This window comes from Neophocaena asiaeorientalis, unplaced genomic scaffold (assembly GCF_003031525.2).
Source record: "Neophocaena asiaeorientalis asiaeorientalis breed wild unplaced genomic scaffold, Neophocaena_asiaeorientalis_V1.1 scaffold933, whole genome shotgun sequence".
NCBI lineage: Eukaryota > Metazoa > Chordata > Mammalia > Artiodactyla > Phocoenidae > Neophocaena > Neophocaena asiaeorientalis.
The window spans coordinates 211,017-275,762 of record NW_020173211.1 but is presented as its reverse complement, the minus strand read 5'-3'; the positions used below and the strand labels follow the sequence as shown (position 1 = coordinate 275,762).

General features: G+C 39.9%; 1 protein-coding gene across 1 annotated transcript; it reads left to right on the top strand.

Annotated features, from left to right (window-relative positions):
* Positions 1-6,788: 6,788 nt before the first annotated feature.
* FZD6 (frizzled class receptor 6) lies at positions 6,789-41,281 on the top strand. The gene is made up of 7 exons (XM_024745023.1): positions 6,789-6,876; positions 7,846-8,178; positions 29,843-30,039; positions 32,230-33,247; positions 36,057-36,205; positions 37,376-37,804; positions 39,805-41,281. The coding sequence occupies exons 2-7, from the start codon at positions 8,002-8,004 to the stop codon at positions 39,971-39,973; spliced, it is 2,139 nt and encodes a 712-aa protein (XP_024600791.1). The 5' UTR covers positions 6,789-6,876; positions 7,846-8,001; the 3' UTR covers positions 39,974-41,281.
* The last annotated feature ends 23,465 nt before the right edge of the window (positions 41,282-64,746 follow it).

Genomic DNA, 64,746 nt, shown 5'->3' with positions numbered 1-64,746 from the left:
GCCTCCCTCCCACCCTCCCTATCCCACCCCTCTAGGTCATATGGTACCCGTGAACCTAGTTGCAGGGCAGTAATTAGCTTTTAAAGCAGGGCTCGACAGGCAACATCAAGTAAAAGCTTTTAAATAAAGGTTATCCTCGATGTTGTGCCCGTAGACTCCCCTAAATTAAGTCAATAAGCCATCAAATTCACACGTGTCACCTGGAGGGACTGGAGCCATGGGGAGAGCTTTCAAGGGTTAGACCAAGAAGAGTTTGGGAGGAAACTTCAGGAGGGAAGTAGCACATGCAGCCCAAGTTCCTCTCTTTCCCTCTGTTCTTTTCTATGCCTCTGCTCAGTTCAGACCCCTCCAGTGGAGGTCCCCCTACTGCTGTTTGCTCCCCAGCCCCCAAACGCCTGGGCATCAGGTGAGTGGTCACAAGCAGGCCTATCCACATGTTTGTAGGCCCCAGGCAAGAGTACAAAGGAGGGCACCGTGCTCTATTTATTTCTTTCTTTTATGGAAGTATAGTTGATTTACAATGTTGTGTTAATTTCTGGTGTACAGCAAAGTGATTCAGTTATACGTGTATATATATTCTTTTTCATACTCTTTTCCATTATGGTTTTTCCATTCAGGATACTGAACATAGTTTCCAATGCTATACAGTAGGACTTTGTTTTTATCTATTTTATATATAGTAGTTTGTATCTGCCAATCCCAGACTCCTAATTTATCCCTCCCCCACCCCCTTTCCCCTTTGGTAGCCATAAATTTGTTCTCTATGTCTGTGAGTCTGTTTCTGTTTTGTAAATAAGTTCACTTGTGTCATATTTCAGATTCCACATGTATGGGATATCATATGGTATTTGTCCTCTTCCTGACTTACTTCACTTAGTATGATAATCCCTAGGTCCATCCATGTTGCTGCAAATGGCATTATTTCATTCTTTTTTATGGCTGAGTAGTAGTATTCTATTGTGTATATATACTTCATCTTCTTTATCCATTCATCTGTCAATAGACACTTAGGTTGTTTCCATGTCTTGCCTATTGTAAATAGTGCTGCTATAAACGTTGAGGTGAATGTATCTTTTCAAATTATAATTTTGTCTAGATATACGCCCAGGAGTGGGATTGCTGGATCATACAGCAACTCTATTTTTAGTGTTTTTGGAACCTCCATACTGTTTTCCATAGTAGCTGCGCCTCTATGTTTACATAGTTAAAAGTCATAAATCAAGCTAACAAACTGTTAAATAAAATATGTTCAGTCTTCCTACATTTATCCTAAGATAAAAATTTTGTAATGTATACAGCTGTAGTTTAATGAGTATGGACAAGCTATCAGCGATGAAAAAATTTAATTAATATCGTGTGTGTCTGCATAGTCTGGTGATAGGCTGTAGATGTTTGGATAAGTAATAAAATAAAAATTCACACAACTTACTCTATGAGATTTATTTTTTCCCCTTCATTTCAGCAAAATCAATTAATATGCTGTTATAATCATGATTTTCATATTGATATAACCAGTGTTCTATTAATAATAATGCCAAATTACATAATATTGTAGCTTTGGAATTTTAAAATTTAATTTCTTGGAGAAACTTTGTTCTGTTAAGGCAGTAGCAGTTGGAATTGTCAATCAAATTCTTAAAACAATACTTATTTTAGAAAATGAAGGATTGGGGTTTCTGGTCTGGCATGTAAAGAGTATAGAAGCCATCACTCCATCCTAACAAGTAAAAAGCTGAACAAACTGAAAATCAACAACTCTTTCTTAGATCTGTTAGAGAATTGAGATCACAAAACAAACTGCTGCTCCCAAAATTGGAGAGACAAACAGGCAGAACAGAGGATAACAACTTACTGGGCAGAAACCTCCAGGGGGACCAGTAGGCGGTATGAAAACCTGAACTGTAATAGATGAACTCCTGGAGACTCAGTGCAGAAGACTGCTAGAGTTAAAAACTCCATAGGGACCCAGTCTTTGGGGGATACCCACACTTTTGTGAGTTTTATTTTCTGAAGCTCTACCAGATTCTCACAGTGAATATTGGAGAAAAAGCCCCTTACATTTCTGGCAGGGAGGAAAACAAAGGAAAAAATTTGAAATATGTCAGAGCATTCTGTTCTTAACCAGACCTGCTCTTCTGAGAAATTATCTTACCAGAGGCTAATCTATTGGGGTTTTATCAGAGCCTAACTGACCAGGGGGAAGAGAAATACCCAATCCCAGCCCACTCTAGCCATACTATCCCACCTAATGGGGATATAAACTGAGAAGCACTTGTGAAGTTCATAGCCCAAGGCCACAGGCTCACTAAAAGACTGAGACCTAATCATAGGTCTATAGAATGCTTCCCACACCACCCCCACCTTAACACCACAGTACTGAAGCCTTGTTTACCCAAGTTCCTTTTACCCAGTACATCATGTCTGACTTTCAACAAAAAGTTACATGGCATACTATAAAGCAAAAAACCCAATTTGAAGAAACAGAGCAAGCATCAGAACCAGACTCAGATATGGCAGTAATGTTGAAATGATCAGATCAGAAATTTAAAATAACTGTGATTAATATGCTAAGAGCTGTAAGAGAAAAAGTAGACAACATGCAAAAGCAAATGGATAATGTAAGCAGATAAATGGAAATTCTAAGAAAGAATCACAAAGAAATGCTAGAGATCAAAAACAGTGTAATGGAAATGAAGACTGCTTTTAATGGGCTCTTTAGTAGACTGGACACAGTTGAGGAAAGAACCTCTGAGCTTGAGGATATGTCAATACAAACTTCCGAAACTGAAAAGCAAAGAGAGACAAAAGATTGAAAAAAAAATCGAATAAAATGTCCAGGAACTCTGGGACAACTACAAAAGTGTAACATATGTGTAATGGGAATACCAGAGGAGAAGAAAGAGAGAAAGGAACAGAAGAAATATTTGAAGAAATAATGACTGAGAATCTACCCCAAATTAATGTCAGGCACCAAACCACAGATATAGGAAGCTCAGAGAACACCAAGCAGGATAAATGCAGAAAACAAACATTACACCTAGGCATATCAAATGCATACTGCAGAAAATTAAAAATAAAGAAAAAATCTTGAAGCCAGAGTGAGGGGAAAATCTTACTTATGGAGGAGGAAAAACAAGAATTATATCCAACTTCTCCTCAGAAATCATGCAAGCAAGAATAGACTGGACTGAAATATTTAGTGTTAAGAGAAAAAAACCCACCAACCTAGAATTCTGTATCCTGCAAAGTCATCCTTCAAAAGTTAAGGAAAAATAAAGACTTTCTCAGTAGAACATTGAGGGAATTTGTTGCCTTGCAAGAAATGTTAAAATAAGCTCTTCAGAGAAAACGAAAATTATATAGGTCAGAAACATGATCTAATAAAGGAAGGAAAAGCATTAGAGAAAGAATAAGTAAAAGCAAACCAAAACTTTTATTTTTCTTATTCTTAATTGATTTAAGAGATAACAGTTCTTTCAAAACCGTAATAGCAACTACATATTCAATGATTATAGCTTATGTATAAGTGAAATAAATGACAGCAGTGATATAAAGGGTGGGAGGGAGGAATTAAGAATGCTTTGTAATTATAAGGCACTTGCACAACTCCTGAAGCAGTATAGTGTTATTTGAAAGTGGACTTGGATGAGTTGTAAACATATATTGCAATCAATAGGGCAACCAATTTTTTTTAAAAAGTAAAAAAAGTATAATTGATATACTAAGAAAGGAGAGAAAATGGAATTATACAAAATGCTCAATTAAAACCACAAAAAGCAGAAGAGTGGAAGGAAAAAAATAGTAACAAGACCAAGGGCAATGAATAGAAAATAGTATCATAATCCAACTATATCAATAATCACTTTAAACATCAATGGTAAAAATCCACTAATTAAAAGGCAGAGATCATCAGAGTGGATGAAAACACAAGTCCCAACAATGTGTTGTCCACAAGAAACCCATTTGAAAAATAAAGACACATATAGATTAAAAGTAAAGGAATGGAGAAGGATATGCCACACTAACACTAATCAAAAGAAAGCTGGAGTAGCTATATTAATTTCAGAAGAGCAGACTTCAGATTTATCATAGGTATACAAGCCTGATTCAACATTTGAAAATTCATGTAATCCATCACATCAACAAGCTAAGGAAGAAAAATCACATAATCATATCAATATATGCAGAAAAAACACTTGATGAAATCCAACACGCATTCAAGATAAAAACTCTCAGCAAACTAGGAATAGAGGGGAAGTTCCTCAACCTGCTAAAGAACATCTACAAAAAACCTACAGCTAACATCATCCTAGAAAGCTAGAAGCTTTCTTGCTGAGATTAGGAATAGGCAAGAATGTTCCTTCTCACTACAGTTCCTTTTCAACATTGTACTGGAAGTCCTAGCTAATGCAATAAGACCAAAAAAAGAAAGAAAGAAAGAAAGAAAAAGTATACGGATTGGGAGGGAAGAAATAAAATTGTTTTTGTTTACAGATGACACGATTGTCTATGTAGAAAATCTGGAAAGATCTAAAAGACTCCTGTAACTAATAAGTGATTATAGTACGCTTGCAGGATACAAGGTTAACATAAATCTCACTGCTTTGCTATATACCAGCAATGAACAAATGAATTTGAAATAAAAAATACAATACCAATTAAAAACAAATAAACAACCCCAATACCATTTACATAAACATCCTGAAAAATGAAATACTTGAGCATTAAACTAACAAAATATATATAAGATCAATATGAGGAAAACCACAAAACTCTGATGGAAGAAATCAATGAAGAAATAAATAAATAGAGATAGTTGATGCTCAGGAATAAAAAGACTCAATATTGCCAAGATGCTAGTGCTTCCCAACTAGTGCTTCCCAAATCTATTGATCTATATATTTAATGAAATCCCAGCAAGTTATTTTGTGGATATTGACAAAATGACTCTAAAGTTTATACGGAGAAGAAAAAGACCCAGAATAGCCAACTCAATATTGAGGAATTGAGGAAGAACAAAGTTGGAGACTGACACTACTGACTTCAAGACTCACTACAAAACTACAGTAATCAAGGCAGTGTGGTATTGGTGAAAGAATAGACAAATAGATCAATGGAACGGAATAGAGAGCCCAGAAATAGAGCCATATAAATACAGTCAACTTATCTTTGACAAAGTAGCAGAGGCAATACAATGGAGCAAAGATCATCTTTTCAACAAACAGTGCTGTAATAACTGCATATGCAAAAAAAGAAATAAATCTGGTCACAAATCTTACACGTTTCACAAAGATTAACTCAAAATGAATCACAGACCTAAATTTAAACACAAAACTATAAAACTCCTAGAAGATAACATAGGAGAAAATCTAGAAGTCCTTGGATTTGTGATGATCTAAAAAGATACAACACCAAAGGCACAATCCATGAAAGAAAAAATTAACAAACTGGACTTCATTAAAATTAATTACTTCTGCTCTGTGAAAGATGAGGTCTACAGAATTAGGCGTTAAACCACAGAATGGCAGAAAATATTTGCAAAAGATATACCTGATAAAGGATTATTATCCAAAATATACACAGGACTCTTAAAACTCAACATAAGAAAACCAACAACCCAATTAAAAGACAGGCCAAAGACCTTAACAGACACCTCATCAAAGAAGATATACAAATGACAAATAAGGACATGAAAAAATGCCCATATCTTATTTCATCAGGGAAGTGCAAATTAAAATAGAGATATCACTAAACACCTATTAGAATAGCCAAAATCCAGAACAGTAACAACATCAAACCTTGGCAAGGGGTTAAACACCAGGAACTCTCAAGCATTGCTGGTGTGAATGCAAAATGGTATAGTCACTTTGGAAGACAGTTTAGCACTTTTTTTTCTTTTATAAAATTGAATATACTTTTACCACATGATCCAGCAATCTGGTTCCTTGCTACTTACCCAAAGGAACTGAAAACTTACTTCCACACAAAAACCTGCACACAGATGTTTTTTATAACAGCTTTATTCATAAGAGCCAAAACTTGGAATCAACCAAGATGTCCTTCAGTAGGTGAATGGATAAATAACCTGTGGTCCATCCAGACCATGCAATATTATTTATCACTAAAAAGAAATGAGCTATCAAGCCATGAGAAGACATGAAGGAATAGTACTGAGTGACAGTGGCCAGTCTGAAAAGGCTACATACCGTACGATTCCACTGGAAAACAGAATATATGACATTCTGGAAAAGACCAAACTTGGTGACAGTATGAAGATCTGGTGATTTTCAAACGTTAGAGGGAAGGGATAAATAGGTAAGCACTGTGAGATGACGCGTGGCACAGCTGGTACTAAAAAATGGGTTGACTCCTAAAGCAGTTGAACTTTCTATTACGGTTCTGCGTCAGCAAAACATAGGACCTGCCAGGGCTGAAATCCCATTGCCACCTGTGCCTCCAGTTGGTGACCAGACTCCCTGAATTAATACAAGGGTTTTTTGTTTTGTTTTTTTAAGACAGATACCCAGCAAGCTACCCACTCTCCAACTAAGGTCACTTGGGCAACTGACTTTCCAGAGCAAATTGGCCCCGTTTAAGAATTCTTGGCTCCTGAAATTCGGAATAAATTGGGTTCTTCTAAAAGAAGCTTTATTTGGGATTCTAGGCTGAACCCCTCTGGACGGCACATAAGAGACGGCAAAGTGAAGGGGGCTCCCCGGCCCAACAGAGGAACCCCGACACCGCTCAACCCGGCCCAGCGGGGCCAGCCCAGAACCAGGCCCTGGCGGCGCAGTCTCCCGGGAGCCGTCTCTGGTCGCAGGGGTACGGTGGGCTGGACGGGGACGGGGAGGAAGGTGCCTTCGACCGCCGCCCGAGGTGAGGGTCCTCGGGCCCCGACTGGGCGGGCGGCCGCGGCCGGGCGGGTGCCGGGGTGAGCGGGGGCGGGCCTCGAGGGGTGCGGGGCGGGCGGGGGGCGCGCGCTTGTTGCCGCAGGTGTGGGGAAGGCGGCGGCGGCGGCGGGACGGTCCGCACCGGCCAAAGTTTTCCCGGAAGTTGGGGAAAGGCGATGCCGGTCCCCGCGGGGCCAGGGGCAGGTGCCCGGCCCTGGGCCCGGGGCAGGTGCCCGGGGGTGGGGTGAGTTGCCCTGCCTGGCACTGGAAGTCGGGGCATCGGTGTGTGTTGGGGGATGGGATGAGGGCGTGCGATTTTTCGTGGCTCCGGGCCCACAGCCTCCCTCCCACCGAAACTCCGTCGCCGCCGCGGGACAGCTTTGCTCATTTCCCTTTTCCGTGAGATCGCTACTCACCCCAGCCCTTGAATACTAGTTTCGCTCCTCCGCAGTAGGAATCCTGGAAGTCACCCTCTACTTGGCATTTTTAAAAACGTAAAAGTATGTCTCCAGAAGAGTGCCACAAAAACTCGCCCTTTAGAGTCTTTAAAGAATTGAAGAACTCATGAGATCTTAAGGAATTTCCCCGGGACTCGGTTTTCTTGTGCGTAGTAAGATAGACAACAGGGGCTTTTAGGTTTTACAATTCTATCAGCCCTTCTTAACTTATTCCTATCCCCACCATTTTCTCCATCTCACTCATCCAGTGCCACCCTTTTACCCTGTGTTCCGTACAGCGCAAGCCTCCTATCATACGTTCCCTAGAGATGAGACTTCCTCAGCAGGCGATAGGATTCTGTGCCAAGGCAGGTGGAAGAGGATCTCGATGGGACGAAATTTTCCGTCGTTTTTCCGGTGTTAGTTACCTAGGGTGAAAATCTTAACTCTGCACTTTGACGTACGCATTTGAGTCTATAACAAACGTTGCTGATACACCCTTTTGGTTGTTTTTACAGTAATTGACCCAGAACTCATTTTCAGGAAAAAGGGCTTCCTTCAAAATGGTAAAATAATTAAACGAGGAATTTGAGCATTTTATCTTTGGATGGAAATCTGAGAATGAAAAGAGCGATTAATCCAAGCCATGTGGTAAAATTAGGAATTTGAAGAGAATGGAAACGTTTACATTTTTGTGGACATGTATTTTTCTACCCCTCATACGAGGGCACAGTCTTTTCACCTGTGAACCAATTACTGTTCCTAGATGTATGAAAATGGCCTACAACATGACATTTTTCCCTAATCTGATGGGTCATTATGACCAGAGTATTGCGGCTGTGGAAATGGAGGTGAGTAGTTCTTCGTATCTTTATGGAAAAATAGTTTATGCTCTTTTCTGGAATAAACTATAAGTAGGACCTTTTTTTAAAAAAAAAAAACACAGACACAGTAGGGGATTTCTTCAAGTTGTATATAAGTCCTACTTTGAATAAATCCCTTTGAGAATTAAATCTCCCTACTAACTTGCGCTCGTGTACATCTGTGGCCCTGCTTAGTGGATTTGCTTAAGATCGGGTTCATTTTATACGAAGTATAGTTATGAATGATTTTGCAATGTCTTGCACCTGTCAAATATTTTGCTCTCCTGAGTAAATTTAGGTAGTTCCTCTAGAAATGTGAATTCTGAATTTTCCTAATTGATTGAACGTGTAATCTCTATTGCCTGGACTAAAAGTGCTTGGATTACATATATTTTCATAAGTAGTTGTTATGTTCACTTGGCCCTGTTTTTCTGAAGCAAATCAATGACTAGAAGATTTTGGGGCTGTAGATAGTGTTTTGCTAAAAAGTGATTTTTTCTTTAAGCATAGTGCTTCAAGTATTCTTTGTAAGATACCTATTTAAAAAAAAACAAAAAACAACACACATGTCAGGGGAGGAGCGGAGTGACACTAAAGATTGCCTCAGGTGCCTCAGTTACCTGCCTCTGGTTTAGAGATACGCAGATTGCTAGGGAGGTGTGGGAAGAGTTACCTGTAGAAACCTGTCCTCTCCTACAGATCTGTTAGGTGGATAACTTTCATGAAGGAAAGAAGACAAATGTTTCTGTAGTTTTTTTCCAGAAAAACTGAGGATAGTAAAGGCTTTTTCCCCTCAGATTGTTTCTTTTTTTTTTTTTTATTTTTTTTTCAGATTGTTTCTTAAAGTTGAAACCCCGGCAGTTTTAATATAGACACAGCTTTAAAAACTGACCAGACTTGCTTTCGCAGCTTCTAAAGTCTTCCATTGTTGTTTAGTTGAATAGTTGTCCAGCTACCTCATTGTAGACTCATGTCTAAAATAGGAAGGCTTTTGAATACTAAGTAGAAGTACTTTTAAAAGATATTGCAAATTATATTACTATAATCTTTCAATGGTTTTTCAAACCAGTGCAAGGTGTCTTTTTGAACACTGAACAGATGATGTGGTGAGACTTCCATTGGTTAATCAGAACCATTTTGATTGTTTAATCTGATTAAATAAAGTATGTGGTATGAGTAACTTCAAGGAATAATTATAACCTTCATTCACATTTTTTCTGATAAGTGTTTTATAACTCATATCTTATAGAGTTCTTAAAATTTTTTTTAAATCTGGTCTCCTTTTTGTATAGTAGCTACATGCATTTTGAATGCTGACATTGACCTTATAAATTCAGATAATTTAGAATTCCTTATCATAGAGTACCATTAGGAAGATAGGGAGAGATGCATCCCTGCTATTAAATACTGTAATTATAAGATGATAAGAACTAGTTTTTGTTCTAGACATGTCTTTTTAAAACCAATTGTTTCTGACCCAAAAAAGGTTATTTTTCATTTACCTAGCTTCTTTCCCAGGTAGTTTTGTGTCTGGACTTGATATTAAGAAGGCATTTTTGTTCTTCCCTCCTTTATTTGATTGCTGACATTACTAATCTCTTCATTATATAATCTACACTTTCTCTTAGCCTTTACTATTAAGTTTTATTCCATAAATCACATTTCAGTTGGTTTAAGGATATAAAAGAAAGCCATCAAGCAGTCATTTAATACCAGCATTAACCTACGTTTACAAAAGAAGAAAGGGAAATGGAAAGGCAAAATAATATCAACCTAAATCAGACTTTAAATCCCTATAAATTATCTTTTTGGTCCAGTGTATTACACGTTTCCTATTGCCCCGTTCTTATTTTTCCTTAGCCAGTGGCATTCTCTTTTAGTTCCTGTATTGAATGTCCAAAATTCTATAATTCGAGAGTTGTGACTTAAATATCTTGCAGAGCTTCTTATCCTCTTTTGTGCCATTGACCCATTCTCAGAATTTTAAAATTTAAATAACATGAGTAGGATTACAGAGGAAACCAACTATATTGAAATGTACATCTATTTATAGCCCAGGTTAGGAAGCTTTGAACCTGTCATTATATAGGTGAAGAAACTGAAGCCCAGAAAAATTATGATTTGTCCAAGATCTGAGCGCTATAATCTGATGCAGTCTTCTCTGTCAACATGGACCATAATGTCATTTTTAACGGTTTTTGTGGGGTGTTTATTTTATCCCTGACCTTATTAGATAAAAAAGAAAATATTTCCTAAGATTAGAATGTCCTGTGTTAATTTCAATCTTTGCTGCTTCTTCCTAAACTTCATTTTGATAAAAATTAAGCTGGGAGATTTTTTTTTTAACCTCTAATCAGTTCTACCTTTCTGTTTCTCATCCATGCCTTGAATACAAAGTCTTGTCAAAATTTTTAGATCAAAAATAAAATCCTTTGGCTTCAGCCTGTCCCCTCTGGTGGTGCCAAAGTGATTTCAGTAAAATGCAAATCCATGCAATCCACTCTGGGGTTAAAATTCTTCACCATTTCCCTAAAGCTGGAAAAATAAAGACCTGACTAGTGCAGCACCTAAGGTTCTTTATATGAGACCCTGCCTTCCTGTCCGGCTTCCCATCTCGTTGCTTCCCATGTTACACACTCTGCTTTGGCCAAGCTGACCTGTTTGTAGATGTAGAATTCAGATCCATATTACTCCCTCTCACTTCCGTACAGTTGCACATATTGTATCCACTGCCTCCTGGGCTCCTTACCTACCCTTCTTCATCTGCTCAATTTCTTTACATCTCAGTTAAAGCAATAACTCTGTGTTTAGCGAAGTATTCCTTTCACCTTTCTCCCAAGCATATTTAGTCAGCTCACTCTCTACACTCTGATAGTACATAATATATACAGCTGTTCTTATACTTACCGTGCTGTATTGCACTTATTTACATGGCTCTCTCCCTAGCTTTTGAGGTTGTTGAGAGTAGGGATGTTTATTCATTTCTATTTCTAATGCCTAGTACAGTGTACAGTGCCTCTGAGCATGGTAGATGTTCAATGAAGGCTAAATAAAGGAAAGGGAGATGTTTCTTATTCTAATAAATCATCAATGAGAATTTTCCCTCCAAATCTTTACCTTCCACCTTTATCTTCTGCAGAGTCTACATGAAAGGCACTAATATTTTTATCTGTGTCTTTATTCCCATCTTACCCCTAAGTTCTTCATGACAATTTATTTTTTCTTAGATTCCATATATATGTGGTAGCTAATCCATTATGAGTTTATTTTTGTGCGTGGTGTTAGGGAGTGTTCTAATTTCATACTCTTACATGTACCTGTCCAGTTTTCCCAGCACCACTTATTGAAGAGGCTGTCTTTTCTCCACTGTATATTCTTGCCTCCTTTATCAAAGATAATGTGACCATATGTGTGTGGGTTTATCTCTGGGCTTTCTATCCTGTTCCATTGATCCATATTTCTGTTTTTGAAAGGCCGTAATATTTTTATGTGGTTTACATATCATCCACCTTTGATCTGCCTGAGCCTAGTTCTAATAAAATACATCAGTTGATATCCTCTATGTTCTTTGCCATTATTAGTGTGACACGTGTTTATTTTGAATTTATTCAAAAGATTAGATTTTTTAACCATTTATATTTATTTATATGGAGTGAAAGAATTATCTTTTGATTGGACCATTGTATTATAAACTATATGTGTCAGATTTCTTTTCAAACATTGTACTTTAGTACTTAATCTATAGTCCAGTCAAATACTAAATTATAACTGAATATACCTCAGCTTTTACTTTTAAAAAGTGTTTCATAGTTTCTCTAAAGAACTGATTGTGTTTTACACTTCCAACCCAACGCCTTTGGCTCCTGCTGGTCCTGGTTGAATTTCCAGTGTTTACTATGAATTAACGTTAGGATGAGGGGCTGAAGAATTATCTGATGATTATGGCAACCAGTTGTGCCTTCTTAGCTACCAAGAATTTCATGTAAGTCAAGAGATCTATTTCCCTCCTCTTTTATGCCTTAGTTTTCATTATGTATGATAGTTATACTGGTTTATAGAATTTATAACATTTGTGGTCATTGCTGATCTGTGATTATATGAGATGGTTTAGGGCAGTGGTTGTCAAACTTTAGTTCATAGACCAGCAGGTTGTGAACTTGTTAGGAATGCAAGTTCATGGACCCCATTCCAACCTACTGAATCATGATCTGTGAAAGTAGAGTTCAGGAAACTGATTTAACAAGCTGTCCAGGTGTTTCTTATGAGTGTTAAAATTTGAGACCCAGTGGTTTAGAGCAGGGAATGCAGACATTTTCTTTAAAGGGGTAAATAATAAATATTTTTGGCTTTGCAAGACATTCACTCTCTGTCACAGCTATTCAACTCTTCAATTGTAGCCAATACAAATGAGTGTGGATGTTTCAATAAAACTTTACTTATAAAAACAGATAGTGCATCACTTTTGGCCCACAGACTGTAGTTTGCTGAACCCTGGTTTAAAGTACTTGAAAATGTTCTTAAGGATTACACACATAAAGCATGTAATAAAACTCATTATTGTGCATTCTTATTAATATGTTACCATATGTGTTATTTTCTTCCCAGATAATTTTAAGTCAAATTTATCACAAACCAAAGGATCTGACTGAGATATCCTGGTCCTTTAGCTTTGTTTCAGCGATTGCTTGAAAAAAAGGGACTTTGATTTTTTCCTTACTTTATTATCTGAGACTGAAGTCATTTGTATTACTACAAAGAGTTAATTTACAATTCTGAATAGTAACTTGGCTTTGTAATGAAAAGGATGTTGTACAGTCTAACTCTCCCAAGTGGAAAAACAAATGGTTGCTGGTTTTCCATTGTGTTGCTTTTTTGTTTCATATCTAGAGCATTGTTTCTCAAATTGTGAGGTTGATGTCCCTTGAGAGACTGATTTCATCCAGAAAGAGCTGAGACTGATCTAGGGAAAATGGAGACCAGAATTCTGTATTTTTCTTTTTGAATTGCCTTCATTAAGACCTAGGCAAAGCTAAGTCATGTATTGTGTTTGGAACAGCATGTGGTGGTTCTACTTTTGAACAGTCTAAAGGGAAGTGAGCCAGAAAAAAAACAACAAACTCCTTTCCTTTCCACCTGTTAGCATGCACTAGTAAAATGTCTCTACTCAATTAAAAATAAAGGGATGGAGAAAAACTGTATAAATAAACTTTAAAGAAAAAATCTGTTTCTATTGGTTTTTAAACATATTCATCTGCTTTTAGATGAGTCTAGTGGACCCCTTCCTTTCCTCCTTATTCTCCACTCTTCTACCCCATACAAAAGGAAAGAAAATGTTTAGTGTGACTAACCTCTTTATTTTTTAGGGAAGACTTTCTGAAAATAGGTGTAATTATTCTGAAAGTAAGCTATTGAGTCATTTAAAATGAAATAAATATAGAAAAGTATTCCAGATCAGTTGTGTGTATAGTGGCTACTGTTGGGTTTTAAATGTAGAAACTATAAACTTACCTTCCTTTCTGACATTGTACTGCAGTAGTAGGGAAAGTACCTTGACTAATTCTGAGTCTGCAGAATCAGGGTTAGACCTGTATGTGAACAGAGGACAGTATTTCTCCTGGGAGTCTCTGCAGATAGGCACAAAATCCCTAGGGTCATTCCTTGTTATTCCACAGTCTGGGATATTATTAGTTATGCCTTCAGGAGAGCCTGTCCGCAAAGAGACATGGTTCTTTTAGACCATGGGAAGACTGTTGTGTTGTGATTTTTTCCTTTCCTTGAGAATGTGGCATGTAGATAATGAAGTTTTATTACTCTAGTTTGTATATATGTATGTATTCATTCATTAATGTTTGTTGAATGTGTACCTGAATGTGAATTATAGTTTTTCAAGTTACAAGTTTTCTTCAAATAAATTAGCTGCCCCTTTCTCTCTTTCTCCTCCTTCTGGGACCCTCATAATGCAGATTGTTAGTAGGCTTGATGTTGTCCCAGAGGTCTCTTAAATTAAACCGTCCTCATTTTTTAAAAATTCTTTTTTCTGTTCAGCTTGGGTGATTTTCACTACTCTGTATTCCAGCTCACTGATCTGATTCTCTGTATTATCTAATCTACTGTTGATTTCTTCTAGTGTATTTTTTATTTCAGTTACTGTATTCTTCCATTCTGTTTAGTTCTTCTTTATAATTTTGAACTCTTTATTAAATTTCTCACTGTGTTCATCCGTTCTTCTCCTGAGTTTGTTGAACATCTTGTGATCATTGTCTTGAACTCTTTATCTGGTAGATTGCTGATTTCCACTTTACTTAGTTCTTCTTTTGAGGTTCTGTCTTGTTCCTTCATTTGGAACACATTCCTCTGTCTCCTCATTTTGCCAAATTCCTTGTGCTTATTTCTATGTATTGGGTAGGTAAGTTATGTTTCCCAATCTTGGCGAATTGGTCTTATGTAAGAGACGTCCTGTGGGGCCCAGTAGAACACTCCCCTCTGGCCACCAGAGCTGTATGCTCAAAGGGTGCCCACTGTGTGGGCTGTGTGGGCCCTTCTGTTGTGACGGGGCTAACAACTGTGAGCACCCTGGTAGGTGGGGCTGGTCCCCAGCCCTGCTGGCTGCAAGTCCCTGCCTTGTGTGGTGGCTGCCAGAGGTAGTGGTACCCACTTACCACTAATAGGCTAGAGGGAAGACTCCAAAATGGTGCTTGCCAGGACCAGTGTCCTTGTGGTAGATTGAGCTCCCCAAAATGGATGCTGCCAATGTCTGTTTCCCCAGGGGGAGCCCCGGCCTTCTGCCTCTCTGGGAGCCTTTCTGAGATCAGTAAGAGGGTCTGACCCAGTCAGATTACTGCCTCTGCATTGGGAGTTGGAGTGTGTGAAGCTTTGCATGTGCCCTTTAAGAGTGGAGTGTCTGTTTCCTGCATCTCTCCAGCTCTTCTGTATGCAAGCCCTGCCGGCCTTCAAAGCTAGACATTCTAGGGGCTCATCTTCCCAGCGCGGGACCCCCAGGCTAGGGAGCCTGATGTAGGGCTCAGACCCCTGGCTCCTTGGGGAAAACCTCTGCAATTGTGATTATCCTTCCATTTATGGGTTGCCTACCCTGGGGAGTGGGTCTTGACTGTACTGTATTACTACTTCTCCTACCTGTCTCATTGTGGTTCCTTCTTTATATTCTTAGAGGTGGAAAATCTTTTCTGCTAGTCTTCAGGTTGTGTTCATCAGTAGTCACTCTGTAAAGCTGTAATTTTGGTGTGCCCGTGGGAGGAGGTGAGCTTAGAGTCTTCCTATTCCACCATCTTGGCCACATTCTCTAAGTTACAAGTTTTAAATTAAATAATTGACTCTTCAGTGGACAGATTATTCTGCAGTACCAACCACTTACTATATATCTTTGTCTAATTTCTAAAGGAAAGGTCTTTTGGAGAAATAGTTTAAAATTTGTCGTGCTCGCTAAGAACTACTTAAAAAATAACATGTTTTCTGTTGTGGAAATAATGCAAATTTCTGTTTTTTATTCTTGTCTTGTATTCCAGGCCCTGGTTTGCATTTTTTAAAAAGAAGTTGACTTGCCTGAGATTGGTCACATTCATGATAATAAGTGCCAGAGTTTGTACCACTTGATTATACAGTAGTCCATTAACAATCTCAAAGAATTTACTCAACTCTCGTAACCACTTTGACAGTGTTTGCTCTGTGAAGTGTAAACGTTTAAGGACCCCTTTAGATCTTTAGTGAGTCTGTTGCCTACCTAAGGCGCACCACTTTTTTTTTTTCAATCATTTTTTTAAACTTCTTCACTTTTTCTCAATTTTCATTACTATCACTAGAGGTTGGCTTTCTTTTTGGTGACATTTTAAAGTAAGAAATAAAGCTCTTACCACTTCTTGAGAGTTACTGTGTGACACCATGAGGAGAAAGCACAAATCCTGAGATGAGAATCAGATGCTTTACGGTCACTTGGCCTTGGTCACTAGTAAAGTGGCTTCTTCCATGTACCAGGGGGATTCTGATTCATGCTTCAGGAAAGTGACAAATGTCTATATAACCTGCATCTTTATTGCTAAGGGAGGCAAGGTGCAGGCGAGATACTGCCACAAGCCCACTCTGCTTAGGCTTAGCTTTATGTATTTCTTAAAATCAAAATATTTTTCTTCTTTTGATCCCTCTCTATTAGCCCTTTAACCCAGAGTTTCTCTTCAGGATCTTATAGCACCAGCAACCCCGGGTCTATACTATGGTCCCTTCCATTATCATGTCATTAGATCATGGGAGCTAGCTGGTGTGTTTTAAGGACAAGGTGCAGTATGACAGAAGTAGGCATTCTGAGAGTGTGAGTAGTACGCTCATGCTGCTTTCCTGTGTCTTTAAAATCTCCTCCGGCCACTTGAAGAGGGAATCACATGGGCTACACCTGATGTCATAAATAGGTGACTAGAAAACACCCAGTTCATGAGAGGTCTTGGGCTGATGATCTCTAGATGTCCCATAGTTGTGTCCAATGTCTACCAGGAACCATTAGCAGAATCAAAGTGGAAGGTTCCTCTTATTTATGTAGGGTTAATCTCCTCATTGGTACATACCTACGGCCTCACCAGCTTTATGTCCTAAATATGATGGGCCAGCGTGATGTCCTGTGAAATAGCGATATGGTTAGAGTCTCTGGTCAAATGAAATTGAGGCACGGAGCTGAAGAGCTGCTATTACTCTGCGGTGGTGCTTCTCACACTCTGGTATGCATCAGAATCATCTGAAGGGCTTGTTAAAGCACGGGTCACTGACACCGCCTCCAGAATTCCCGAATCAGTAGATCTGGGGTGGAATGGGGAATTTACTTCTAACAAGTTTCCAGTGGGGCATGCTGTTGCTGCTTCAGGGGCCGCTCTTTGAGAATGACTGCTCTGAGGCAAGTTGGGGAAGATGTGTTGCTGTCCTTGTTAGGTGAAAGTAAATTCCTTTCGGAGGAAAAAGCACTGGCCAGATTAGAGCTGCATATGTGTTGCCAAGGCTGTACTGATTTGCTATAGTAGAGAGATCACATCTGGGAAAGTACTTTAGCCATTTGATTAAGGTTGCTTAAGACAATGTATTAATAACATAGCCAGTTAAAATGGACAGGTGCCACCGATTACTACCCCTGAATCTGTTTTTGATGATGTCACTCATCTCTGAAAGCCCTGTCTACAGTATTGCTTTTGATTTTCTATCATGGTAGAGGGGGACCTCTAATGTTTTTTGTTTTGCCACCTCGACCATAAAAATGTTTATCCAGGAAGCCAGTATGGTGATTGTGCTATTGTGAAATACAGCTCTTTGAAGTAGACACACCTGGGCTTGGGAAATTACACTGGGTTGGGTTTGGGATCTGTTAGTTTGCATCCTTCTCCGGAGTTGCCCCTGTGTAATCTGAAATTGGCCCCCGTACACGGAGGGCAGGGAGAGACTGAAGAAGAGGCGGAGCACTCCCGATTGGTAGGTGGCAGATTTAATAAGCAAGAAAACTTACATATGAGGCTTGTCTTGGGTGGCCACAAGAAGAGTAGATCTCCGCACCCACCCGCCAGAATCTTAAAAGTTTATATAGAGGCCTTCACTGGGCTCAGTCACACATACCGTCCAGATGATCTCAGCACCACTTTACTCTCAAGGCTGAGGCCTCGGGCAGCTTGTGGTGCGGGGAAGGCCAGTGGAACATACCTTCAAAGGACAGGAGAGGGGATGAGGGACTTCCGTTTGCCAGGGTCCAGCTCATGGGTCATGTCCTCTCGATTATCTCCTCCAACAGGGTCCCACCAAGCCCCTGTAAAAAGCCCAGTCTCTGAAGCTAGCACGTTGAATCTAGAATCAATACACTCCTATCAGTATTAGCACCATCTAAAATTTTGTTCTTTCCTCCATAATCCAGCATCCTCAAACCAATATAAATGTATAGTGTCTTACAAATAATGTATAATCCTTTTTTTCAGATTTAATTTTGACTTGACCCTCCCAGGGCATGATGGGGTTGAACTCTTCTTATAGATTGAGACATTGAAGCGTGGTGGGGATGGGGTATGAGGCTATTTATTTGCTTCTTACAAAGTAAATCTTTCAGATGAGTGCCTCAACAGACCAGGGATGAGGGTCTGCTTTGAGGGCTGGGGGTTCAGAGTCCTGTGTGGGGACTCTGAACCTTGTCATGTATCCCTGCTTCAGATCTTGACGTCCCACTGCCTTCTTATCACAATATCACTGGATCTCCAATGTGAAAGGGAAGCAAATTTAACTGATATAATTTGGCAACCTGCAGGATCAAACTGTGCCTTTGGTTTTCACCTTCAGCCTTGAGATAGTAAAGTGGTGCTGAGATCACCTGGACAGTATGTGTGACTGAGCCCAGTGAAGGCCTCTATATAAACTTTTAAGATTCTGGCGGGCGGGTACGGAGATCTGCTCATCCCAAGACAAGCCTCGTATTTAAGTTTTCTTGCTTATTAAATCTGCCACCTACCAATCTGGAGTGGTCTGCATCTTTTTAGTCTTTCTGTTTCACTCCACACCTTGAGCCAAGAATTCAGGGATGCCAGTATGTCGCTCTCTTCCTAAGCCGAACAGCGCCCCTAGAAGCACTCACTTCAGCCCATAGTCCTTGAATACGTGATGGTCTTTATACCTTTCTCTGCTTGTCTGGCAGCAGCCACTCAGCCTTGTCTTCACTGGGCACATAATTCTAAGAAGTTCTTTGAATCTAAGTGATTATAAGGCTAATACAATTAGTTGTTTTTCTGCTATATACCATGGGCTGCCAGATTTCCATCTTTAAATACTGACAGAATGTTTGCTCGCTTTTGACCCCAGTTAGTCCAGAAAACCAGTTCTAGAATTCTTCCCATTTCACCGAGGTCACTTACAACTTGTTCTTTATATAATTTTTATGCCAGTTGGTCTTCTTGGTTGCAAACAATAGAAACCAACTTTGACTAACTGAAGCAGAAAATGGGTGGATGTTGGGTAGCTTGTCGGATCAATGGAGAGGCTGGAGAACCAGGGAGAAGCATAGGGAACCAGAACACAGCTAAGATCATACCATAAGATCAGTCTGTCACCAGTGCCAATGCCAGTGGACACTTCCTGAACCATTGTCCCTGGACACTTATTTTGGCACTGTGGGTATTATTGATCCCACTGCAACTGCCTCAAATAATCTGACTGTTCTTTTATACAAGAATCTCAATACCTGGAGCATCCACCTGGCCAAGCTTAGATTATGTCCCTATGTTTTTGTTGTCAGGTTGCACCCCTGCATCTGTCCTTAAGCTTCTGTAGCATACCACCTACTTTGGGATTCCCCAAAATAGGACTGCTGGGCAGATGGATATGGAAATGTTCATTGTAAAGCTCAGTGCAAGACAGAGTTAGTTAACTAACAAGGAGAAAATTTCACTGTGGTACCTACAGTTGCTTTGAAATTTATGTCCAGCTCTGCAATTCAAGTCTTTGTTACCCTCTTCATAAACTTTCTGAGCCATAAAGTGTCCTTAGAGACCATCCAGTAGTTCATCATGTTCATTTTACTGATGAATGCTCTGAGACTCAAAGACAGAAAATTATCTGCCAAAGGTGACACCAGCAGTTAATGACAGAGCTAGAACCAGAATTACAATGCTGGTATTATTTCCAGCAAAGGATTATATAAAATACTCCATGTATTTTGGTTCTCATTGTCTATATATCATAGTTTGGCTCTGCTCTTTTTCAGAATGGAGGTATAGTTTGCCTTCTTAATTGCCCTCTTCTTTCTTGTTCTGGCTAGTACTGATAGTAACTACCACAGGATTTCTACCAGGAACTGACCATTTCTTAAAGTTTCCTACCTTTTATTTCTCTGAGTGTTAAAAGTATAATCAACAGGACTATTTTAATTATTACTTAATGCTAGAATTTCAAAAGCAGCATTGATTTTTTTTTATGCTGTGGTTAGTTATTGGGTGAGTTTCTGAGCCTTCTTTGAGAATAAAATTTGAAAAGGAGAAATTCTTGCATGAGACCATGAAGGCTCTGGGTTACTGAGAGAGTTGAAGAAGGTGTGTCGTTCAGGGAGGAGAGAGGGAACGGACTGAAGAGCCTAGAAAGTTTGAATCATTGCTCAGTTCATGGGTTTACATAGCACTTACCATGCTAAATACTAGTTTAATAATATGATATTCTGAGTATAAGATTAAGGACACAAGGGCTTCCCTGGTGGTGCAGTGGTTGAGAGTCCGCCTGCCGATGCAGGGGACACGGCTTCGTGCCCCGGTCCGGGAGGATCCCACATGCCTCGGAGCGGCTGGACTCGTGAGCCATGGCCGCTGAGCCTGCGTGTCCGGAGCCTGTGCTCCACAACGGGAGAGGCCACAGCAGTGAGAGGCCCGCGTACCGCAAAAAAATCACCAAAAAAAAAAAAAAAAAAAAAAAAAGATTAAGGACACAAGAAATGTCACAGTGAGTCAGGTTAGTAGTCTTTCCATCTCAGTCAAGGTTTGGTTTCTGAGAATGATACCTAGGACATTTTGTGGAAGAACATAAAAGATTCCTGTCAAGAATTTTATTTAAACAATTAGGGAAATATGCTCATTCTGTTTTTTCAACCATTTGGGATGAGTTCAATAACAGGCTGACTATCCATTATTTAAAGTGCTATTATTTGTTCTAAAATTATCTGTTCCAGGGAATTCCCTGGTGTCCTGTGGTTAGGACTCCAAGCTTGCACTGCAGGGGGCACGGTTTCGATCCCTGGTTGGGGAACTAAGATACTGCAAGCTGCGTGGTGTGGCCAAAAAAAATTTTTTTTAGATAGATAGATTGATTGATTTTAAAAATTACCTGTTCCAGAATTACCTGCTTCAGGAGGTACATGTATCATCTGAATATGATAAACATAGTTTGAGGTTTTACTGTCTTTGATTAATGTGTCCTGTGAACATTTGTTGAGTTTTGTTTCATGTTAGAAGATTCTCAGTCCTCTTTTGATATCCTTCTTCCCCTTCATTCTTATTGGCATTCCTGCCTGTCTCATGCTTTGGGGAAGGGTAATTTTCAGGGAGAGTTGGGTGGCAACTTAGTATCAGAGTTACAGAGGACAGATCTGGAGTCATTTGGACCCAGGTTCCTATCCTGGTTGCCATTTACTACTTATGTGACCCTATGAAAGGTGCTCTAAGAGCCTCAGTTTCCTCATCTGCAAAGTGGAGATAAGAACATCCCTCTCAGGGACTTCCCTGGTTGCACAGTGTTTAAGAATCCGCCTGCCAATGCAGAGGACGCGGGTTCGATCCCTGGTCCAGGAAGATCCCACATGCCACAGAGCAGCTAAGCCCGTGGGCCACACCTACTGAGTCCATGCGCAGCAACTACTGAAGACTGTGCTCCACAAGAGAAGCCACCGCAATGAGAAGCCTGAGCAAAAACAGCATCCCTCTCACAGGATTGTTGTAAAAACAACTGGTATATGAGAAAGCACAGTGCCTAGTTTATGATAGGTGCTGAGTAAATCTCATTTATTATTAGTAGCATTAGCTCAGGAATAAGGGCACTTAATTCTAATTTAGGCTAGATTTGGGGATTTCAGTAACAATTTCAATGAGAAATTGGATTTCATTTTCTCACTTGTAATCTGAGAAAATGGATTAGCTCAGTAGTTTTCAAACTGTGATCTCTGGAGGTGTTTTGAGGTCACTGGTGGGGAAGGGGAGTGGTGAGAGGTGTCTCAGAGGGAGGGCTTCCTGTTCAGCGGGAGCAGCTGTGCTTTTATTTATTTAATATATTAAGCTTCTTTGTAACCTCTTAAAGAAACTAATCCTTGGCAGAATGCGCACACATATTTTAAAAACAACAGTCTTAAAAGTCTACTCAGGTCCCTTCCAAATCTAAAAAAATTTCTTTATGTCTATTAGTTTGCAACATAGCTTGAACATTAGTGACCCACATTAGATCTGATCTGAAGACATGTTTTGTTTGTCCTGTACATTATTTTAAATGTTCACATTAAAATTTTTTTAAATTTGGAGATTTCGTGTACAAATCCGGGTTCTGTTTTCTTACGAAAAATTGAAATGCCTAACAGCTCTGTGCTCCCACTCTCCAATAACAGTCCACTAGAACTGAGTAGCAGCTGCTCCCCAACTACTCCTGCTGTCTTATACCCTTCTGAATTTATCTGCCTGGCCACTGAAGGTATTTGAGTTTTCAGCATCTGATTTATCCCTGCAGATTGCATGAACAGCAATGTTATTGGATTAACCAGTGTTGGCACTCTAGAAGAATTAAACAGAGGATGTGACTTGCATGTTTGCCCCATAAGAAAATTGTTCTAATATAGCAAAAAGTACACGTGTTACTTTCATTTCGTCTGCCCTGGACAATAATAGTTCTTAAGTGCTGACCATCAGTTTATTTATAGCTATTGTAGAATGGCTTCTGAGTTAGAAGAATTAAACAGTGTGTTTTAATTATTTCCATCATAAGAGTTGATTACCAGACACTCAAAATTTGTAGGAACTAGGCTTACTTGGAACAGGAAACAAAGAGGTAAATGCTACCAGTTGCCCATGCCTCCCTTTATTCCACCTCAGTCCGAGAGGAAGATACTCACACAAGCTGGGCGTTCTCCCCCTCCAGACAGAGAAAATTGAGAAAAGTACCCTACTGTTTGCTCTCCAACAAGCTCTTGTTAGGTGGCAAAGGTTTAGGCCTCAGCACCATTCAGATAAGGGAGATACAGTGTACAACCGTGGCAGCCCTGTCTTTGCTCAGTCTGCCCCATCAGGGCAGGGTGAATTCTCCACTGGTCCAAAGTCCTCCACAGCTCTTGTCCTCTAATTGTTGAGTGGGTTCTCTACGTGCCCTTTAAATGAGACTTGTTAATTGTAGTATTGTAATCACATCTCATATTTACTTATTAATTTTTTTTGTCTGCTTGGCCTTTCATTTACTAAGAAATATGAATTGAAATTTCTGATTGTGATCATGGAATTGTCCACTTCTCCTTGTAGATTTGTTGCTTTTCATTTTACATATTTTATGCTATTTTATTAGGCGTATGCAGTGCTCAGCAATGCATTTTAATGTATATCTGTTGCAGTTTATCTAGAATCTGAATGTGTTGTGGCCAGAGATACTTAATTGGTCACAGTGCTGAAAATAGAAGTCCTCATTCTCCTATTTATTTTTCAGAGATGTCTCAGTGTTCATAGCTCACTGATGAGACCCTTCCCCTGTTTTTTTGTACAGCTATAGATTTTTTTTTTTTTTTTGCGGTACGCAGGCCTCTCGCTGCTGTGGCCTCTCCCGTTATGGAGCTCAGGCTCCGGACGCGCAGGCTCAGCGGCCATGGCTCACGGGCCCAGCCGCTCCGCGGCATGTGGGATCTTCCCAGACCGGGGCACGAACCCGTGTCCCCAGCATCGGCGGGCGGACTCTCAACCACTGTGCCACCAGGGAAGCCCCTGAATCAGATTTTTGAATCCAATTTTTCGTCTAACTCTACATGTTCTCTTTGGATAATTACATTCAATTCTTTCAGTTACTGTTTTTATAATGATGACTTCCACATCCATATCCTTAACCTAAAGTCTCTCGCCTACAGAGCTCTATTTGTTTAACTTCCTGTTAGTAGACATCCACACTCAAATGTCCCACAGGTACTTCATACTGTCCATCAACAGGTGAATGGATAAACAAATTATGGTATAGCCATACAATAGAGTACCACTCAGCAATTAAAAAGAATGAAGTATTGATACACAGAACAACAGGATGAATCTCAAAATGATGCTGAGTGAAAGAAGCCAGACAAAAAAGAAAATATACTGTATAAATTTATGAAAAATTCTAGAAAATACCACTCTTTAGTGACAGAAAACAGATCAGTGGTTGCCAGGGAAGGTTACAGGTCGGGGAAGAGGGTGTTGATGAGAGGGGAGATAAGAGGAGGGATTACCAAGAGGCAAGAGGAAACTTCTGGTAGTGATGGATGAATTTGTTACCTTGATTATGGTAATGGTTTCAAAGCCCATCAATGTGTGGACTTTATACACGTTCAGTTTATCATACATCGATTGTACCTGAATAAAGCTGCGAAAAAACCCTCATTATTAACGACTTTTAACAGAAAAACAATAATCCCTGTCCACTGTTTTCTATCCCCACCCAGTCCTCCTCCCCAGTGGCAGCCACTTTGAACTCTTTTAGGTGTTCCTCTGCTACATAGGCCATATTCTACCTAATATGCGTAGTGTGTTATTTGGATTCATCAGTTTAGAACTTCAGGCAGTAGACTTTTAGTCTTTCCTTCATTATGGTAGTTGATAATATATTTCTCTTACTTTACCACTTTTACTTCTCCTCTCAACCTCTTAATACAATTTTTTTTCACTGCTGAATCAAGTAGTATACTTTGATTGCATTTATTTCCATAAAACCTCCCCCCCCCCATAGTTAATATAGCAATTGCATTTTTCCCCATTTGCTTTGTTTTCTGTGTGCCTATGGTTAATTTTTTTTTAGATATCCCAGCAGACCTGTTAGACATATAGCAGTAATTATCTCAGATGTTCAGAATATCATATAATCTGTCAGTTCCAATCCCCCACTCCCATCCCCTTGGAGATCTTCCTCCTTCAGCTGTCTGTCCTCCTATCAATATGCTCTGACTTCTTTCTGGTCTATATGCGTAGCTGTCGTGCTGTGGCTTCCTCTTGCCATGCTTAGTGTTGGATCAACTAATTCCCGAGTCCCATGTCATTTTCCTTCCTAGTTTATTCATGTACTCCTTCAGTTGGTTTTAGGAATACTACATCCTCTAGTTGCTTCCTAAAAAAGCATATTTGAAAGTTAAAAATTTTGCTTCCTTACAGGGCCAAAAAGGTCATTATTTTACTGTCACCTAAATGTTTGGTTGGGTATAGCATTCTAGGTTGAAAGTAATATTCCTTCAGAATTTTAGAAATTATTTCTGCATTGCCTTCTAGCATCTGATATTACCAGATAGTCAGAATTTAATTCCTTTGCATGTGACCTGTTTTTTTCTATCTGGAAATATTTATGATCTTTTCTTTATCTTGATGCTCTGAAATTTTTGGACATGCCTTGTCATTGTTCATTCATTGATGTAGATAGTTATTGTTTATTCAGTAAATATTTATAGAGAAATCACTCTACACACACACAGTTCTAGGCACTGTGGATACAGCAGTAAAAAAAAAATAGATAAAATCCCTTCCGCTCCTGGAATTTACATTCTAGTGGTGAAGGCAGAAATTAAGAAATAAACTAGTAACATAATGAAATGTCCTGATAGTCCTGATAAGGGAAGATCCCACATGCCAAACATAATAATGGAACTGAGAATGACAGTATAATTTTTTATGTAGGGTGTATAATTTTTTATGTAGGGTGGGCAGGGAATGCCTCTCTGAGGTAACCGTTGAACAGAGACCCAGTTGAGCAGAGACACAAGCCATGTGACTACCTGGTGGAAGAGTGTTCTAGATGAAGGGAACAGCAAATGCAAATGCTGAAGCAGACATATACATGGAATGTTGAGAGGCAAAAGGCCAGTTTGGTGGCAATGGAGTAAGAAAAGGAGTTATGAAATGAAACTGGAGACATAGCTAAGGGCCAGGAAATTTAGGGCCTTAAAGGACTTTGAATTAGTTATGAAATGAAACTGGAGACATAGCTAAGGGCCAGGAAATTTAGGGCCTTAAAGGACTTGGTAAGGACTTTGAAATTTTTTCTATTGGGGTCTTTTGAACAAGGACAAACTTGCATTTTAAAGAATCACATCAGTAGGAGTATGGATTGGTACAGAAATTGTAAGATTAGCAAGAGTGGTTAAGTAGTGAGTCCTGTTAGCAGGCTATTTCAGTAGTCTAAGGTGAAATATATACTGGCTGAGATGTAGTAACTTAATAACAGTGAGAAGTGGTCAAATTTGAAATATATTTTGGAAGGAGAGCCAATAGGATTTGCTGATGGACTGGATATGGGGTGAGAGAAAGAGAGGAGTAGAGGATGAATATTTAGATTCTTGGCCTGAGTAACTTGGTGAATGGTGGTACCACCATTACTGAGATGGGGAGACTAAGGGAGTGTTTGGGGGATAGGATGTAGTGGGTTTGAGTTGTGTTTTGGACATGGTGGGTTTGAGATAATGTGTTGACAGCCAAGTGGAGTTGTCCAGAAGGCAGATGGTCATTCAAGTCTAGGGTTCACAGGAGAGATGGAGGCCAGAAATAAATTTGTGAATCCTTCATGTATAGTTGGTATTTAATACCATGATTCTGGATTAGTTTCTCCTGAGGAGTGGGTATACATAGGGTAGAGGTCTGAGGATTGAGCCCTGGAGCTCTTCAATACTGAGACTTGAGAAATGGAAGAAATCCGAAAAGGAACAGACAGTGAGATCCGTAGAAATTCAGGAAAATTCATATTCTAGAAGCCAATTGAAAAAAGCGTCTCAGGAGGAAGACAGGATCCCACTGTGTCAAATGTTAAAGAGTTGAGTAGGATGAGGACTCAATTGACCATTGGATTTGACAATCTGAAGTTTATTGGTAACTCTGACAAGCTGTTTAATTGAAGTATGGGGACAAAACCTGACTGGAGAGTGGGCTTAAAAGGAAATGGAAGAGCAGAATTGGAGAAAGTGGGTAAAGACAACTGTTTTCAGGGTTTCTTCTATAAAGAGGAAGAGAAAAATGAAGTAATAGCTGGGTGGGGGTGGGAATGTAGAGTCAAGGAAAGTTTTTTTTTTTTTTAATTTTTGGCTGCATTGGGTCTTTGTTGCTGCACGCGGGCTTTCTCTAGTTGCAGCGAGTGGGGGCTACTGTTCATTGCGATGTGAGGGCTTCTCATTGCGGTGGCTTCTCTTGTTGTGGAGCATGGGTTCTAGGCTCACGGGCTTGAAGCCCAGGAAAAATTTTTTTTTTTTTTTATGGTGAGAGATAATAGAGTAAGTTTGTATGATGGGGGAATCACTGTAACACAGAGGGGGAAATTATTGCAAGAATAGGAGACAGGACAGTTACCAGAGCAAAGTCCTTGACTAGACAAGTGGGAAGAGATCCAGTGTACAAATGGAAGACTTGGTTGGTTAGGAGTTCAAGTTGTTCATCCGTTTAAATAGTGAAGGCAGAGAATGTGGATAAGCTGCAGTTAGGTTTGGTGCCTTTTGTGAGAGAATAAGGAAGTTGTCTTCTGGTTATTTCTGATTTCTCAGTGAACTAGGAACAGAATCATCAACTGAGAGGATGGGGTGTGGAACTGGAGGTTTGAAAAAAGAAGAGAATGTGAGAGAGATCTCTGTAAAAGAGAGTTCATTGACTGACATTTTAGCCCAGAAATGTTTTAGTAGCAGGATTGCAGTGTGCTGCCAACCTTTTAAGTGTGGAAACTGGTATCCTTCTGTTCTGAGAAATGTTCTTAATTTCTTCTTTGATTATCACCCCGACTCGCATTTTCCTTGTTTCTTTCTGGAAGTCCTTTAGTCAGGAGTTGGGCACTTGGAGTGATCCTCCTATTGTCCATCTCTTCCTTCAGCTTTATGTTCTAATCCTTCTATAGAGTTTTTAATTTCAGCTCTTACTATTTTTAAATTTTCCATAGCATCTTATTCTTTTGTAATGGAAGCGATAGCTTCTCACGTAAGCTATTCAGGGTTTTGTTTGTTTTGTGATTTGTTTTCTTCTGTTCCCTGCATAGTCTCTATTTCCTCCAAATTTCCTTTTATCTGCTTGCTTGTTTTGGTCTCTGTCTTTCATGATGCTTTCTTCAAATGCCTGATGATCCTTGGCTGCCCATTCATGTTTGTGGGGCCCTGAAAAGCTCTGTGTGCATGAATGGGACTGGTCACCGGTGGGCTCCGTGGTAAAGTGAGCTTGAGGTTGACTAGCTTTTTCATTGTCAATGTGTAGAGAGAGGTCTTTTCTCCAAGACTGTTGGGTTTTTTCAAAGATTGGGGATGGTAGGTATATGCCTGTTTGCCAACCTTTTGGGAATAGAGCAGGAAAAGATGAGGGCTTCCTGTTTCTGTAGGTAGACTCTTACTCAGTCCCCCTTTCGTCACTGTGGATTGTACTTCTGCCCTGCTCTGTGCCTGATACCCAAGTGCAGAACGTCTCTAGTGCCATCTCTTCTGGAAACAGCTCTGGTAGAATGCGGTGGTCATCTGGCTGCCTGGGTGGGGATGGGGGGGTGACATAGTGAGGAAGTAATTTTGTAAACATTCCTCCAATTTTAGCCTTTTATGCTACTTGGTGCTTCAAAGAACTGAGACTCTCGGATTCTTTAGGGCAAATCAGCTCATTCTCATGTGAATCCCTCCACTCCAGCTTTGTCCCGTTAAGTGACTTATCACTCCTCTAATAGCTTTCTGTCGCTCAAAGTTTAGGGCTTTCTTTTTTGTTGTTTTGTTTCATTTTTGTTTTTTGGAAAACTCAGATATGCTAATGTAGTTTCTCTTGTTTACTTACTAATAGATTAGTACCTTTTTTTTTCTTTATTGTCATATTACTAAGGAAGCAAGGCGGAGGGAAAGGAGATAAACATATGTGCTCAATCCACCTTGTTTTTCCAGAACCTATCCACACTGTCTAAACGGTAATCACAATAACTAATATTTATTGAGTACTTACCTGTATGCCAGACACTGTTATAAATGCTTTACATTTATTAACTTAGTATTCACAATGATCTTATGAGACAGGTACTGTTATTATTGCCAGTTTACAGATGAAGAAACTAAGGCACAGAGAATTTAAGTAACTTGCCAAAGTTACAAAACTAGTAAATGTGGAGCTAGCATTCAAACTTAGCTGTCAGACTGTAGAGACACCTCCTGCTTACAACTCTCCCATAGTATCCCACTCATTTTTTTTGTTTTGTTTTGTTTTTTGCGGTACGCGGGCCTCTCACTGTTGTGGCCTCTCCCGTTGCGGAGCACAGGCTCCGGACGCGCAGGCTCAGCGGCCATGGCTCACGGGCCCAGCCGCTCCGCGGCACGTGGGATCTTCCTGGACCGGGGCACGAACCCGCGTCCCCTGCATCGGCAGGCAGACTCTCAACCACTGCACCACCAGGGAAGCCCCCCACTCGTTATTTTTAAATCCAAGCAATTTAGCATGTCATCCGTGCTCTCTATGATCAGGTCCAGAGAACCTCTCCAGTCTCATCTCTCTCTACTCTGCCCTTGACTTCACCTCTTTGACCTTATCTTGTAGTCATACTGGACTTCTTGCCCTGAATACTCCATGTTCTTGTGATCCTCATGCCTTTTTCATGCTGTTCCCTCCACCCCAAACATTCCTTTATTCTCTAGAATGCACAGTAAAGTGTTAAGGTATTTCAGCATATATTTACATATTAAATATTTGTATGATCTATTTCATCTAGCAGTCAACTCATACTTTTGATTTGTTTTGATTTAGCACGTCTTCTTGAAAAATGCATAGTTGAATAAAATAATATTTCACTGTGTATTAAGGGTTCTTATGTCTAACTAAACAAAATTATCTCCTCAAATTTGATTATATTGAGAGTGGGATTTAAAGATTCTTTTGGAGACTAAGTGAAAAAGTATATACCAAAAAATTCATTTGTTATATTAAAATGTTTTCTAACCTTATCTTACTGTTTTTCTTAATAGCTTTTTCTTCCTCTTGCAAATCTGGAATGTTCACCAAATGTTGAAACTTTCCTTTGCAAAGCTTTTGTACCAACCTGCACAGAGCAAATTGATGTGGTTCCACCCTGTCGTAAATTTTGTGAGAAAGTGTATTCTGACTGCAAAAAATTAATGGACACTTTTGGGATCCGATGGCCTGAGGAACTTGAATGTGACAGGTAAATTATGTTTTCAGCTGAAAGCTACTGATGATATTTCAATATTGGTATTAATTTTCCAAAATATTAGTGACAGGCTTTCATTATTTAAGTCAGCAGCTGTTTACTGCACACTTAATATATGTTAGGCACTTACTATATATCAGCACTGTAAACAGTGGTGAGCAAAACCAGACTTGGTTCTTGTTTTCAGGGAACTCACAGTGGGGTGGGAGGAACAGAGAGTAATCCAATAATCATAAAAATAAATGCAAAATTACAACTGTGTTAATACAACAAATGAGGGTGCATAGTTCTTTTTTACTGCACACTTAATATATGTTAGGCACTTACTATATATCAGCACTGTAAACAGTGGTGAGCAAAACCAGACTTGGTTCTTGTTTTCAGGGAACTCACAGTGGGGTGGGAGGAACAGAGAGTAATCCAATAATCATAAAAATAAATGCAAAAATTACAACTGTGTTAATACAACAAGTGAGGGTGCATAGTTCTGTGAGAATGTGTGATGGTGCCTTTGCCCTAAACTGGGGAGAAATGGGCCTTATTATCAATTCATGGACCTTTTTGCATCTGTCTTGATTGATTACTTTTATCTCCTATTCTCTAGATGTTGGGAGCTTGTAATTTGAAATATTCTACTAACATAAAGACACCTCATATAATAAATCTGGGAAGGAAGGTGCCTCCCTTTTTGTTCTTTATCTGTAGACTGAAGAAACTACAGACCCTTGTGGAACTCATACATTTCTGGTAGATACCTAATCACTTTCCAGAACAACTTAGTACATAGTAAAGGTGAAGATGCTCATGCCATACATCTTAGGAGTTACCCTTCTATAGAAACTTTTTCACAAACAAGGAATCGTATGCAAGAATACTTATTGTAACATTATTCGTAATTTTTTTAAATGAGAAAAAGTCTGAAAGTCCACTGTAAGAATGATAAGTAAATTGTGATGTACTTACACACTAGAATACTACTATACAGTTTTAAGATGAATGCAGTTGACCCACATCTGTCAATATGGATAAATCTAAAAATTATAGCGTAAGTAAAAAAAAAAGTATGATGTATATAGCACAATGTCATTTATATAAAGTTCAAAACGTGTAAAATAATACTATAAACATTGTAGTTGGAAAATAACATAGTAAAATATTTAAAAATGCATGAGGAGAAATAAAAACTGAACTTGTAGTAATGAATATTTTGGAAGAGAGAGAAAAGAGAATAGGACCAGAAAGGAGTCCAGACTGTATGTGTAATGTTATATTGCTTTATTTAAAAAGATATAAAACAAAACTGACATACCACCTTTTGAAAAAGCTTGTAGATACATCTGTGTTGTTTTTATGGGCATATGTTTTATTATTTTCTATTCTTATCTAAAGCATATTTCAAATGCTTTCTCCTTAAAAACCTCCACTAATTTCTAAACTATGTAGATCCTCCAAAATAATTCTGGTGTGTGGAGACAACTCAGTGATAAAGTTCTGCACAAAACAGCAATATCCCTTTCTATCTCTCCGGTCTGCCCATAAACAAGGGAGACAAACAGCCACACTGCAACAAAATGGTGATGTGAGTTAAGCTGGTCCTCGGCCTTCCTCTTCTTGCCCTTCTTTATGAACTTAGATATCACTTGAACTCTGTCCTCTCCATCCGGGAAATGATCTCATTTCAGTCATTTTAGTTGTCATCACCTTACTATGTGGCTGATCTACTTTGCTCATGGACGCTAGAAAATAAAAACTAATTTCCCCAAGACATATTTCAAATGCTTAAACAGACAAGCCAGCATTTTTTTGTCTAAAGAATACCAATCAAGATACATTCTTTCTTAAGTACTTAGTCTTGAAACCAGAAATTATTTAACAATTATTATTATTTTTTTTTTTTTTATTTAACAATTATTAATTGACTGTTTTCTGAGTAAGGGAATTTTCATGTTCACTTGCCTGATACTTAATATATTTGTTAGTGTGTTGGGGCCTCATTAGCACCTACAAGTTTTTAGTCAACTTCAAAACTTTCTCCCCAGCTCTAAAGCTGTAACCTGTTTAAGCTCATATGTCTTCCCATCAGTTACGAATGCATAAGGAAATATCTTATAGTTGGAAAGCAGAGTATTAAAATAGTGACTCAAAAATGTCAACTTCACGTATTATTTTTTAAAATCTTTACAGATTACAATACTGTGACGAGTCTGTTCCTGTAACTTTTGATCAACACACAGAGTTTCTCAGTCCTCACAAGAAAACAGAACAAGTCCAAAGAGACATTGGATTTTGGTGTCCAAGGCATCTTAAGACTTCTGGGGGACAAGGCTATAAGTTTCTGGGAATTGACCAATGTGCACCTCCATGCCCCAACATGTATTTTAAAAGTGATGAGCTAGAGTTTGCAAAAAGTTTTATTGGAATAGTTTCAATATTTTGTCTTTGTGCAACTCTGTTTACATTCCTTACTTTTTTAATTGATGTTAGAAGGTTCAGATACCCTGAGAGACCAATTATATATTACTCTGTCTGTTACAGCATTGTATCTCTTATGTACTTCATTGGATTCTTGCTAGGCAATAGCACAGCCTGCAATAAGGCAGATGAGAAACTAGAACTTGGTGACACAGTTGTTCTAGGCTCTCAAAATAAGGCTTGCACCGTTTTGTTTATGTTTTTGTATTTTTTCACAATGGCTGGCACCGTGTGGTGGGTGATTCTTACCATTACTTGGTTCTTAGCTGCTGGGAGAAAATGGAGTTGTGAAGCCATTGAACAGAAAGCAGTGTGGTTTCATGCTGTTGCATGGGGAATACCAGGTTTTCTGACCGTTATGCTTCTTGCTATGAACAAAGTTGAAGGAGACAATATTAGTGGAGTTTGCTTTGTCGGCCTTTATGACCTGGATGCCTCTCGCTACTTTGTACTCTTGCCACTGTGCCTTTGTGTGTTTGTTGGGCTCTCTCTTCTTTTAGCTGGCATTATTTCCTTAAACCATGTTCGACAAGTTATACAACATGATGGCCGGAACCAAGAGAAACTAAAGAAATTTATGATTCGAATTGGAGTCTTCAGTGGCCTGTATCTTGTGCCATTAGTGACACTTCTTGGATGTTACGTCTATGAGCAAGTGAACAGGATAACCTGGGAGATAACTTGGGTCTCTGACCATTGTCGCCAATACCACATCCCATGTCCTTACCAGGTAAAACCTATCATTTGTGTTATTTCACTATTTAATTTTAACATGGCAAATGTTCCCTGGAAATATCTTTGAATTAGTCATGACCATAAAATTAGATTTCAGGTGAGAAAATCCAATAGACAGAGGGAGTTGTTCCCTACGCCTCAGTTGAAACTAGGGTAAGTGTCCCAAAAGTTCTTTCCTGAAGTTTTAGCTTCAGTTACAATAGTAAAGTGCCTCCTTTAGCTATTCTTTTAAAAATTAAATTGGATTGCAAAGGCAAATGAATAGTACTGCAGAACAGAATCAGAGGAACAGGTCTTGTCATAGGGAGAAAAAGAGAAGTAACTTGCAGGATTTCCCTGGCAGTACAGTTGTTAGGACTTGGGCGCTTCCACTGCAGGGGACCAGGGTTCAATCCCAGATTGGGGAACTAAGATTCTGCAAGCCGAACAGAGCAGCCAAAAAAAAGAGAGAGAGAGAGAAGTAGTTGTTTTTAATTCTTCAGTTAGTTGGGGAAACCCTTATTTGAGTTTATAATAAAATGGTATATATCATCTTATACTTTGCTTGTATATGCTTATAAAAACAGAATTTATGCCGAAACCACCCTGTCATTTCTTGACAAAACGCGCAATTAAAACAAAATACGTTTCATATGTTTCTGATGCTTCTGGTTGGATTAAAGTGGTGATTTTAAGATTAAAAAAATAAATATCTGAAAATAGAAAATCTCTTAAAGCATTTTAGTTGAGTTTTTTTAAATAGAAACTTTGTTTTTAATAGATTTTATATATTTTCTTGAATATTTATATATGGTATTAACTAATTATATTGAGTGAGTGCTGTCATGTCATCACAGTGTATCAGATCAAACAGTGTGTGGGCTGAATTATTTTACATAATTTATATTCTAGAAAATTACTGCACTGTAACACAGTGAAATCTATTTTACATACTGATATGTGGGGATAATGGTTTTACTTGCCTTACATCCTGTCCATAGTGTGTTATCCATTGTCTGTTTTCACTATATGATTAATAAGCGAGCTCCCTTAAAGTGATACTGCTGTATTAAATGTCTCCTAGATTCCTCAGTATTTTTGGCAAACTAGGGGGGGAAGGCAACTGTTACATACTACTAAAAAGTTTAAGATACATGATTTTTTATTATTTAAAAATTTTTTTAATTTTTGGCTGTGTTGGGTCTTCGTTTCTGTGCGAGGGCTTTCTCTAGTTGTGGCAAGCGGGGGCCACTCTTCATCGCGGTGCGCGGGCCTCTCACTATCGCGGCCTCTCTTGTTGCGGAGCACAGGCTCCAGATGTGCAGGCTCAGTAGTTGTGGCTCACGGACCTAGTTGCTTCGCGGCATGTGGGATCTTCCCAGACCAGGGCTCAAACCCGTGTCCCCTGCACTGGCAGGCCGATTCTCAACCACTGCGCCACCAGGGAAGCCCAAGATACATGATTTTTTAAGATTACGTTTCATGTAAAGAAAGAAACGATATTAGAAGATAAAGTGAGAAAATTCTAATCTTATAGTGGGGAAGGACTTTATGATATAAAATGCAGGAGCTATAAAAGAAAAGATTGCTAAATTTGACTAAGGAAAAAACTTTTTTCAGATTCTGCATGGCAAAAAACCCCACCATAATCAAAGTCAGGAGACCAACTGGGATTTATTCACTCATCACATCACAATTGAAGGGCTAATTTCCTTATTTAAAAAGAGTTCCTATAGATCAATAAGAAAAAAACCAACAACCTGATATAAAAATGAGAAAAGAATGTATAGAGGGGTCACAAAAAAGGAAAATAAAAAAGCTGTTCTTAAACATATGAAAAATGTTATAAGACAGATGCAAATTAAAGTTATAATAAAATTATATGTCTGCTTATGACAGGTTTTATAACCACTGTATTGATGAAACTGGCAAAATACACATTCTAGACTTTGCTGTTCAATTAGTTCAACCTTCTATGGAAAGCATTTTGATAATATCTGGCATTTAAAATGCTCATACTCTTTGATCCTGTCCTTCTGGGAATTTATCAACAGCTCTGTTCACAAATGTGAGAAATTATATACATACAAAGATAGTCACTGCAACATTATTTGCAATGGCAATAGGTTGGAAGTAACCTGAGTATCTATTAGTAGGGATAGCTGAATAAATTATAGTTCATCCACACAATGGAACAGCCTTTAAAAAGAATGAAGTGCTCTAGAATGGTCTCCAAGAAATATTACTAAGTGCAAAAAGCAAGATATAATGCATAATATATAGTATTTTGATACTTGTAACATTTAAAAAATAATATTTGAAAGTTTATGCTTGAAAGAAATGTATGATTTAATTTTTACAAAATTTTCACATTTTTACATTTTACTGATACTTATTTTGCTCTAAGTTTTTGTAATAAAACATCAACAATGCATAAAGTATGTTGTTATAATGAGTTTAAATGTATTTTTTTATAGATTATAGTGAAGGAAAAGATAAATATTGAGAGGCAGATATTTTGGCAATTATAAGAAGCTGCTGTACTTATAGGGGAAAAAAATGCCAGATATCAAGCCAAGATGTAAGACGTCCTTCCTAAATATATTTAATAAGTATTTTTCCCTTTCTAGCTATATATTTTGATAAAAGGTCTTTGTTCAGAACTTCTATATTACAATTAAAGCACTTTTCATATTATGTTATATCTAACATTTCATAATAAGACAAAATGATTTATACTTTTTGTTCAAGTTTTGCATTGACTGTATAGACTTTTCTCCACTTTAAATGTATCACTAAAATTCTTATTCATTACTTTTTTGTAGGCCAAAACAGAAACTCGACCAGAGTTGGCTTTATTTATGATAAAATATCTGATGACATTAATTGTTGGCATCTCTGCTGTCTTCTGGGTTGGAAGCAAAAAGACATGCACAGAATGGGCTGGGTTTTTTAAACGAAATCGCAAGAAAGAGTAAGAATCTATTGAATTATCTGACATTGTTTTAAAATAAATAGATCAAATACCAAATCATTGTACTGGAGTTTCATTATGTCAACTGTTGTTTCAAGTTGAAATCTTTTTCATGGAGAGATATGCTTTATTTTTAGCATTTGTTACGATAGTCTTTGACATGTACTATTCTATTGAAATATGAATGAAAAGTTTGTAAAAAGTGCATTTTCTTTCCATGGCTTCTAATATATCTAGTATTATTACTGCTATCATTAAGTTCATTGTTTTGGGTTCAGAATTTTAAATAATTTTATCCTTTTTTATCAATGATGAAAGATGAAATGGGTCAAATATATGTAAGGCAGTCTATAGAGTACGATTCAAATGTGATGTACAATCATTACCTTTAAATTTTACTACACATAATACTCACTTAACATGTCACTTATTTGCCTTGCTTAAGATGGTAAAAATTTGAGCTTATGGAATATTCTGTAACAATATAGTAGATTTACATTTATGAGTAAATAGTTCATTTTGTTATTTATATATGTTGTACATTGTGTACAATCAACAATGTAGTATAGAATTTTTTAAACTGTTCCCAATTGGTTTGATTAATGAACTCTTTTTGTGGTAAAAATTTCAGAACCTTTTCACAAATAAATTTTTGAAGTCTGAAGAATTGCATTTAACTGAACTATTATTATATCTCTATCCTGTATTTATATACCCACATTAACTTCAGAATAACTTGCTATAACTTGAATGTTAGAAAGAAAACAATTGCATTTAAACAAAGACCATTAATTATATTCTGTGTTCTTTCTCTCTGGTTTACTTTCATATTTGATATATTTATATATGATACACATACAGATACTCCCCTACATTTTGCTGGTTTGAGTTTTCTTGCCCTCATCTTCTGATTTTGTCTATTTAATTTTTTTCTACTCTTTATGCTGACAAAAGCAACTAACAGTGTATGCACAAAAAGATTTCATTTCATGGCAGTCTACTTATATCTCATAGTATTTATAATCCCAGATTTTATAAATAATGTAAATCATATAGATCGTAACTTTAATGAATTAGGACTTTTGACACAAGATATGTGATATGCTTTATGATTTCTGTTATAACACTTAACATTTATCAAGTAAACTCTCTCCTTGGATTTTCTTACAGTCCAATCAGTGAAAGTCGAAGAGTACTACAGGAGTCGTGTGAGTTTTTCTTAAAGCACAATTCTAAAGTTAAACACAAAAAGAAGCACTACAAACCAAGTTCACATAAGCTGAAGGTCATTTCCAAATCCATGGGAACCAGCACAGGAGCTACAGCAAATCATGGCACTTCTGCAGTAGCAATCACTAACCATGATTACTTAGGACAAGAAACTTTGACAGAAATACAAACCTCACCAGAAACATCAGTGAGAGAGGTGAGAGCAGATGGAGCGAGCACCTCCAAATTACGAGAACAGGACTGTGAGGAACCTGCCTCCCCAGCAGCATCCAGCTCCAAACTCTGCGGGGAACAGACTGACGGGAAAGGCCAGGCAGCCAATGTGAATGATAAGAGCAGTGTGTCTGAAAGTGCACGGAGTGAAGGAAGGTGAGCTTGGACTTTGCTATCTTAAACCATGACTCTTTTGAATACTGCATTGCACATTTTTCATTAAAGCATGACATATCTGGAAAGAAAGCATTCTTGAGATGACATGTCTATACACTTAATCCAAGGAAGTTTGGGTTTTGCCTATAATGCTATTTTGTAGTTTAATTCTTAGCATTGAGAAGACCCTTTGATGTTTATTGTTCAAATAGAAAAGTAATGTTCATTTCTGTGGTAATTGTTAACAGCTGCTTGTATATTTAGGGAAATGTTTAAGATTCATATAAAATACAGGCCATTAAGTTTCGATTAGTACTACATTATAGTACTGTCTAAAAGGTATTTGTCAGACTTCCCTAGTGGTGCAGTGGTAAAGAATCTGCCTGCCAACACAGGGGACACGGGTTCGAGCCCTGGTCTGGGAAGATCCCACATGCCGCAGAGCAACTAAGCCAGTGCACCACAACTACTGAGCCAGTGCTCTAGAGCCCGCGAGCCACAACTACTGAGCTCGCGTACCTAGAGCCCATGCTTTGCGACAAGAGAAGCCACTGCAATGAGAAGCCTGCACACCACAATGAAGAGTAGCCCCCACTTGCCACAACTAAAAGCCTGCGCGTAGCAATGAAGACCCAACGCAGCCAAAAATAAATGATAAATACATTAAAATATATATATATATATATAAAATAAAGAGAAGCAAGAGGAACTACAGTCCTGCGGCCTGTGGATTGAAAATGGAGAAGTTACAACAGACACCGCAGAAATACAAAGTATCCTTAGAGACTACTACAAGCAACTCTGTGCCAATAAAATGGACAACCTGGAAGAAATGGACGAATTCTTAGAAAGGTATAACTTTCCAAGACTGAACCAGGAAGAAAAAGAAAATATGAACAGACTAATCACAAAGAATGAAATTGAAACTGTGATTAAAAATCTTCCAACAAACAAAAGTCCAGGACCAGCTGGCTTCACAGGTGAATTCTTTCAAACATTTAGAGAAGAGCTAACACCCATCCTTCTCAAACTCTTCCAAACAATTGCAGAGGAAGGAATGCTCCCAAACTCATTCTATGAGGCCACCATCACCCTGATACGAAAACCAGACAAAGATACTACAAAAAAAGAAAATTACAGACCAATATCACTGATGAATATAGATGCAAAAATCCTCAACAAAATACTAGCAAACAGAATCCAGCAGCACATTAAAAGGATCATATACCATGATCAAGCAGGGTTTATCCGAGGGATGCAAGGATTCTTCAACATACGCAAATCAATCAATGTGATACACCATATTAACAAACTGAAGAATAAATACCATATGATCACCTCAATAGATGCAGAAAAAAATAAATAAAAGGTATTTGTCATTTTATATGAAGATGATTATAAAATGTTTTTATTTTCTGAACATGAAAGGATATTGACATTATCTTTAATTTTTCCGAATGGTCATAGGTGATCCAAACACAGGTAAATATCAAATTAGCCAAGGTTGTCTTACATCATCTCCTCCCAAATAGGCCAAATGTACCTCCAACAGCTTTTGCATACTGGATTATGTATGATTAGATACATGCCTTTATCTTTCACTAGATTTGTAAACTCCTCGAAGGCAGAGCTGAGGTCGGACTCATCTTTGTGCTCCCAACCTCTTACACGGTGTCCAATCCATGGTAGGAAATCAATAAAAAATTTGCTAAACTGAAGGCAGGAATCAAGCTGTCTTATTCCCCATGAGACACCATGCTCAGCCCACACATGGGTGGTGCTTGTTGAAGTTTCTGAAGTTAGCAAAAAATTGTATTTGAAAATAAATTATTTGTACTTTGAGGAGTTAAGAGTATACATAAAGAGTTAATTATTTCTGATAAAAGTGGATACTGCTTGGGAGTAAAACTCATGGAAAAAGAAACAGCAATTATGAGGACAACTGGCATCACATTTGTGCTTTGGTGTGTATGTACATCAGCTTTTGTTCTTTTACCTAGGGTGACTCCAAAGAGTGATGTCACTGAAACTGGCCCAGTGCAGAGCAACAGCTTGCATGTTCCCAGGTCTTCAGAGCCAAGCAGCCTCAAAGGCTCCACATCACTGCTTGTTCACTCAGCGTCAGGAGTTGGAAAAGAGCAGGGCACTGGTGGTCACTCAGATACTTGAAAACCAGATCATCGCGTTACTAAGAAGTGAATTCCTGTTACACTGGAGGTGACAGTACACTGTCTCATAAGAATCACTGTTATATTCTTCTTCTGCACTTAAAGCTACATTGCCTCCTGTTACACTGGAAACAATAGATTCTGAGAATGTGATTCATTTCACATAGAGGTTAATTGACAGCAGTATACCCCCAAAAGGGAAATGTGCAGGTTAATGATATTTTTTAAGTGGTGTGGGAGGAGGGAGTATTAGACGAACCTTCCTTTTCTATTTATGAAGATTCTACTCTTGTTAAAAGTATTTTAAGTTGTACTATGCTATTTCACTTTTATGGTATAAAATCAAGATTTTTCTTTGCTGAAGTATTTAAAACTTACCTTTGTATCTTTTTTTTATATATTTGAAAACAAGTTTATATGTTTTGAGCTTTTTTTAGAAATCCTGGAAAGTCTTTTCAAATATTTTTATTACATTATTCCAGTACCTTATTTTAGCACTGCTTTGGTAGCTTTTACACTGAATTTCTAAGAAAATTGAAAAATAGTGTTCTTTTATAATATAAAAAATAGTTGATACACCAAAAGATGTTATAATGGGAATTCAACTAAAAAAATCCATTTACTCTACCTTATCATCTTCAGTGTGTGAATTTTATAAAGTCTAGTTGGTTTAGGAATTTCACAGATCTATTATGCAGATGAAATAAGGTGCTTACTGAGTGTCCACTGTTGATAATATTATGCTGCTGGCTGATCCTTCTGACTTTTTAAAATAAAATGTCCTGAAGGATTAGTAGATGAAACGTTACTCCTTTATAAATTAAGCCAAGTGCAATTGATTTCCTTTTTTTAATATATCATGACCACCCAAGATTATGTTTGTATGACCATTTACAGTTGCTTATACTTTTGTTTTAACTTTTGTTTTTTAACATTTAGAATACTACAGACCCTTTGCATTTGTGCAGTATCTTTCTCAGACATCATGTAGAATTCATCTCTGCAGCTAAATAGGATTTTGCTGAACATTCAGAAATGTGCTAGAAGTGTTAGTGCCAAACAAATGAAAAAAAATGTAGTCCTGATAAACAGAATAAAATGTATTTCATATAACATACTTTGAAATATTAAAGAACTTTCTTAATTTTGTTTCCAATGACTATTATTCCTTGAACAAGGTTTCCTTATACTTTTATTTTTTTTTCTCTATTTAACATTCTGTTAAAGCTTAAAAAGAAAATTATCAGGTACTGTATGAAAAAGGTTGTAAATATTAACTTTTCCACATTTTTTAACTTTGTATACAAAAACTTTGTGTGACCTTTTCAGTAATAAAATTTTCTCTGTATATGAGATTGTACAGTATTCTGTGGTCATGCACAGTGGTTCTGGCCCAGGAAGTGGTATAATTTTTCAGATCAGTGGCTCCATGACTAATAATGCCCAGCCGCTCCGCGGCATGTGGGATCTTCCCAGACCGGGGCACGAACCCGTGTCCCCTGCACCGGCAGGCAGACTCTCAACCACTGCGCCACCAGGGAAGCCCTACCAGTAGCTTCTTTTTAACTAGAGAAGGAGAAGACAGTCAGGACTTGTGTTATTTTCTCTTTGTCACAGTTTCTTCCCAAAATATAATTACAGAGCTATATTTGTCATAACCTTTTTAAGCCAGTTTTAGACCTGGGATATGGGGTAAAGCAAAGGGAACCCAGGACCCTGCTTTCACTCCTGACAGTGGGAAATAAAACAAGATCATCCTGAAAACATTAGAAAAACCTAATAAGATCATGTGAAATTGCCAGGTTAAGATCTGGGAGAAGAGAAATTCATACTGCCAAGCCCAACATTTGGCGCTTCTTTTGCCTAGGGAGCATTTGATGATTTGGAAAAGCTGGCTGAGACATTAACAGTGCTATTAACAGCCTCAAAGTCTGGAGGACAAGGAGAAGGGAGTCAGAATTTTGAACTCCAAGGGATACATCTAGGAGTAAGATGAACTATAGGGAAAGCAACCCTGCTTTGTTATCTGGGTGGACTAGAAAAATCTCTAACCCTGGAATTAGAATACTGTAGTTCTGGATGACTAGTACCCTCAGGCACCAGGCAGAAACAAATGAAAATCTTCTCTGGAGGAAGAAAATGTCATTTTACATACACTGTGAATAATTTTTCAAATGTAACGTCCATCATATAATCAAACATAATCAGGTATGCAAAAAGACAATACATGAACAAGAATTGGCGCAAGCATCAGACAAGAGAAAAAGATCCAGAGATACTCCTAAATTACCAGGCACAGGTTCATTAAACTCATATAACTTAAAAAGATAGCAAAGAAAACAATAATGAGATACCGCTACACACCTGTTAGAATGGTTAAAATCCAAGAAACTGACAACGTCAATTTCTGCTGAGGTTACAGAGCAACAGGAAAGCTCATTCGTTGCTGATGGAAATGCAAAATGGTATAGTCACTTTAAAAACCGTTGGGCGTTTTCTCACACAACTAAATAAGGTCTTACCATATGATCAGGCAATCACACTCCTAGGTGTTTATCCAACTGATTTATAAAGATGTGCCACCGTTGAGGTGCAGTATAAGGCCCTCCACTCCTTCAGTCTGGACAGCAGATAGTGACTTCCTCCCAAAGAGTACGGTATGGGAACAGGGTGGGGGATGAGTATTTGTTACAGTAGAGAAACTTGACAAACACTACCTCCACCAGGTGAAGGTGGATATCAACAGTAGTAAGTCATGTTGAGAGTATGTACCCTTCACACTGTGTGCTGAAAATGGCACTTGACCTCTGTGATCTTCCTCCCCAAAATCTATAACTTCATTCTAGTCATGACTTGTCCAGTCACACAAATCTAGGCAGATGGACATTTTACAAAATACTCCTCAAAACCAGTACTCCTCAAAACTATCAAGATCAACAGTCTGAGAAACGGTGACAGCCAAGAAGAGCCTAAGGAGACATGATGTAAATGTAACATATCCTAGAAAAGAAAAAGTACATTAGATAAAAACTAACAAAATCTGAGTAAAGCATGGGCTTTAGTTTTGTCATTCAATTCAGTGGAATATTCTTGAATTACATATGTGATAAGTTCCTCCTTCTGCTTGCTCTTTGTCTCTGGAATTCCTTTTCACCAGCTGGATGGATGCTCCAGTTTTCTTATCTTCCCTCTCCTTTTGTTCATCTCTGAATTTTTGTCCTCTTTCTAAGAAAATATCTCAAACTTTTCTAAATTTCTATTGAATTTTTATTTTGGCTATCATTTTTTAATTTCACAGAGCATTTTATCTCTTTTTAAGTAGTATCTTCCTGTTTTTATGACTCTTTTATATATATTGGAAGATATATAATTTACTTTTTAAAGGTCATAGAAAATATATGAATGTTTAATTTTTATTTTGTAAGATGACTTTATTAAAGTCCCTTAGTCCCTAATAATTTTGTAGTTGATTTTTCCTGGATTTTCTAGGTGGATGATCTTTTCATCTCAAATGATAATTTTATTTCTCACCTGTTGAAGCCAGTAATCATTAATAGTGGTAGCAGCAGGCATTCTTGTTTATTTTCATGAAAATGCCTATAGTACTCCATCATTAAGAACGATGTTTGCATTTGATATAAGGTAGATATTTTTAACAAGTTAATAAAGAATCCTGTTCCATTTGACAATTTTTTTAAATTAGCAGTAGGTGTTGGATTTTATCAAATGCCTTTTTGTTATCAGTATTAGTCAAGGGGGCTAACTGCTCTAGCAAACCTCAAAATTTTAGTAGCTTAAGAAACTGTTACCACTCACACGACAGATGCAAATGTCCTTGAGGTAGTCTTCCAAGTGATTATTCAAGGACCCATCTCTTCCATCTTGTGACGCTGCCATCCGTTAGGGCTTCAGATTCTCTGCACCCAGCCAAGCAGGTGGAGGCAGAGAGGCAAAGAGTAACTGACTGCACACACAAAAATATGGGTGGAGCGGAACTGGCTCACATCATTTTCAGCTAACATTCCATTTGACAGAACTCAGGCAAGGATCCATACCTAAGTGCAAGGGAGGCCAAGAAATGTGGTCTAGGTGTGTGCCTGGGAGGGCGAAGAAACAGGCTTAATGAGCAACTGGACAGCAATATTTCAATCTACAAATGTGACATAGTCAGTACTTTTCCTAGTATGTATAATGTCATCCTTTCATGCCTTGAATAACTGTAATTGATCATGGTTTATCATTTAATATACTGCTGGATTTGATTTGTTAGTGACTTGTTTAGGATAAAAATTTTCATCTATATCCACCTATATTCCAAATGATGTCTCAACCATGGCATAATATTTGTAATCAGTAAGCTTGAATTTTTTTAAGTATTCATTTTTAATTACAAACTTCAAAACCATCATCTAATTCAAAAGAAAAGGGCAGTTTCTCTTTTTCGTGGAACGAGAGTCTTTGATGCAAAAAGAGCCTGCTATTTCAGAGCTGGTGATATTAATTTTTATAAGAATTTACATAGCATTTTTTAACCAAGAACGTTTTAACCTAAATTACGTAATATGTTTACATTTACAATGACAAGTTTGGCATGAGCAATGTGCAGCTGAACTCAACAGCAGTAAAGATGTGATAAAGCAGCATTTCACTGCTTTTTATGACAGCCACAAATCCTCAACAGAACTTTATGGAATGCCATCTTTCAAAAAAACTCGGTACCTCATTGGGATCCATCACTGCTGGGCTATTGGTGGTACAGAAGGAAGCTTGCCCTACACTCTCCTTGAAAAACTGGATGGAAAACAGCTTGTACTTGCCACCCATCATCAAAATCACAGTTTTAGTGTTTCCTTACTTCTCGGAACTATACCACTGGTGAGAGTTTCCAGTTAATACTGCTGGAAAGTTTTAACGCTGCCAAGACAGTTAAACACTGGTACTCTCAGGAAATGAAAGATATAATTTTTTAATAACCACAGGAGCCCTGCTGTTACTTTGCTGCATGGAAAGCATAATCTTTAATACCTCACTGCTCACACCGCAGGTCAAAGACTTAAAATTCCAGATGCCAAAGCTTTTTACAGTGGCCACTGGGATTTATCATGTGCGGAAGAATCACACTTTCATTAACTCACAATAGCAATGAATCAACAAAGAGAAAAGAGAAGAAAGGATTAAAAGGCTAATCCAAAAGTATCAAAAGACACTGGGACGCAGAGCTAAACAGTAATGGAAGTGGCATAGTAAAGTTTGTTGTGAACATAACGGGAGGAGTGGAAACCAAAGGAAGCAGTATGAAAGAAGGGTGATAAAAGAAAAAGAAGGTGGAACTGGAAGTTGTAAACACTAGTTAGAAATGAAAACAAATGAAAAAATGATTGCTAGTTGAATACATTTTAGCAGGCAAATTGGAGGTTTTTATTTTCCATCCCAAGAAGAAAAAAAGGGAAAACCAGGAAAATGGTCTAAGTAGGTTTTCTAATTCTCCACCACAAAAGGAGGGGGTGAGAGTGGGTTAAGCTACTTAAGTTTTCATAGAAACATCTTGGAGAAATTTTTGCAGATAAACTATCTTCCAAATGCATGCCATAGTTCATTTTCATTTACAGTGGTCCTATTTTAAATAATTCCTACTTATTTGGTTTCACTTATATTGGGGTTTTTAAAAATTAATTAATTAATTAATTTTATTTATTTTTGGCTGCATTGGGTCTTTGTTGCTGTGCGCGGGCTTTCTCTAGTGGAGAGTGGGGCTACTCTGTTGCGGTGCGTGTGCTTCTCATTGTGGTGGCTTCTCTTGTTGTGGAGCACGGGTTGTAGGCGTGCAGGCTTCAGTAGTTGTGGCTCGTGGGCTCTAGAGCGCAGGCTCAGTAGTTGTGGCTCACGGGCTCTAGAGCGCAGGCTCAGTAGTTGTGGCTCACGGGCTCTAGAGTGCCGGCTCAGTAGTTGTGGCATACAGGCTTAGTTGCTCCACGGCATGTGAGATCCTCCCGGATCAGGGATTGAACCCGTGTCCCCTGTGTTGGCAGGTGGATTCTTAACCACTGCACCACCAGGGAAGTTCCTATACTGGGTTTTAACATACCTAAGTGCAAAGTGTTTATTAAACCCTACGTTTAATACCTATGTTTATAAATACACTATTGCATACTATTACATTTAGGATATGTTGAGAAAGGAGGTATGAAATCAATAGAGATTAAGAAAAACTTTTTCCTAAACTCAAAAGGAAATAAAATATCTTAATATCTTCTCCATTTTATCTTCCAGAGTGTGAACCAAAGCAAAACTGTCTAGTTGTGAGTTTATTTCCTTGGGGGCCTATTCTAGGAGCTAATTAGTTTCACAGTCAGGAAATATATGAAACTGAATATATAGACTCCAGACTTTATCTGGGAAAAGTCACCAGCAAAGTACAAGCTCCCTAGTGGTTTCAGTCCTTCTGAATGGCCAGTCCAGTGCCCCCATGAAAACTTTCATAAAACAGGAACCTCCGGAGCCTGTAAACCAAGCTGACCACTGGCAAAACCCCTTGCTGGCATTTTCAGCCTCTTAGCTGCCACCTCTGTTAGTTCAGAGTCCAAGTGAAAAAGAATAACACACTGTGTTTCTAGAGCTGACCTAGTTGGCAGGCTGTGTGCAAATAAAAAGTACAGTAAAACAAAACAGGAGGACTGTGTTTTCTCAACTGAGTCATCACTGCCTCTTTGTCACTGTTCTGAGACTCCAGGTAGGGCTTTCCAGGCTGGCCCTGCAGACACTGAGAGATCCAGAGGTTTTCTTTATGAAAACAAAAACCAAGAGAGGGGCATGCAGCACATCCAAAACTGGGCTGTTACCGACCAGGGTTCTCAGATTCCTTAATCAATAGAAATTGCTAAGAGGCCAGACGAGAAATTCAGGCGAGGCTTTACTGGGACTCACGCTGCAGTATGAGCGAGGAAAAACCAGTAACAGGTGCCCTTGCTTGTCCCCCAAGGGTGGGCTGGTCCCTTAAATGGGGGGAGGATGGGGGAGGACTGGTGGGTCAGGCCAGAGGGACGGCTTAGGTGGTCTGCCCGCCCCCGGGTGGTGCCGTGTGCAGGAATCGTGCGCAGCCCCTGCTTTTGCTCCTGGCACCTCATGAGTGGAAGCTGGGTTTTGGTCGTTTTGTACCTTACTGTTCATAATTTGCCCCAACTGTGCAGGCATGCAATTATTTTCAGTCCCTTAGAGCAGGGCTCCCCAGCCCCCGGGCCATGGACCGGTACCGGTCTGCAGCCTGTTAGGAACCGGGCCGCACAGCAGGAGGTTAGCGGTGAGTGAGCGAAGCTTCATCCGGGGCTCCCCATCGCTCTCATTACCACCTGAACCATCCCCCACCACTGCCCCCGTGGAAAAATTGTCTTCCGCAAAACTGATTCCTGGTGCCAAAATTGTTGGGGACCCCTGCCTTCTAGTTTCTTTGTATTCCGTGGCTCAGAGAGACGTTTCTCCAAGTGCAAGCACTTCAGCAAAGGGTCCCAGGTCTTAGCCTGTCTCAGGGACAGGGTGCCTTGGGGACTTTGGAGGCAGGGCAGTCTGGATACCCTGAAGAGACCAAAGACAGTATAAGATGATGTCCCTTCCATTCAGCAAGCATAGAGCGTGACGGAAGGGGCTGACTTCACACATGCAAGAGGTAAGAACATCTAAAGAATTAGCATGAAATCTAAAGGCACTGACATGGAAGCCTTCCAAAATATCGCTCAGCACAAAAAAGCAAGTGGCAAAACTATACTTACAGGGTAACAGCACGTATGTGAACAACCCCCAGACCGCAGAATAATGCTGTATGTTTTCTCTAGTTACATAAGCAGGGACTCTGGAAAATGTGGTAACGTGGGTTACCTCTGTGGAGGGGACCAGCATCATAGGTGATGATCAAAGCAGACTTTAGCCTGATCTGTAATGTTTAAATGTTTATAAGGAAGATCTATTAATATATCACATGGTATAATTAAGAATTAATTTTTTAATAGAAGATCTACTAAGCACATGTCTAGCTAATGGCGACACAGTGGGTCCACCCACATCTGGCTTCAAGGGTCCTTGCATCACTGATGTGCACACCTACAGGCCTTCAGTAGTTGTGGCTCGTGGGCTCTAGAGCGCAGGCTCAGTAGTTGTGGCTCGTGGGCTCTAGAGCGCAGGCTCAGTAGTTGTGGCTCACGGGCTCTAGAGCGCAGGCTCAGTAGTTGTGGCTCACGGGCTCTAGAGTGCCGGCTCAGTAGTTGTGGCATACAGGCTTAGTTGCTCCACGGCATGTGAGATCCTCCCGGATCAGGGATTGAACCCGTGTCCCCTGTGTTGGCAGGTGGATTCTTAACCACTGCACCACCAGGGAAGTTCCTATACTGGGTTTTAACATACCTAAGTGCAAAGTGTTTATTAAACCCTACGTTTAATACCTATGTTTATAAATACACTATTGCATACTATTACATTTAGGATATGTTGAGAAAGGAGGTATGAAATCAATAGAGATTAAGAAAAACTTTTTCCTAAACTCAAAAGGAAATAAAATATCTTAATATCTTCTCCATTTTATCTTCCAGAGTGTGAACCAAAGCAAAACTGTCTAGTTGTGAGTTTATTTCCTTGGGGGCCTATTCTAGGAGCTAATTAGTTTCACAGTCAGGAAATATATGAAACTGAATATATAGACTCCAGACTTTATCTGGGAAAAGTCACCAGCAAAGTACAAGCTCCCTAGTGGTTTCAGTCCTTCTGAATGGCCAGTCCAGTGCCCCCATGAAAACTTTCATAAAACAGGAACCTCCGGAGCCTGTAAACCAAGCTGACCACTGGCAAAACCCCTTGCTGGCATTTTCAGCCTCTTAGCTGCCACCTCTGTTAGTTCAGAGTCCAAGTGAAAAAGAATAACACACTGTGTTTCTAGAGCTGACCTAGTTGGCAGGCTGTGTGCAAATAAAAAGTACAGTAAAACAAAACAGGAGGACTGTGTTTTCTCAACTGAGTCATCACTGCCTCTTTGTCACTGTTCTGAGACTCCAGGTAGGGCTTTCCAGGCTGGCCCTGCAGACACTGAGAGATCCAGAGGTTTTCTTTATGAAAACAAAAACCAAGAGAGGGGCATGCAGCACATCCAAAACTGGGCTGTTACCGACCAGGGTTCTCAGATTCCTTAATCAATAGAAATTGCTAAGAGGCCAGACGAGAAATTCAGGCGAGGCTTTACTGGGACTCACGCTGCAGTATGAGCGAGGAAAAACCAGTAACAGGTGCCCTTGCTTGTCCCCCAAGGGTGGGCTGGTCCCTTAAATGGGGGGAGGATGGGGGAGGACTGGTGGGTCAGGCCAGAGGGACGGCTTAGGTGGTCTGCCCGCCCCCGGGTGGTGCCGTGTGCAGGAATCGTGCGCAGCCCCTGCTTTTGCTCCTGGCACCTCATGAGTGGAAGCTGGGTTTTGGTCGTTTTGTACCTTACTGTTCATAATTTGCCCCAACTGTGCAGGCATGCAATTATTTTCAGTCCCTTAGAGCAGGGCTCCCCAGCCCCCGGGCCATGGACCGGTACCGGTCTGCAGCCTGTTAGGAACCGGGCCGCACAGCAGGAGGTTAGCGGTGAGTGAGCGAAGCTTCATCCGGGGCTCCCCATCGCTCTCATTACCACCTGAACCATCCCCCACCACTGCCCCCGTGGAAAAATTGTCTTCCGCAAAACTGATTCCTGGTGCCAAAATTGTTGGGGACCCCTGCCTTCTAGTTTCTTTGTATTCCGTGGCTCAGAGAGACGTTTCTCCAAGTGCAAGCACTTCAGCAAAGGGTCCCAGGTCTTAGCCTGTCTCAGGGACAGGGTGCCTTGGGGACTTTGGAGGCAGGGCAGTCTGGATACCCTGAAGAGACCAAAGACAGTATAAGATGATGTCCCTTCCATTCAGCAAGCATAGAGCGTGACGGAAGGGGCTGACTTCACACATGCAAGAGGTAAGAACATCTAAAGAATTAGCATGAAATCTAAAGGCACTGACATGGAAGCCTTCCAAAATATCGCTCAGCACAAAAAAGCAAGTGGCAAAACTATACTTACAGGGTAACAGCACGTATGTGAACAACCCCCAGACCGCAGAATAATGCTGTATGTTTTCTCTAGTTACATAAGCAGGGACTCTGGAAAATGTGGTAACGTGGGTTACCTCTGTGGAGGGGACCAGCATCATAGGTGATGATCAAAGCAGACTTTAGCCTGATCTGTAATGTTTAAATGTTTATAAGGAAGATCTATTAATATATCACATGGTATAATTAAGAATTAATTTTTTAATAGAAGATCTACTAAGCACATGTCTAGCTAATGGCGACACAGTGGGTCCACCCACATCTGGCTTCAAGGGTCCTTGCATCACTGATGTGCACACCTACAGGCCAGGGAGGGGCAGCAGCCCACACCAGTGAGATCTGGAAAGGCCACCAGCTCATCCAGTTCAAACTCCCTTTGCTTCCTCCCTCCTGTGCTTCTCTCTGCCCCTGAAACAACCTTTAGGTGGCAATCAGCATATGGGCTTTGAGAATGTCCCTTCCCCAGACTCTACTCCCATTCCCACAAATAAAGCTTAGGCCTGCTGACTTGATCCAGCACTGGGAGACAGAGGACCAGAGGACCAGCCCCACAGAGTGTGATACGGGGGCACACGAGGAAAGGAAGAGAGGCTGCAGTAGGCTGAATTCAGCTGAACAACCACAACGGCAAATCCTTTCTATCCACCACCCCTCCACCCTCCCACCCCGCTACACACAGACCACCACCACCTCAAGTGCTCCAGCAGTAGGTAATTCAACATACAACTTGTTTCCGTGTTCATGAATTTCAGGTTGAGAAGCTGGTCAAAAGTGAATGCTAGAGTCTGGGATCTGAAAGTCAGGGAGAGTCTAAGGCGTTTGTGGCTTTCTGAAGAAGGCAGACCCCTGCTTTTCTCTAGCGACTCCCCCCGTGTAGTCACCCACCCCTTAGAGCCATGCAGTTGGCCCAGGCTCCTGAGTCGTGGGCTGAGCGATTGGGGCCCACGGATCTGAGAAAGAAGTTGGCTGTTTATTCCGGCTCTGTCCTAGCAGCCTGGCTAGGTCCTCTTGGGACCACCTAGTTTTGCTCAACCGTTCCCAGCTGGCTTAGTAGTTCCAAATTTAGGCTGGAGTGTGAAGGGAATAAGTTTCTTGTCTGTACCTTCCTGCTGCCTAAACTGCTAAGGGATTAGGTCTTGATTTTAGCAATTGACATAGTCTTTTCCCTCCAGACCAGGTGAGTCAACTTCTCCTCTTAACATGTTTGCCAGGAGCAAAAATAACCTTCTTAACCACCTGACACTTAAACCAAAGATTCACTAAATGTGCCAATAGGAGTACTATATATATCAGCCAAAGACAAGGCCCAGCTGTGGGCCATGAGAGCCTCCCACTGCTGGGTCTGCCATTCAGCTCCAGAAACAAGCCAAGAAGAAAAGGTAAGTTATATTTTGGCAAGATTACGCACACACTGTAAACCTGAACTCAGGAACTCCCAGTAGCTATTTTGTTTGTATGTTTTGGTTCAGTTTTATGGTTTCTGCAAAACTAGAGGCTGGTGTCCAAGTTGGATTGTGTTCCTCCCAAGAGGCAGGTGCTACAGTCCCTCCTTAGCATTTCCAGGCGGTGGAGGTGAGGTCCCAAAGGCAGCCATTGTCCGGACCCCAGGCTGCAGGCAAACTCCTCCTGGAACGGGACTCCAGATACACCAAGCAGTTAACATTATGTGTCTCATACAAAGAACAGGGGTCCATGACAACAAGACAACTTTGTTTTTTGAAATATTTTGCTAAGACACTTATTCCATATCACTTTGGATTTGGAAACAGGATCATTTCCTGGTTGTAAAAGCCTGTTCATGAAGGAAAGCAAAGGGTGCTCTTGGCATTCCAGTTTAAAATGGATAAATATTAAATGTGGGGGGGGGGGTTGGAGGGTGATGGGAGTGGGTGTAAGCTTGGGAACCTCTAAGAAAACCCCACATCAAGCCTCCATCATGCACACTCAGGCAAATGAGTCTGTTCTGGAAGCTCCAGTTGTCCCTTGGGTGACCTGTTCTGAGGTCTCAACTTTGGAGGGTCAGGAGGCAAGGAGCACACGCGAGCCCACGTGGCTCTCACAATAAACCACTTTCTCCGGTAGGTGTTTAATGTTAACAAAAGTAGGATTTTTATCTTCATCTGGCTGACTCCTGTATCAATCTCTCAACTGATTTCAGACGGAGGTATCATTTATCAGAGACCTCCAAAGACAAAAATTTAGCATGCAGTCTTGAAAATTAAGGCGGTAAAACTAAACGAGGAACCACTCAGACAAGCCATAGAGATTTTGGAAAATCAAACGGAAAAAGACAGGTTTTGCTTTCCTGAAACCCTGTGTTGCTAATCAGGGTTGGCTAGGTCAAAGTAAAGATTGAAAAAATTCACATACTTCAACAAATGGTGCTGGAACAGCTGGATATCCACATGCAAAAAAAAAAAAAAAAAGAGCCTAGACATAGAACTTATGCCCTTCACAAAAACGAAAATGGATCATAGACCTAAATGTAAAATACAAAAAAGTCCTAGAAGATAACATAGGAGAAAACCTAGATGACCTTGGGTTTGGAGATGACTTAGGTATGACACTAAAGGCATGATCCATGAAAGAAATAACTAATAAGCTGGATTTCATTAAAATTAAAAATTTCTGCCCCATGAAAGACAGTCAAGAGGATTAGAAGACAAGCCACAGACTAGGAGAAAATATTTGCAAAAGATACATCTGATAAAAGACTGTTATCCAAAATATATAAAGAACCCTTAAAACTCAAAATAAAAGAACAAACAACCGGATTTACAAAATGGGCAAAATACCTTAATAGACACATCACCAAAGAAGATACACAGATGGGAAATAATCCATTGGATTCCATCAGGAGCAAAGGGGTCTAGGGATGTGAGTGACTGAACGTGTCCTGGCTCCCCACCTACCCCATGCAGCCAGATAAGTTGTAAAAAGGAAAGGAGCTGGGCGGGGGGGTGGAATTCCAGAGACCTGAACTGGTTCCTAATTTTCAGACTGGAAACTTTGAAGGTTTCAGAGAAGCAAATCTCCAAAAGGGCACTGCTTAGGCAGAAAAGAGTTATAAGTGGCTAAGTGAGGGAACTAGGCAGGGAGAGAGCAGAAGTAGCTACCTCCCGCCATGTTCCCCTTGGCTTTCATGCCTCGTGGAAGGGATCTAGAAATGTCCAAGTGCTCCCAGAAATAACAACAAATAATATTAACTCCTGGGTGCTAGCAATATAATGAGGAACAAGAGACAAGACCCTACTTTCATGGGGCTCATATCCCAGGGGGTGTCAGACTATAAGCAAGTAACTGAATAAACCATCAAGGTAAATTCAGATAGGGATAAGCTTTATACTAGAATATTATTCAATGATATTAATTGATGCATCATTTATAACAGAAACTTAAGTGTCTACAAATATGCAACTAGTTATATAATTCATTCCATTGAATGGAATACTGTGAAAATATTATAAAGAACAAGGAGGGGGCTTCCGTAGTGGTGCAGTGGTTAAGAATCCGCCTGCCAATGCAGGGGACACGGGTTCGAGCCCTCATCCGGGAAGATCCTACATGCTGCGGAAAAACTAAGCCCGTGCGCCACAACTACTGAGCCTGCACTCTAGAGCCCACGAGCCACGACTACTGAGCCCACGAGCCACAACTACTGAGCCCACGCACCACAACTACTGAATCCTGCATGCCTAGAGCCCATGCTCTGCAACAAGCGAAGCCACTGCAATGAGAAGCCCACGCATGAACAGTAGCCCCCGCTCGCGGCAACTAGAGAAAGACTGGGCGAAGCAACGAAGACCCAACACAGTTTGTTAAAAACAAATTAAAAAAAAAACCTATGTTCCGTAATATCCCTTAAAAAGAAAAAAAAAAAAAAAACAAGGAGTAACTCTAAATATTCATAGGAAAAGAAGTCCAGGAAGTATCAGTGGTGAAAAAAAAAAGCAGGTTATAGAAAATCTGTTCCAACGTGGATGTATTTTCCACACCACCAAGCAGTTAATTCAATTCTGACACTGGCTGTCTGGAGACAGAAACAGGTTAAGGCTTCAGTCCCAGAATTCCCCAGCAGACCGGTGGTTAGGACTCCAAGCTTCCACTGCCAGGGCCCCAGGTTCGATCCCTGGTCAGGTAACTAAGATATCCCACAAGCTGCGTGGTGTGGCCAAAAGAAAGAAAGAAAGAAAGAAAGAAAATTATTGCTCACCAGATAAATGTTCCTTTTTTTTTTCAATTTTGTGAAAGACACAATATGCTTGTTTCTATATGCATGAAAATTTCCTACATGATGTAAATTTTCATTTATTCCAAGTTTAATATTAATGTATAAAATACATAGTTGATTTTACTTCCTACTGTAACTTGGTTTGAAACTTGACTTTGATGAGTGATCTGTGTCTCTGGATAGAGATCTTAGAAATAGTTGACATGTTTTAGTCCTATACTGAATTCTAAGTTAAACATTTCAAGATGGCTTTGATCGGCCAAGCTGGACGGCCGGTATGCAGACATGAGTAAATCACTAAGAAAAACAGTTAAAACCCTGACTTTGTATATTCAGCTTGGAGACCGGCATATCTGTTGAATGTATTAACAGTGACTCATAACCACATGAGTTAAATATACGAAGGAATTACATGTTTAGCTCATAGCTCTGGATGTGCTGAGGTCTAGGATTACTGTAACACCAACAGAAAATTGGAATTGAAATAGATATACTGGACTTGACTCCTAAGTTCAAGGCCAAGAGTTTGCTAATAATGTATCCTGCTGGGTTGAGACGGTAGGGGAACCTCCCTGTCTCCCTCTGCCTTCTGTTTTCCAGGACTTTGTCAGGCAGGAGGGGAAAAATTCCATTGCAGCAGCCCATGGTGTAACTTGGATTCTTGCCCAAAAATCTCAGAACAAAATGAGCCCTGGTGACAAGTTATAAGGAGAAGGAAATCTGTGCTTTCTCACCTTCTTAGGGAATCCCCAGGAGTTCCCTGGGACTTGCATCTGGTCCCCCTCCACCGGTGGAAGCAGCTCGCTGGCACAGTGTCGTCTGCTCTCAGCACATTTCTGGCCTTGGGGGTCATCCCTCTGCAGTGGGAACACCCCAGAGCTCTAGCCCCTGGGGCCAAATCCTGCTCTCTGGAAAGGAGCTGATGCACTCACTCACTCATCCTAAACTGTAAATGCTCATGGGGTATAATCTCTGATAAATGGATAAACAAACCATGGAATTTTGCTCAGTGATGAGAAGAAACAAACTACTGATTTTGTAATAATAGATGGATCTCAAACATATGCTGAGTAAAGGCAGCCAGAGCCATGAGTACACAGAGGGTACATAGTCTGAAGACGGTGAGTATTGTTGCCTGCTGAGGGGTCAAGTGTTGTACTACAGGCATCTCTAGCACCTCTCCGTAGAATGTGCGGGGATGTGTCCTCTACTCGGGCTTCATCCAAAGTTCTGAGGAAAAGGGAACAGTCATCTTTAGCATCCTGTTATACATACCTGTGTCCTCAACCAGAAGCTGTTGGTTACCAACTCAACATTCATTCCCCCATCTGTTTTCGTCACCAACTACCCCAGTTGACTCACACAGCGATTCTATTCTACGTGGAGAGTCTTCTTGATTTGCTGAAGTCTATTGTGGTTATCACCCTTCCCTAGTTAAGGATTATTCTAGGGTTGAGTTTGTGATCCCCTTCTGGCCAATGAGATGTAAAAGGACTGGGGGCTGCTGGGAAAGATTCTCTTCCTCCTAAAAAGGAGACATCATGAGAGATGTTCCTTTTCTTCCTCTCGACATTGTTGCATGCAGCAGGGACACTTGGACTGACTCTCCTCCCGGGGTGGGTGATGACGTGAGGACAAAGCCAAAGCCCTAAGAGTAGCAGAACAGAAAAATGGAAAAAATCCGCATCCTTGATCATGTGTTGAGTCACGTGGAATAGCCTTCCCTCTGAACTTCATGTCAATAGAGAAAAGAAATTTCCTTATTGTTTACGCCACACAATTTTCTGTTACCTGCTGCTGAAAGCATCTTAACTGATATAAGAATCAGCTCGTTGGGGGTGATACATAACCCCCAACACAAAGTGTCTATCACACAAATGATGCTCAATGAATGTTTATTGAAATATTATAAGAATGTATATAGCAGATCTCTGATGATCTCAACTAGAGTTACATCATTCCACCCAATACGACTGAATTTGAGCTTGTTTATACTGCAAAATGAGTTGCAAAGTAAGAGGACATGGTAGGGTTTGTGCAGAGTGGGCACATCTGTGGATCACTGATGGTCAGGAGTCAGCAGGGAAGGCAGCAGTAACCAGCCGGCCGAGGAAATGTGGTTTATGCCTTCAGGGACTTCAACCTTCAGTGTGAATTGCTTGAAGATTCTGCTATAAACATGGGGGAATGATGGCAGAGCAGAATAATAACTGGTAAGCTGAAAGCTTTTCCCAATCTGAGGCCTGGTGAGAAAAAATGAAACAGATACAGAACCTTTAGATGACAGGTTTAAAGCTTTTGGCTATGCCCTGAGTTCCTGTACCGTTTTGTACATACTTAGAGAAATGCCACTCCATACAGATCTGCTTTGCACGTTCAAAGTGATTTCTGCAAAGGGGGAAATGGCAATTCTAGGCAGACTTTGTTCAAAAAATGACCCAGAGCCAAAATGGGGACCTTATTCAACACGATACTATTCTATACAATCATACCCAATTAAAAAAAAAAAACCAAAAAAACAGACTTTATTTTAGAGCAGTTTTAAGTTCACGGCAAAGTTGAACAGAAGGTATAGAGGTTTCCCATATACCGCCTGCCCAACGCATGCATAGGCTTTCCCATTATCACCATCACTCACCAGATTGGTACATCTGTTACAATAGAAGAACATACATGGGCACACCATTGTCGCCCAAAATCCACACCTCATATTAGGGTTCACTCTTGGTGTTGTATATTCTATGGGTTTTGACAAATAAATAATGTCATGTGTCCATTATTATAGTATCATACAGAATAATTTCACTGCCCACCAGATCCTCTGTGCCCTGCCTATTCATCCTTCCCTCCTCCTCTGACCCTGCCACTCCTGGAAACCACTGATCTTTTTACCGTTTCCATAGTTTTGCCTTTTCTAGAATGTCATTTACTTGGAATCACGTACTGAAGAGCATTTTGGCTGCTTCTAAGGTTTGGAAATTATGAATAAAGCTGCTATAAATATCTATGTGCAGGTTTTTGTGTGGACATAAGTTTTCAACTCATTTAAACTCATGTAAACACAAAAGAGCATAACTGCTGGCTCAGGTGGTAAGAATGTGTTTAGTTTTGTAAGAAACAACCACATTGTCTTCCAAAGTGACTGTACTGTTTTGCATTCCCATCAGCAATGAGTGAGAGTTCCTGTTGCTCCACGTTCGGTGTTGTCAGTGTTCTGGATTTTGACCATTCTAATAGGTATGTAGTGGTACCAGTAAGTGTTGTCTTAATTTGCAATTCTCTGATGACATATGATGTGAATATCTCTTCATACACTCATTTGTTATCTATAAATCTTCTTTGCTGAGGTATCTGCTCAGGTCTTTTGCCCATTTTTTGATAGAGGTATTTGTTTTCTCATTGTTGAGCCAAATTTTTAACTTTATTTTGTTGACAGATTTCAAAAGAGATTGATCCTCATCCCATCTATTTTGGCTACTCTAGAATCACAGGAAGGCAAGGCTAGAATTTCAGTTCAATATGATTCACATTATTTAACATCTATTATGTGTCCCCACACATTGCTTTAAGTATTGTCAAAGATACAAAAACATGTCAGATACAATCCTTGCCATTTTGGAAATCTTTGGGGGAACCAAAAATATGGCTATAAAAAAATTAGCACTGAAGGACATAAAAGGTTAATTGCCATATGTGTGTTATCCCCTCTAAGTACTTACCGTGAAAGTTTTTGATCTAATTAAAACTCAAAGTTTCTATCTACATACATTTAAAAGATGTTTTATGAAAGGTGATGATCAATTAGGCAGGTATTTTACTGAGAACTATTAACTTATAAACTTATAAACTGCATATACATATCATTTTTACTGATGCACTGAACTACAGCAAGCAGAGTAGAAGAAGGAACGGAGCAATCATCTTATACCTCTTTCAAATAGATAAATTGGTGGAGAACTCTGTAAATGGAGAAAACATCACAAGGACTCATACTTTCTTCTTTGGCGTGGAAATAACGACCGCATCAGTGGAAAAAAAGACTGGTGTGGAAACAACCAGCTAGTGAGCTAAAGTACAATAATGATTATTATAATAGAGGCATGATAGCAATCATTAATAGTAATTTGGAAACCAGTGCCTAATAACTGAGTTTCTACCAATGGACCAATCCTTCAGGAACGTGGAGACTGTAATGAGCCTAGAAAAGAATATGAGCATCAGGCGAGAGCCTAAGTTTCATCCGAGACATTATCAAGAGACAGTAAAATGCCCATGGAAGAATGACTGACCAGAAAACCTTTGCTTGTCAGTGGCATTTCCCAGGCTTACACAGGCTCTTTGGAAAGTGGGGCCCCCCAGATGATCATCCCAGAAGGAAAAGGCACATTCCTTTGAGATTAGAATTACTGTGGAGGGGGGAAGCAAACATTACTGACAAGACACTGAGTAAGCAGAAAAATGTATGCAAGCTTCTTGGACTTAGCATAAGACACTCATAAAAATGGATCTTCTCAGGAACATTCCATTGCAACCACACTGAGATGGTGCTATTCCCCTAAAATTAGAGCTCGTTCTCTGATTGGCCTTTGTATACTAGGAAAAGTACCAGTACAAGAAGAGAGTAGGTATCATGGGTTAATATCTATGAATGGAACTTGGTGATACATCCTTTGAACTTAAGGGTTTACTTCCTCTGGTGCTTTGCCCTAAGCCTGTCACCCAGGAGTCTCCCATTTCCAAAAGATATCCAGAACTGAAATGACTGACGGTTGGTTGGATAAATAAACGAAGGACTTTCCTGAGGTTGACAGGAAGGGAGAAATGGCAAGATTATCACTTTGAGGGTTTCAGTTTATCTTATCTTGTGGCAGATAAACTCAGGTGCCTACCCAATAGTCAACCGGCTATGCCTGCCACTCACCCTTCTTCCTTTTGCTAATAGAACCCAAATGTTCATTGTCCTCCAAGAAGCCATGCTCTTCAGGGGAGGCACAGTCTCTTTTTAGCCCCACAGAGGTAATTTCTCTTGCCAAAGAGATTTGTTTTAGGCAACAAGCATGTGAGACAATCCTGGCCAGTGAGACTGGAAGGAAGTCTACAGGGAGGACTCAGGAAGGAACGCTCTTACCCTTGAAAGGGAACACACAACAGGGTCATTTCATGTTTCTGCCTCTGGAAGAATGCTAATCCATATTTAGTTATTCAATTAATAAATCTGTATTGCCCAGCATGTGTCCTGAAATCCAAAGTCTATCTGTCCTTGAACTGGAAAGGAATGGCTTTTAAAATGTAGGTGAGTTTCAAAACCGCAGTCTAATAAAGTCCTATACTTTAAAAATAGAGTGGAAAGGTAAAGCAAATAGCAGACCAGAAGAAGTAAGGGCTGGGTCTCTAGCTAGACCGTTCTGAAAGCCTAATTGGGTGGAGAGGCTGGGGGGTAGGGGGATGCTTTGTCCACATGCCTATTTCCGGAATGTAGCCTTGGTCTTCCAGAATCAACTGAAATTGCCCTATGCGAACGATCCCCAAAGAGGAGGCCTCACAGAGGTACCACTACACGTACTTTTTTTTTTTTTAACTACTACGAGGCTTGTGGGATCTTAGTTCCTGACCAGCGATTGAACCCGGGCCCTCACCAGTGAAAGCTGGGAGTCCCATCCACTGGACCACCAGGGAATTCCCCCACTGCACGTTCTGACAGCACCTCTGTTCCTGCCTACCCACAGCCAGGACACGGGGATGTCTGTTGCAATGCAAGCAACATCCTCAATGATCACTTCCACTCTTCGCGCTTCCTGGAACGTAGCAGTGACTCTCAGAGAAGTTTATACCACCCTATTAGTGCAATAGACCAAGGCTCTTCTCTCCCTTTTGTGACAGCCCTTCAGATTTTTGCATCTTGTCTCCTCTTAAGCCACCATGCTCTGATTTTTTCGACTGTTCCTTCTTTGAGATGGTTTCTAAACCCCCTTACACTCACGCTCATTCTACTTAGAAACATTCCTGTGCTGTATTTGCCCATGTTCCTCTTAAACATGCTGCCTAGAGGAGAATATAGTACTCCAGCAAGTTCTTCACCATGCAGGACAGTGTATGTCTGTCAGTGGATTTGTTTCTTATAGTGGTTATAATGCCACTAAGATTACCTTTGTTTATAGTAGCTACATCATCCTGGCCTTGATAATTGTGAAATATGGAGCCATATAATTACAATCAGAGCAGAAATTCAGGACTTTGCCTTTGTCTACGTGCATGAATATGGGCTGGGGAGGCAAGGGGACTGGGAGGTAGCCCCAGAATCTGACATTCCAAACACAACCTTGACATGTCATCAGACACTTAATAAAGGATTACCAAGAAGCTGAAGCTCCTGGAGACATATCAAGCAGACGCTGAGGATGTGACCTGGCTCTCAGAAGAATTCTACCTAAACGGAAGTGGTAGCAAGGACTAGGACACGAGTACAAATTTCCTGTGATGCTCGAGGGAGCGGTCACTTAAAAATTAAGGTCCTTGCCAAAGACTCCAGTTACCTAATGAAGAGATTTCACAATAAAACCCTGAGGAGGTCAAGCTCCAGGGTGTTTCTTATCACCCCTGGTATGGGAGTCACACACAACTAGTGGCAGCATCTAATCGGTGAATTTAAGATCCAAAGGAAATTTGTATATGGATGGGGTGAGTAGACTTTTATATCTGTTTAATGAATAAGTGAGACTTTTTATTCTCTCTCATTATTCAGTGTCAGATGACTTTCCTCTGTATAACAACTCTGTGGTTTTCACTTAGCCAGAGGCTAATTCCGCCCTGCTCCCCTCACCCCCAGATCTATCCTCCCTGATCTTTTTCTCAGAAACTGCTGCAAAGCTGATCTTTCCCATCTGGCTTTAGTGCAGACAACTTGAGCTATCTCTTCCAGCTTTGGGTCACCTATAAATTTCAAACATGCTTTCCATAGAATCCATAAATAAAGGGGGGGGCAGTGTCCATAAAAATAGGAATCATTAATCTAGCCAAGAGTTAGAAGGGAAACTGGTAAGAGGATGTTTCTGATAACACTGATAATTCTGTAATTCTGATGATTCTGATAATACTGCCAAAGTATTATTAATGTTGCCAAAGGGTTATTTTCAAATCATGGTAAGGAACATGGGAAGGGAGTTTGCCTAGACTTAAATTCTACACAGTGGGTAGCAAGTCCTATGACCACTATGCCATACTTGACAATGAATTATTCATTAACTTTTAAAAAAATTAATTAATTAATTTTTGGCTGCATTGGGTCTGTTGCTGCACACCGGCTTTCTGTAGTTGCGGTGAACGGGGGCTACTCTGTGTTGTGGTGCGCGGGCTTCTCATTGTGGTGGCTTCTCTTGTTGCAGAGCACCGGCTCTAGAGCGCAGGCTTAGTAGTTGTGGCGCACGAGATTAGTTGCTCTGCGGCATGTGGGATCTTCCCGGACCAGGGTTTGAACCCGTGTCCCCTGCATTGGCAGGTGGATTCTTAACCATTGCACCACCACGGAAGTCCCCTATTCCATTAACTTTTGTTTTTTCTTTGGACATTTACCCATTTCGTGTTTTGTATCCAAACCTCTTGATCTCTTTCTCTCACCTGTCACCAGTCAATTCTCATTTTGTCACTGTTTAGCATCCTCTATTGGACAGATTTGAGAGTTGTAAAACTGCATTCAGCTTGCTTTGTCATTTGATAAAAACTCTGATAGGTGAGGGAGGAGATTAATATTACTGGCTTATTTCAATTTCCATTGCAATGGTCTGACTTTATATCAACAAAGCAATCATATCAGGGGAGCTGGAGAAAAAAAGTAACCAGAATCCACGTTTTAGCTGATGGGGTTGGATATCTGTGGATGGGGACAGGAGACCTGGATGTATTTTGTAAACCTAAATGTTTTAAGATGTAATTCCAAATATCCTGCTTACTTTGGCTTTCTTTTGTCATAAAACAGACAGTGCTTTGTGCCTGGAAAGAGACACAGGCTGCAAAGACTCATCTGAACTGTCCAGAAACGTCTTTAATCTTGACCATTTTCAAACACAAATGTCCACGGTGAAGAATTTTCTAAGGAATTCTTACAATGCAGAGTCTGTTCAGAGGATGCTGATTTCAAAACCTCTGTACACAGGGCATAATGAAGAGGGAAAGGAAGTCCACAGCTTTGGGTAACTTAAGAAAAAGGAAGAAGATTTGACAGGAAATGCAAGACTACCCAAGTAGAAAGCATGTAGCATGCTGTGACTCAGAATAAAGGAAATGTAACTCGAAGTGTAACTCTTCTGGTCTAACACAGACCGGGGCTTGCCCTCAAGCACTGCAAAGGATGCCAGTTTCCAGCTGTATACATATGCACAAATAAAACAGGATGCATGTAGAATGTACTTGCCACGATCGTGGGCAAGGGACTCTTACTCATCATTCATCAATGATTTCGGTTCTATAATTTTCCATGAAATTTTATTCTTTTAGGACTATAAAAATTCCAATCACTCGTGAGCTGGTAAGGGAAATGTATATTTAATGTCTATCAGTGCAGGATGTGGGTAGCTTAACCATTTAATACCGATTTGAACAGTCTGGTAATCTAGGGATTTAGGAACGTAGATGAAGCCACTACACTGTTGGATTTTATTGCTGACTGTGTGTGCATGTGTGAACTTGAGCCAGTGGAGGGAGGAATTCAGTCCCCCGTTTCAGGACTTATCAGTGCTGTGTGCCCTCAGTACCGTTCTTTGTGCTTCCCCTGCCCTGCTCTGTATCCCAGGAGGCTGACCTCTGCAGGCTGTTTCCAGGCTTCTGTCTGTTTCCCAGGCTCTTATCATTAATATCACTACTTTTCCTTTCTTCTCCCTCCCTCCCTCCCTTCCTTTCTCTTCCTCTAGCTGGGTCTGGTCCATCAGAAATTGGAGGGTGGCAAAAGGGGAGAAGCCAGAGTACTGATCATCTTCCCTCTCTGGTAGTGGCTTCATCTCTTCCTTGGTTCCAGCTTCCAATGGACAAGCCCAGTATGATCCCAGCTTTGACTGGTCACCTATGTCTCTCCAGCTTAGGGGTGGTAGCAGCTTATAGCTATGACCAGTCTGGGGTTGCTTCACTGTCCCCTGCTGAGCTTCTAGCCTTTGTGGTCAACTTCCTACATTAAATTCCTTCTGTTTTAAATACCCGGAGTGGTTTCTGTGTCCTAATTGGATCCTGAATGATACAATTGTTTTGTAGGTTGTCATCTATTAAATCAAGGCTTCCTTTAATTTTATACAGAATCCCCTACTTTTATAATAAAAAAAATAATAGCTAATGTATATTGAGCACTTTATAAGTACCAGGTAAAAGTACTGAGTAAGTAACTCAGCAGAGGATAGCCACAGCTTTAGCCTCCAGCTTCTCTTGGCAGCAGCCATGTTATACTCCCTCGGAGGTACCAGCACCAGCTGCCCATGACCTCCTTGGTCCAAATACTATGCATTCGGCGCTCCAGCCAGAAGTCTAAGGACCAACTAGGCACCCTAGAGTTGGGGTTGGGACTTCCTCCAAGCTCTACCTTCTAGGACCTCCCCCAGAGACTCTTCGCTTTTGGATTCCAGCCCTAGGTGTGGCAGCTGCTTCCTTCAGTAACTGTCTGGTTTACCTCAGCATCCTGGCTTTCCAACATCTGGAAATACAATACAATATCCTGTATTAAATCTCCTCTGGTTGAAATATCTAGCATGGTTTATGTTACTCTGACTAGACCTTGACCTTGACTAATACAAAAGTCCTTCCACCTTAATTCTAGTAAGTGTCCCATTGATTCTAAACAATTGGCACTTTCAGCCCATTTATTTCTATATGTATCTCAACTATACAAAGTTTAAGAGTTCTTATCATTACTATCACTACTTTTTTAGAAGATACGACAAAAGTATCAAATAATTGCACAGATACTGTTTACAAAGATAGAAATGCTGCTGAAATGAAATTTTGGACTGACAGGCGGTGATTATGTGATACTTTGAAATGTTTATCATCAACTGATGCATCAAAGACACACCTAGGGGGCTTCCCTGGTGGCGCAGTGGTTGAGAATCTGCCTGCCAATGCAGGGGACACGGGTTCGAGCCCTGGTCTGGGATGATCCCACATGCCGCGGAGCAGCTGGGGCCGTGCGTCACAACTATTGAGCCTGCGCTCTACAGCCCGCGAGCCACAACTACTGAAGCCTGCGTGCCTAAAGCCCGTGCTCTGCAACAAGAGAAGCCACCACAATGAGAAGCCAGCGCACTGCAGCAAAGAGTAGCCCCCGCTTGCCGCAACTAGAGAAAGCCCACATGCAGCAACAAAAACCCAATGCAGCCAAAAATAAAATTTAAGAAAAGAGTTACTAACTGTATGAAAAAAAATCTATAAAAAAAGGCGTTTTTATGACATAAGAAATGCATTAATAGTTC

Bases quoted from the DNA above. Each gene is read 5' to 3' on its own strand.
- FZD6 (XM_024745023.1), top strand. From the start codon at position 8,002: ATGGAAACGTTTACATTTTTGTGGACATGTATTTTTCTACCCCTCATA. The intron at 33,248-36,056 runs GTAAAACCTATC...ACTTTTTTGTAG, and splicing joins ACATCCCATGTCCTTACCAG to GCCAAAACAGAAACTCGACC. The intron at 37,805-39,804 runs GTGAGCTTGGAC...TCTTTTACCTAG, and splicing joins AGTGCACGGAGTGAAGGAAG to GGTGACTCCAAAGAGTGATG.